We start from the raw sequence: 71,758 nt of genomic DNA, 5'->3' as shown, positions 1-71,758 counted from the left end.
AGAGAGGTGTGTTGAAGTCTTCTACTATTAATGTGTGTGGTTTGATGACTGCCTTGAGTTCTAAAAGTTTTTCTTTTACATAAGTGGGTCCTTTTATATTAGGGGCGTAGATATTCAGGATTGAGACTTCCTCCTGATTAATTCTTCCTGTTATGAGTATGAAATGTCCATCTCCATCTCTTCTGATTGATTTTAGTTTGAAGTCAATTTTGTTAGATATTAGAATGGCCACACCAGCTTGTTTCTTAGGTCCGTTTGCTTGGAAAACCTTTTCCCACCCCTTTACTCTGAGTAGATGTCTATCTTTGTGGTTGAGGTGTGTTTCTTGTAAACAGCAGAATGATGGATCCTGTTTTCTTATCCAGTCTCTAAGTCTGTGCCTTTTTATAGGTGAGTTGAGTCCATTAATATTAAGTGATATTAATGACCAGTGGTTGTTGATTCCGTTTATTATTTGTGTGTGTGTGTGTGTGTGTGTGTGTAGTAGAGTTTGTGTGTTTCTCTTCTTTGAGTTGTGGTTGTGAAGGGTCGCTAGTTGTCTGGGTTATTGTAGGCAGTGATGGCAATGTTGGATTCCTTGGGTTGCGATTTTCCTTCTATTACTTTCTGTAAGGCTGGATTTGTGGCTACGAATTGTTTAAATTTATTTTTATCCTGGAATATTTTGTTTTCTCCGTTGATAGTGAATGATAGCTTGGCTGGGTATAGTTTTCTGGGTTTGCATCCATGGTCTCTTAGTTTCTACAGTACCTCTATCCAGGATCTTCTAGCTTTCATGGTTTCCATAGAGAAGTCTGGTGTAAGCCTGATAGGTTTACCTTTATAAGTCACTTGACCTTTTTCCTTTGCAGCTCTTAATATTCTTTCTTTAATCTGAATGTTTTGTGTTTTGATTATTATATGGCAAGGGAACGTTTTTTTTTTTTTTGATCCAGTCTATTCGGCGTTCTGAATGCTTCTTGAACCTTCATAGGAATATCGTTCTTTAGATTGGGAAAGTTTTCTTCTATAATTTTGTTAAATATATTTTCTGGGCCTTTGATCTGCAGTTCTTCTCCTTCTTCAATCCCTATTATTCTTAGATTTGGTTTTTTTATTGTGTCCCAGATTTCCTGAATGTTTTGTGAAGAGAATTTGTTGGATTCGCTGTTTTCTTTGACCAGAGCATTCATTTTCTCTATGGTATCTTCAGAATCTGAGATTCGTTCTTCTATCTCTTGTATTCTATTGGTTATGCTTGATTCTGTAGTCTCCGTTCGTTTACCTAGGTTTTCCATATCCAGCTGGTTCTCGTTTTGTGTTTTCTTCATTGCCTCCATTTCAGTTTTCAATTCTTGGACTGTTTCCTTTACTTGTTTGATTGTTTTTTCTTGGTTTCTCAGGGTATCATTCACGGATTTACTTATTTCTTCAAACTTTTTGTTGTATTTCTCATCCATTTCTATACTCATTTCTTCAAACTTTTTGTTATACTTCTCATTCAATTCTTTAAGGGAGTTATTCATATCCTGTTTAAGGGACTCTATTGCTTTCATAATGGCACTTTTTTCCACTTCTCCTGGGTTAGAGTGTTCAAGTCCTTCTGTTGTAGGGTCGTTGGGATCTGGTGTTTTCATGTTGTTTTTCAGATTGTTGGAGGAGGTCTTGCCTTGGCGTCTGCCCATCTCTTCGTTCAAATGCTCTCTATTGGAACCTCTGGTAGCGGGTCAGGTTCCCTTGTTGGGCAGGGAATTAACTGATAGAATGCCTACCTTTCCCCAGGCAGGCTATTGAAGCACAGGCACTCCCTCTTTCCGGGATGCGCCTACAGAGCAGGCCCAGTGTGCAAGGCAGCTGAGCTGGGGAAATTTTATGGCCCCAGTGGGAAGGGAGAAATATAGGAATTTGTACCTGGATGGAAGTTGGGATGGCAGGCAGGAGAGCTTAGCAGGGTGGAACCAGCACTGCAGGGTGACCTGGGAATCTATGGGGTCTGGGAAAGTCTGAGTTCCTCCTCACCGGGCCCCTGCCGCGGGCCTGAAGCAAACTCACCCCTCCGATGGCCCTCTGGCTGGAAGCTGGGATGGCTGGCGGGGGAGCTAGCAGGGTGGAGCCAGCAGTGCAGAGTGACCTGGGAGTCTATGGGGTCGGGGGAAGTCTGAGCTCCTCCTCACCGGGCCCCTGCCGTGGGCCCGAAGCAAACTCACCCCTCCGATGGCCCTCTGGATGGAAGCTGGGATGGCTGGCGGGGGAGCTAGCAGGGTGGAGCCAGCAGTGCAGAGTGACCTGGGAGTCTATGGGATCGGGCAATGTTCAGGTCTTTGATGGAGTTGAAATGAGATGATTATGGTTATAATTTTTCTTAATTATTATAAAGGATATATTAGATATAATACTTAAACTCAGCAAGATAGGATAATTAAATATTTTTTTCTAATTTTACCAAATACAAATAGACTACATATTATAACTATAATTCTTACTTGATAACTTTTTTGTATGTGATCTTACTATGTTAAAGTTAAAACCTTCCTTTTTTAATTAGACAAAATGGGGACAATACTGTGGAATAATCCTCCCATATACTGTAAATTTTGTTTCTCAAATTGGTTTAATAAAAGCTGATTAGTCAGTAGTCAGGCAGAAAGTATATACAGGGGACCAAACTAAGAATGGGAAGGAGTCAGGTCACCAGCCAAGGTTAGAGAGAGCAAGGTAGGCATGCTGTACTGAGAAAAGATATCACCACGTGGCAGAGCATAAATAAGGAATATGGGTTAACTTGAAATGTAAGAGCTAACTAATAATAAGCCTGAGCTATTGATCAAGCATTTATAAGTAATATTAAACCTCTGTGTGATTATTTGATAAGCAGCTGCCAGGTATTCAGGTCCAAGTGTCTCTGAGACAGGGAACTTACACCTACATATAACAAGTGACAGAGCCTTGCACTACTCAGTGTGGGAGACTGGAGAGATGTGCACACAGACTTTCTGGATAGTTCTGTGTGGCACTGGCCTCAAAGGGAGCCCAGAGACAGGAAACAAGGACTGGATGTCAGTGTGACTGCTCCTGTTTTACTTTTATTATTTTTTATTACTTGAGACAGAGTTTCTTCTACTCTCTATTCCTGAGTGCTAGGATTATATGTGTACACCAACATGTCTGGTTTATGTGATAAAGGGGACTGTGCATGCTAGGCAGGCACCCTAGCGACAGAGCCACATTTCCAGTTCTGACTTCTTAAGTGGGTGGGACCCTCCTAGCTAATATAATCTTCCAGGAAGAGGATGGGATGTAGTATTTTGAGGCTCACTGTTTGAACAACTAAACTTGAAAACTGGCAAGCCAGTGCAGACTGTAGATTAGGGATCAGAAGTCAGAAATCCTGGATTTCAGAGGGGGCTGCTCCTCAGGCCTGAGATCCTAAGTACCCATTTTCTCCCAATTTCAGTGATGACATGGGCCATCCACACAGGTGCTCACCATTGATGAGATAGGGCATTTACTCAGGTGCTCACCAGTGATGACACGAACCATTTGTGCAGGTGCTCACCAGTGATGACACGGACCATTTGTGTAGTGCTCACCAGTGATGACATGGACCATTTGTGCAGGTGCTCACCAGTGATGACATGGACCGTTTGTGTAGTGCTCACCAGTGATGACATGGGGCATCCACACAGGTGCTTACCTGTGATCACATGGGACATTCACATAGGTACTTACCTGTGATCACATGGGACACTCACACAGGTGCTCACCAGTGATGACACAGACCATTTGTGCAGGTGTTCACCAGTGATGACACGGACCGTTTGTGCAGGTGCTCACCAGTTCACCAGTTCAGGGATCCAGCAGTCATATTTTCTTACCCTGCAATCCTACTTACGCAGCAAAGCATGTGCTTTGTTTTTGAGCCCGTGTGTATTTTCCTTCGTAAGCAAAGCTCAGAACAAACACACTTACTCAGCTCTACAGTTTGATAATTATTATTAATGTGTGATTCTCACACGCAGAAAAGTGCAAGCATCAGGAGCTCATAGCCCCAAGATCTGCTCACAAAGTGAGTAGTAACCTGAGAGACTGGATCTGACACCCACAGGGAACAGTAGAACAGGTGTGTGCTGTATCCCACATTCAGGTGACACCCGGCTTATTCACCCGTGCTTGGAGGGAAGTGTGAGGATTAAGAAATGACAGATAGAAAAAGAAATAAAGATACAAAAGAAAAGATGGAGACACAGGATAGAGCTGGGAGGACAGCCCAGTGAAAACTAAATCTGCCTGTGTTTATTTCTCAGAGACTTTATATATACTGTTCCAAAGTGGGGGTGGTAAGACAAAAGACGTTTGACCAAGATGCAAAGAACAAACAAAGTGATCACCGTCTCAGTACCCAAAGAAACAAGTAAGCACACCCTAGGTCAAAACATCCTGTTAGTAGCCACACCCTGAGTCAAATCTCCTGTCCTAACCTTAAAGGAGCAAGAATAGGCCTGCACTCTCTGATCTTTGGCCAAGGTGGAGCTAATTCACATCCATGGGTTTCCACAGGTGTGTATCTTTCTTAATCCATCTGACTCCTGTGCCCATCCCCCATCCCAAACCAGCTAGCTCCTGACCATCAGGATCCTGTTCCTGTTCCTCCTCTTTCCCCATCATGGGAGCCAGGTCTCTTTGCTGCTGTATATGTGAGGCCAGCTGACCCATGAGTGATTGGAGGTCTCCAGTCTCCCTACCCTATGACCCAGAAGGGATCCACTGGAATTATAGACATTTGTGCTATTGAGCTTGGTTTATGTGTAGGTTCTGGGGATCCAAACCTAAGTCTTCACACTCGCACACAAATAAACTCAACAAGCCACAGTCATGGTGAAGCCAACTGCCTTGGGCCAAGGTATTGGCCTGTGACTTGGCCTCCATCTTTGGCGTGGGGTGGAGGGAGGCTCACCTGAAAGAGAAACAGAAGAGCCTTGCTTTAGGTTTGAGTTCTGACACCACAAGCCCCGGCTTCCCTTTCAGCTCATTGTCCTGGGGTTCCCATTTCCCACCAGAGAGGAGAGAACAGACCCCACTGATCTACCCACATCCTCTTCTTATCTGTGTTGGAAACCCACATCTACAGCACAGTGAAGCCTGTGTTCATCTTATCTACCGGTGACAAATACAGGAAAAAAGGCTCTTGTTCCCAGCTGCTTCCTGCTTCCCTTTGGTCACCCACCTTGAGTCTAGCATGCTTTGATCCACATGGTTGATGTCCTCCTCTCTCTGAGTTCACTGACAAGCTTCCCAGTGGCTCTGCCATCTCTCCTTCGCTCTGAGCATTTCCCTTCCCACCTTAGTCTTAGTTTACCTGCGATTGCAGTAAATGTCCCTGACGAAGGCCACTAGGACAGAAAGGGTTTATCCTAGCTCACAGCATAAGGCACAGTCCCTCATTCCCTCATTGTAGAAAGTCATGGCATCAGAGACTTGGAGCAGCTGAGCACACCGTGTCCACAGTCAGGAGAGCAGCAGAGGCATACTCAGCTCACACTCCATTTCACACCGGTCCAGGAACCCTGCCCAGGGGATGGCTACGTGCACAGTGGGCTGTTCTTCCCGCTTCAGTAACAATCCCCTGGTGCGCTCAGAGGGCCTCTCCCAGGGAAATCAAGGTCCTGTCTGCTTGACAACAAGAACTATTATGTGAACCCATTAAGTGTTATCACAGTTTTAAAAACTTCCCCCAAACAACTAGGCAAGAAGTGCTTTGGGCGAATTCCCTTTCTTTTTGTTCATTTTAAATATCTGTATTTTCTTTTGAGCCTTATCTGGTCGCCCGTATCTTTTAGCCATCCTTTTAGCAGGATGCTTTTCATTTTCTTACTTGGGAGACTCTGCAGTGTGTCAAGGATGGAATTTATATTTATTACTTTTCTCTTGCCACGATTCAAAAACCTGGAAAAGTCAAGTTAGGGAGGAAAAGTTTTGATTTGGCTTACAGTGCCAGAGGGGACACAGTACATCATGGTGGGGTGTGGTGGTGGGGAAGGCGTGGGCAGCTGGAGCTGGCGATCAGGAAGAGAGGAGAACACATTTCCTCTACATATAGGAAGGGGAGAGAGGGAGGGAGGGAGGGAGAAATAGAAGAGAAAAGTAGAGAGAGGGAGGGAAAGAGAAAGAGGAGAGAGAGAAAGAGAGAGAGAGAAAAGGAAAGAGAGAAGGAAAGAGAAGGAGACACAGAGGGAGAGAGATCAGGACATGGACCATGCTATAAAGCTGCAAAGCCCATCTCCTGTGACTCACCCCTACTTAGTCTTCCTCCAAGGCTCCCCTCCTGTAGACTCCACAGCCTCCCCAAACCGTATCACTGACTGAGAACCAAGCGTTGACACATAGGGGCCTATTGGGAGCATTTCTCATTCAAACCCCAGCAATAGTCATATAAACACTGATACCTTGTTTCCTTCCTGCTCTGCTCTGGGATTATTAAAGTGTGCAGAATGTATTTTGGTGCAAGATACAATGTTCTGGAATGCTCCACCCTGTTTGGTTTTCTTCTAGACCCGCACACACTTTCCCGACCTACTCCAGTGGCAGTGCCTTCTAAAACAATTTCATTAGTAATGCTAATAATTGTGAACACAATAGCACTCTTAGTTGAGAAATCACATAAGTATTCTAGGTATGTAATATGGTGTTTTGATATACATACGATATGAAGTGATTAAATAAAGCTAAGATCCATCGCAGCACAGCATAAATTTAGATGTCATTATTCACACATTCTGCCTAAGTTTGTCTCTAAATTTTGGTTCTAGCTTGACACGCTGATTATTTCTAGGTAACGAAATTACTTTATTTTATCTCTGTGTTCCAGTTCTGTGGGGACAAGTTACCTGTGCTATCCTTTCCTTCCCTCCTGTGCATCTTCCTGTCTCCCCCTTCTACTCCCCTCCCCTCCTCATCTACCCCTCCCCTCCACTTCCCTCCTGTGCTCTTTCCTCTCTTCCCCTTCCCTTCTTGCCCATTTGTCCCTCTTGTTCTCAGCCCCTCCTCTTCTGTTGGAGGGAGGTCACTTGTTGCTTCCTGGCCACCTGGCTAGCTTAGACCCAAAATAACCACACAGAAACTGTATTAATTAAGTCACTGCTTGGCCCATTAGCTCTAGCTTCTTATTGGCTAACTCTTACATCTGAATTTAACCCATTTCTATTAATCTGTATATCGCCATGTGGCTGTGGCTTACTGGATAAAGTTCCCAGCTTCTGTCTCCGGTGGCAGCTCCATGACTTCTCTCACACTCCGCCCTTATTTCTCCCAGCATACAGCCTAGCTTTCCCTGTCTAGTTCTGTTCTTCCTTTTTATTGGTTATTCATTAACCAATAAAAGCAACACATAGACAGAAGGACCTCCCACACCACTCTTCCTCTTTCAACTTCTTTCCTTTATCATCTCATATATATATATATATATACATATATATATGTATATATATATATATGGAATATATATATTCCTCTTCAGTGATAGCATACATTTATTCTCCTCAATACATTTTAAGATTGTATCATCAGACTTCAGAAAAGCCTCATGCTAGGGTTCTGATTTCAATCCCATTAAATTTATAGCTTCCTTTGGAAGGGTTTGGTGTTTTAGAGCTGCCTTCTCATTTAAGAATACAATGTATTTTCCCATTTTGTCATCATCTTTTATCTCTGGGTAAAGTTTTACACTATTCCCATGAATAGTGCTTGCTGGGATTAATCTGAGGTGGATTGTGTGTGTATGTGTGTGTGTGTGTGTGTTTAATCTTTATTTTAAATCAGAAGTATATATGTGTGTGTGTCCATAGGTGTGTGTGTCCATAGGTGTGTGTGTCCATAGGTGTGTGTGCACGAATGAAGTGCTCAAGGAGGCTTGAAGTGGGATCATCTGGAACTGGAGCTCCAGATGATTGTGAGCACCGTGGGTGCTGGGAACTGAGCCTGGGTCCTCTGGAAGAGCAACCAGAGTGACCACCACTATACCATCTCTCCAGTCTGCCCGTGCATGTAGTTATTGTTTATAGAATTATAGTCATATTTTCTAGCTTCTCACTGTGAGTGAAAATCTTGTTACTTACTGTTTATAGGCAGATCATTTAGTAAATTATTTTTAGTACCTAAGGAGTTTTTAATCAATCTTCTCTGCTTCTTCAGGAAGGTTTGTCTGGTGTAAAGACAGCCATCTTTCTTGCTATTTTTTCTTGCACTTTACAGTAGATGTTCACCTTGATAGGATAGTCATCAGTCATCATTTGAAAATTTGTGTTCAATATTGCAATATAATTATATCATTCCCCTCTCAGTCTTCTACATTTGAATTCTCCCACACCACCCTATTTACTTGCTTTCAAATTCACTGCCTCCTTGTCTTTATTTGCCGTGTGTATATATTGCTAAGCTCCACCTTTTATCAGGTGATTCTTGGTGAAGGGGGATTCACTTTCCCACCATAGAAACTTCCTTTGATGCCCAATTGTACTAGGAACTGTGGTCAGAAATGAACCCTTGGCTTCTCCCTAGGCTCCTCTGAGTCTCCATCCATGCCGGACGGGGTAGGTAGAGGGTTGTTTTCTCATGTCACTTCCAACATCTTAGGGTAGGTGTGTTGCTGTTAGTGAACCTCGTCTTCGTCTTCTTGTGATGTGTGTTTTATAAATGTCTAGTTGGGCGTGTGTTGACACGAAACTCTGCTCCCTTCAGTGGAAAGTTTGAACTATTCCTTTTCCTAAAGGACTGGATACACATAGTCTTTCTGTCATCCTTTCTGCATCTTGCATTTATCTTTTCTTGTCTTATTTTCTCTTTTCTACCATGACTTGTTTGGTTGTTGACGATTTTCCTAGTGGTCCTGTAGGTCTGTGTTTATCTTTCATTGCTGATAATGGTTACTTAAGGCATCAAACACAACTCCATACACCTTCCATTGTCCTCATACCCGAGCATGTCCTTCTGCAGCCAGCACTGTCAAGAGGACCAGTACCCATGTGTTCCCTTCATACAGCACAAAGTGGTCAGTTGAGCTAAATCCTAACAAAACACAGAAGCTGTGTTAAGTCTGGTTAAATTTCTAACGAGTTATTTTCCAAAATTACAAGAATTCTGAAGACAAATTTGGCTTTGTGTCAGTGGCCTCATAGAAAGGTACCCTTCATCTTTATAAACCTTTTCCTCATGGCAATAAAATGACAAAGGAGTGTGGGCAGGAAGAGAGGAAGTAAGAACAGAAAAGGAGGAAGAGTAGATAGGAAGGGAGGAGAAAAGAGCACAAAAGGGAGGAAGTAAGAGAAAGAATGGAGGAAGTGTGGGCAGGAAGGGAGGAAGTAAGAGCAGAAAGGGAGGAAGTGTGGGCAGGAGGGAATTCAGGGCCAACCTCTGAGACACCAGCATTTCTCTAGTAGCAATGCCCTCTGTACGGATGTTTCTGGGAAGTAAATATTTCACTCTGATATTATAAGATCACTTATAGGCAGTCACTTGGGATGCAAGGTGGTTTTGAATCTCCCCCAGCGCATAGTATGTGGCCAAGCACATTAGCGGAGCCACCCTTTTCAGCTTATTTGTGAATCACACCAACCTGAACGCCTCTGCTTAAATTGCCAGATTCCATATCCTTTATTCTATGATCTCATTTTTTTATCTACATTTCATTCTGACATGATTACCTTTTCATATTCCGAGTAATAACAAAACACATTTCCTTTCAGATAATTTGTATCAAGTTATCTGTGAGAAAAGCTCCTTCAATAAAAAACACAGCATAGCAAAGACTGGCAAGCATTGGGAGTAAACAGATAATTATCTTGGCTTGTTTGGCTCTCAGTGTGGCCCTGCTCTGTGTCGAGAGTCCAGGCTTCGCCTTTGTTTAAGTCATCCACGGCTGTGCAGCCTTTGTGCCGGCACAATGAGGCTTTGGGAGCATTGCCCTGGTGGGGAGCTGCCTGAGAGGGCTCTGCATTGTTCCCAGGCCACTTACGTTGTGACTGATGTATAGTGGAGTGTGCCTTGCGTCAGGGTGGCGATTTCTCTGAAAACAACTTTTATTTATGCTGCAAAATTTGTATAATTATACACTGTACAGCTGGCTAGACAGCGCTGGTAGACATTACTCCCTGAGAAGGAGTGTGGAGAAGAATTCTTCTAAGGAATGGGATTGAGGGATACATCTCTGTGATGCCTCTGAGCACACAAAGAAGTTGAGCTCTGGGGCATGGGCCTAGTCCTCTGCCTCTTGGGATGTGGCTGGGGCACAAGCCTGGTCCTCTGCTTCTCAGGAAGTAGCTGGGGCACAGACCTGATCCTCTGCCTCTTAGGATGTGGCTGGGGCACAAGCCTGGTCCTCTGCCTCTTGGATATTGGATGTATCTGGGGCACAAGCCTGGTCCTCTGCCTCTCGGGATGTGGCTGGGGCATGGGCCTGGTCTTCTGCCTCTCAGGATGTGTCTCAGGCACGAGCCTGGTCTTCTGCCTCTCAGGATGTGTCTGGGTCTCCTTAGTCATTCACGCTAAGCTTCAGTTCATGAACCTTATAAATTTTTATAAATTCATTTATAAAATCAGGTTGATATATTAGAGGATTATTGGGAGGATTAGCGATCCCGTGAAAGGGTTCAGAATGCTAAATGAAAATCCCCCTTTCAACCTTGCATGTCTTCTGTCTCCGCAAATCTTCAGCTCCACTTTGGTTTAATAATTAACGTGGAAACTTAACTTAGAGAAAGACCGTCTCGCCCAGCTCCGCTTGTGCGAGCTCTGTGAGGGACGTGGCTTCTTCTACTTCTACTCATCTTTTCTTCGGGGATGTTTGAACCCAGTAAGATGGACACAGCACCCTCACACAGCCACTTGAAAGAGGCCATCTTCAGATGCCCCTCCTGGGCAGCACCGCACGCCCTGTGTCTGCATGGGTGCGAGGTAGGTGTACACAGCAGGAAAGGACAGTAAGCCTGGGTATGGGGAGGCACTGCCTGGCTCTGCCCGGCAAGCATCAAGAAACCTAAATACCAGAGATCATCCTGTTTGAGGGATCTTGCTAAAATCATCAAGAAAAGACAAGAATCCAATGTTGCAAGGTGTCTGCTGTCCCCGGAGGCTTCCGGTCTTCCTGTTCCCCTGTGAACTCTACCCGAGGAGCATGGTCATTGAACCCTGCACTATCCTCCAGGCTGTCCTTGGTGATGTCACTTGACCCCGGGTATGGAACAATCTCTTTACTGGGTTCTCATCTTTACTCCACAACTTGGGTGACAGGCCACAGGAAACTTGGTGGCCGCAGACATCAACAGTGACCTTTGGGTTCACCAGTCTTTCTGGCTGGAAACCTGGGGTCAGCTCTGAAGTTTCACCAGGAGTCAGATGGGCTGGAGTCAGAGGTACCTTGGTGGAAGCCCTGTTTATGCTCTGTGCTGTCAGAGCATCATGGGTGCCATCTCTCACAATGTGAGTGCCCTGACTCCCCCATTGCCCTGACTCCCCTTCGTCACCCTGATTCCCCCATATTGCCCTGACTCCCCCATTGCCCTGACTCCCCCTCCTCGCCCTGACTCCCCCTTCTCTCCCTGACTCCCCTTTCTCACCCTGACTGCCCCCATTGCCCTGACTCCCCCTCTTTGCTCTGACTCCCCCCATTGCCCTGACTCCCCCTCCTCTCCCTGATGTCCCCATTTCCCTGACTCCCCCTCCTCACCCTGACTGCTCCCATTGCCCTGACTCCCCCTCCTTGCCCTGACTCCCCATCTTTGCTCTGACTGCCCCCATAGCCCTTGCTCTCCCTCCTCTTCCTGATTCCCCCATTGCCCTGACTCCCCTTCATCACCCTGACTCCCGCCCATTTCCCTGATTCCCCCCATTGCCTTGACTCCCCTCCTTGCCCTGACTCCCGCCCATTGCCCTGATTCCCCCCATTGCCTTGACTCCCCTCCTTGCCCTGACTCCCCCCCATTGCTCTGATGCCCCCCCCCATCGCCCTGTGCCCTCCTCTGCACCTCTAGCTCTCTGCTGTGCAGCTGCTCTCCAATCAGACTCCAAGCTCTCCTCATCAATCCCTTTCTGTACTCTTTCCCCGGCTCCAAGTGTGTTTCTTCCCACGTCCATTGGCCCATCCTTCCTTTCTGGCCATTGATTAAACACTAGCTTATTGGTGATCTCATGGCTAGACGGCCAGCACAGCTACTTCTCCCTGCCTGTCCATCACCCAGCCGTGCTCTGTCTCCACCATCTGTGCCCACCTTTCGTGGGTTGACTCAGCCCATGGTGTTTCCTGCATGGTCTCCTGCATTAGCCAGGCCTTTGCTCTGTTCACTGCTATATCTCCATTGGCTGAATAGAAGCCTGGCACATAAAGCAGCTACTCACTTCATGCCTCCTGAGAAATTCTTCGAGGAACAAATATGTGGTTGTTGTTGACCAGGCAGGACTGTGAACATAAACGGTGACATGTTCATTGTCCTTGGACTAAGCGGTCTGCAGGACACATTCTGGACAACCCAGAAAGGCTGATCCTCCGGAAGACGCCCGCCCCCATATCTTCAGTTCAGTCAAGATGCTATGGGAATCGGCTCAAAGAGTCTTGAGAAGCCAGTGGTTGTTGTTGTCCCTGCCTCGCAGTGGGTGTGGGCAGGTTCCAGGCTTCGGTTGGCAGCCATCTGTATCCCAGTCCCCAGAGCTTCCATTATTCTCTCAACCACACAGGCTGAGGAGGGAGGCAGCGGTAGGTTGCTGTCTCCATGAAGGAAGAACTATTCCAATGTGCTCCTTGCAGCCCACGCTGCATTCTGACATTATTCAGAAGGCTGGAGGCTCTGTGATGCCTCCTTCTCTGTCTCTCCTGAGCACTCTGCAGGGATGTCTTTAAGTCCCGAGCTTTGCAGAACACTGCACATATGACAGGCTCCCAACACGATTCAGAGGACAGAAAAGGCTTGGTGACAGCCAGAGACAAGGCATGGTGAGGTGGCCTCCCCGGGTTACTACACACAGGGAGGGCTGTGGTCATGGCGGCAGCTGCTGTGTGAACTTGGCAGTGAGGAGACACAACACCCTGTCCTGGCTCTTCTTATCCAGGAGTGGACAGGGCAAGTTGAGCCCTTTCGCTCTGATGAGTGGGTAAGTAAAGACGACACTTAAATTAACTCCAGTGGAAGCCACGGGAGTTCGGAGCACTGATGTGCTCAGAGTACATGTCCTGAGGCTGTCTAGGAGGAAGGTGTCTGTCACCCTTGGAGCTATTTGGTTCCCCAGAATTTGCTTTGGCATAACTCCTGCCAGTACAGAACAGTCTCCTGCAGAGTTTGCTAGACGCCTTCATCCCAGGCTGTGCAATGTGGCTCCACAAGCCTAGAGCGAGCAGGTTTTTCAGACCCTGCAAATAAAGCAAAGCGACATTATCTGTGTCACTTAGGGATCCGCCCCAAGCCATGGCAACGCCTCTACTGAGTGAGATGCCTCCCAAGCCCAATGCTTGCTGTTGTGGGTGCCCACATCTGCCAGCACCAGCCAGCTCAGGGGTGACCACCATCACACTTCGATGACTTCCTCCCGTGTCCCCTGAAACAGCAGTGGAGGACACGGGGGTCTCCAATTATCTGTGCTCATTTCTCTCGTCCACCATAGACAATGTTCAGCAATTAATGGCGCATTTTAAATATGCCAGGGAGGTTTTAATTTTTTCTCCAAGGAAGAACAAAACGACAGCACACACATAAATATTAACCCCAACTTGGGGCTCCTTCCACACCAGTGATCTCGGACTTGCCACAAAGGAGTGGAGATTATTTTGCCCTGCTGAGAAAAATCCTTTTTGTTCAAGGGGGAAAAAGTTCCTGACAGCGTGTGTGGCTGCAGAAGAATCTCAGCAAGTACTTTTTGAAAATTTATTTCTCGTCTTTTATTAATGAGATTCAGCTCGGGAAGATGAGCTTCAGAATTAAAACTCGCCTTTGAAGCTGGAATCCAGGCTCGGGCTGGGATTTGGTGATGGAGACTCAGCAACTGATACTGAGCTGAGCAGGAACTGTGGTGGTGACTGTGGAGGAAGCCTCTCATCAGGTGTCCTGCGGAGGAGAAACACTCAAACTGGGTTCTCTCGGTATTCCAGTTGTGTGGCCCATAGAAGAACATGGTCTTTGGAGCCAGACAGAAGTTTTATTACTTGGCTCCTCAACAGAGATGCCCTGCTTCTGCCTTTGGAGAACTTGGGCTAAAGCCATGCATCACCACTCCCAGCTGTGGGGCATTTTCTTGATTTCTTGTTGATGTGAGGGTGCTTAGCCTATGTGGGATATCCTACTTCTAGGCAGGTTGTTCTAGGCTGTATAAGAAAGCCTTTGAATGAGTCAGGAAATCAGCTAGTCAGCAGAACTCTGCCATGGTCTCTGCTTCAGGTGATGCCTCTAGGTCCCTGCCTTGAGTTCTTGCCCTGACTTCCTTCCACGATGGACTGTTACCTGTAAGCCAAATAAGCCCTTCTCTCCCCAGTTGCTTTTGGTCATGGTGCTTTGCCATAGCAACAGAGAGGTTAGTTAACAGCAAGAGCCATGGGAGAGTGGATGTCTTGTGGCTGCAGAAGGCTAAAATGTTCCTTTGGGGATGCTGGAAATGTCTGAAAACCAAGTCAGTCCAGTGGCTGTGCATGCGCTGTAGGATTTACACAGATGAGCCCCATGTTGCATAAATTAGATTTAATAGAGCTGTTAATTTAACTGATCATTAATTTATGTTATTCAGTGTCCTATTTAATGTGTGCTATCCCATGTGCCATATATGGCCATACTAGCCATGTGTAATGCACACACTCATGTTTCCTGCATGTCATGTGCCTGGTCATCCATGCTACATGTCGTGTGCTAACGTGTGCACCATAGGTAATGCATGCTTTATCTACCTAGGCTGTGGAATCTGAGGGCGATGTCTCGATATTCTTGGAAGCCTCTGATTCTGTGTGTCCTACCTGGCTTTAATGGCCCAGAGAGAACACAGGCAGCTGTCTAAACCAGGTTGCATATGGTGCCCTCAACTGTCCCAGCTGCTGCACGGCAGCTACTGACAGCTTTGTGTCAAGGCTGGTTTCCTAGACTTTGTGTCCCCGTGGAGCCACTGGGGATTGAACCCTGGGCCAGACACATGTTCAGCAAGCCCTCTGCCTCAGAGGCAGCCTCCTCTCCCCAGACTCATCGTCTTGATTCTGGTTTTGATTGCATAAGATGCTGTGCCAAGGGTGTGAGAGACACCTCTTTGCTCTTTTTGCAGCATTTAGGCCTGTGCAAATCTTTCCCAGAATACTAAATTTACCTCTAGAGCTCCATTCCCAAAGGAAAACCCAACAGACAAGAAAATAGGGACAGAGAGAGACCCTGGCAAAAACCCAAACCAAGAAAGCCTCTTGCATTCTCAAAATGCTCCACTCCAGAACTCTCGCTCTCAAAAATTCCTTCCGTGAAGGAGTAGCGGAGGCAACCTGCATTTATTATCTCCACTTGATGGTATGAAAGGTGACAATTTCTGTCAGCGCTCCAGGGTCAGAGTGGAGGGCAGCCCAGCTTTTGTCCCCTTCTTAGTCAACGGCTCCACAGGAGCCACTGACTGAAGTTCTCCCAGGGAGCCAAAGGGAACACACACACAATGCACATGCACACACAAAGCATGTGCACACACACACATGCATGCACACACATGTACACAGACACGTGCACACGCACATACATACACGTGTGTGCGCACACATGCACATGCACTCACACACGTGCACACACACAGGGACATGCAAATAAACACCCCATGCTTATATATGCACATAACACACACACGTACATCCATGTGCACATAAACACACATGTAATTGTCTATCCTGGGAACACCCCTGCCTCACTTTCCCAAACTCACTACCCCACACATACTTATTGCTTTCCAGTCCCACCTGGCTTCCCAGACCTACTCACTTCCCAGCCCATTTCTCTTTGGTCTGGCCCCCAGGTGCTGAAATAAAAAAAGCATGTGGGTTTTAAAGTTCAACATCTGGGGGTCACAGAATACAGCTGAGGGTGAAATAGGGACTTCCCTGGTCAAACATTAGCATGAACACATTGCCATGTTAGACTCGGGGATATATGTCCCTACCTTGGGCTGTCACAGCAAAGCACACAAACCAAGTAAAGACAGACAGCTGAGAAGGGGTGCTAAGCTTCAAAGTCAGCTGACTTCAGAGCCTTGTTCTTTGGAAGATCCTATGGGAGGGGCCACCCTGGCCTCTTCCAGCTTCCAGCAGATACAAGCAATCCATGGCTCTCTGGGTCAGCAGCTGCAGTTACTCACTGCCTTTGGGCAAGTGGTGTGTGCTCTCCTGTGTGTCTCTGGACACATGACACTCTCTCCTGTGTGTCTGGTGTGTTTCTGGCCCCTATATTGTGAGGATGCCAGTGATGGTTGGTTTTCTTTTCTTTAGCTCATTACACCTGCAGTGGCCCTACCTCCAAACAGGATCGCATCTTCAGACACTGGAAAGGTCATGGTTCTTTGCACTGTTCAATCCAGCACAGATGCAAAGACAGACAGACAGACAGACAGACAAACAGATAGGCAGGCAGGCCAGATATTTTCATGGAGGAACACATACAAATGTGTGGGCAGGAGAATGGGTATGTTCACACTGACTTTAACAAGTCAGTAAAGGAAATGTTTTGTAGTGTCATTTACATTTAAGTTCTCAAAGTAAGCAATCTGACCTTAGGGACAAGTGGAGGAGAGAAGGTCAAAGACCCTGGGTGAAAAGCAAGCGCTCTGGGGTGGACAGTAGCTCTTGCTCTCCCTGTGGAAAGGCCAGAAGTGTGCTCCTGCTTACTGTGCATGACAATTGTTTTTAAAGCCCCCCAGTGGACCAGGGCCACAGAGGATCTGGCACATGGAAAAGAGAGAATGTGGGCCTTGGCAGCAGGATGGATGAGGAGGGAGAAACACTCTATTTATGGCCTACAGACATAGCAGACAGGGCTCAGGGGGACTTCAAGGACGGACTTAAGAGGCACCCACCTCTATACCAGTACCACATGCGGTGCATGGATAGAGTTATATGAAGACATGTCAAGGAAGACCCACAGACTTCCTGCTTCTAATTCAGAGAAAAGGAAGTGCAGTGGAGGGGAGGGAGGCCAACAAAGAAAGAGGTAAGAGTGACAGCGAGGACCATAACTAGAGAGAAGCTGGGAGGTGTGGTGGGACAGGAGACAGACCGTTGAAGGTGCAGGGAATGAGACAAGGAAAAGGAAGGCTCAGTGGGAAGGGAGGAGAGCCATAGAGCGGAGGAGTGGAGACACGAGAAATAGAGACATGAGAGATAGTGGGTTAGAGAAGCAGAGAGATAGTCAAGTGCGGCGCATCGCCGCCCCGTCTGCGCTCTATGCGCTACAATTCAGTTCATGAGCTTCGGGCAAGGGGCTGGAGGTTGAAGAAACACACACAGAGACAGACAGACACACAGACCTCCAATCACTGGTACAAAGCTCCTCTTTAATAGCACCATGGAGGCTTAAATAACCAGCATCCTCTGATCCTCTAGGGAAGGCACAGCTTTTAGTAACTCCAATTAGAAGGTTCTAGCAGGGAAGAGCAGCTGAAGGCCCGGACTCTAATTGGTCCCAATAGTCAAGGACTTTGGCCAGCTTGAGCATGGCAAACATGGCGCTGGCAGGCCTTGCCCTTCTCTCCCATTCTCTCTGCCTTGCAAAAAAAAAAAAAAAATAGATTACATTCCTAAAGCTAGCCACCAAGGCCTATTTTTTTTTTAATTTGGCCACTTCCTCCTCTTGAGGCTGACTACCAAAGTACAACTATCAAAGTACTGAAGCCCAGTGATCAGAAGTCCCCTTTGGCTCACCTAGTTAACATGCCCAGTTAAATTAAACACCTCATTCTAACATGGTGTTTTCCTTTACCTTTATAAACTGACCTTTTCCTATGTGCCATGTCTGTCTCCTCTCTGTCCAGAGGCAGTCCTTTGTCCTTCCAGGATAAATACCTCTCCCCCCTCTCTTGTTCCTTTCTCCTTTTCCCTCATCCCTCATCTCCCAATTCTGGGAGAAAGAGAGAGAGAGAGAGAGAGAGAGAGAGAGAGAGAGAGAGAGAGAGAATGGAAAGAATGAAGAACAAATAGAGGCGGAGATAGGGAGAGAAAAGGGGATAAGGAAGGAAAGAGAGATGGAAAAGGGAGCTTTGAGACTAGCAGAGGGAGCTATCTTTAAATAACTTAGAAGTATCCTTCCCTTCCCATATGAGAAACAGTCTGAGAAACCCTGGTTGAATATGTTTAAAAAAGGAAACTAACTATATAAACAAATAATTAAGACCCAACAATATACTGCCTACAAGAAACTCACCTCAGCCCCAAACACATATACAGAGAAACGGAAAGTGAGAGGTGGAGAAAGATACCTTTGAACAAAACAAAACCCAGATGAGAAGGGAGCTGCACTTACCCCTGACCAAAAGATTTTAAGAAAAGAATCCAGTTTTATTTTCTGAAAATGTTATTGGTTCTAAAGTGGCAGAGAAAGGCTAACGTGATAATAATTGTGGATTTCAGCCCCCCAATTTTCATCAATGCCTGTCACAAAGTACTTGAGTGTCATTTACAGGTCCTGACATCCAGGACGCAGAACACATATTTCTGTCATCAGCACATGGAATGTGCTGTCGAACAGACAGTGGATACGGTCATGAAATAAATATATCTTAACAACTTTTATAAAATGAAATCATGCTCTGTGTATTTTTTTTCTGAGCACAGTGGAGCAAAGCAGAAGAGTGGATGACGAAAGAAACTTTAGAAGTCAGAGGAAAGCAGCGGAAAGGAATTTACACTCAGGAATCTTGAATAGAAAAGAGATCATAGACGAAATCAAAACGGAAACTCAAGAAATCGTCATCATGGTGGAAAGCAAACACGTCACACCAGAACTGCGAGGGTATAACAAAGGCTGAATGTGCACAGTAACCACCTGCCTTAAAAGGGGGGGGGGGTCAAGTGAATAGCTCAACAAGGAATTTCACAGGCCTGCAAAGCAAGAGCTGATCAAACCTGAGATTATTAGCAGAGGAGATAACAAAGAACAAGCATAAAGAAAAAAAAAAGACTAAAAAAAAATAAAAATCAGGGATAAAAGGAGGAGCTGGGTCTTTTGGTTTGTTTGTTTTTGCTTTAATGATACACAAGTTTGACCAGCCTTTATTTAACGTAAAATGAAAAAGGACTCAGATAGAGCAGCGACCAGAAAAAGGAAATATTTCAATCACTGTTGCAGCAGCACAAGGTTCTGACAGCGGCGATGGGCTTCAGGTGGGAAACCAGAAGTCCACAGATTGCTAAACACGTGTGACCTGCCTGTGCTGAGCTACTGGGAACACAGACATGCAAACAGACTCACAAAGGAAGAGAACTGAACCTGGGAGCGGTCTCTCGCAAAAACAAGCCCAGGTGCTGCATCTCTTTACTGCAGGATTGTAGCCCAATTTCTGATTGGTCTTAAAAATAAAAACCTGGAGTCAGATACCGGGGGGTGAAAGATCAGAGAAGCAGAGCAGCCAGCCACTAGTTCTTCTATGAAAGCATCAGACCAAATGGGGTCTCCATCTCCACAAATCCTCAGACGGAACGCAATGTGCATTGTTGCCTCCCACCTTACACTCCTCTCTCCACCCAGCCATATCCCTTCCTGTCTCCACCTCCCTAGTTCTGGGATTAAATGCATGCGACTCCCAAATACTGGGACTAAAGGTATAAGCCACCACTGCCTGGCTGTTTCTCTTTTAGACTGGATCAATCTTGTGTAGCCCAGGGTGGCCTTTAACTCGGGCTGCCTTTGCACCCCGAGTGCTGGAACTACAGGTGTGTGCCACCACTGCCCAGCCTCTATGACTAACTGGTGGCTTAGCTCTGCACTCTGATCTTCAGGCAAGCTTTATTTATTAGATCACAAGCAAACTGTCACCACACAGGATTGTATCAACCTACAAAGAAAAGCAATGGTGGCATTTCTCAGACAGTCCGAAGCAGTCAAAAGAAAGAAATGTATCTAATTTCGTTTTCCAAAAATACAATTACCCTGGTACCAAGCCAAACACTGATACACCAAAAGGTGAAGGTCAAATGATAAACAAATACAAATGAAGGTAAAGTTCTTAGCAACATGCCAACAAAATGAATCCAACTACACATGAGAAACACAATCAGCCTCATCATGGATTTATCTCAGCGACACAAATTTGGTTTAGAATTTGCAAACCAGGATGCATTGTAGAGTCCAATCCCAAGAGGAACCCAGAGCAAATTTTACAAACCAACAAGCAGCACACATTGTGTCAACAGAGTGGCAGATAGAAATCACAAGATCGTGTCAGGAGATGCAGAAAGAGCAGGGGTAAAATCCGAATGTCTTTGAGTAAAAAGCTCAGGCCTACAGCCAGCACTGTACCAGACAGAGAAAAGACAGATGCATCTCCTCTAAGATTTGGAATAGGTCAAGGCTGTTCATCTCTTTTTTCCCCCAAGGGTTTATTTATTTTATGTCTATGAGTGCTTGCCTCTGTGTATGTCTGCATCATGTTGGTGTGGTGCTGGTGGAGGACAGAAGATGTTGGGTCCCTGGGAACCAGAGTTATGGATGGTTGTGGGGAGCTGAACTCAGGTCCTGTGTAAGAAAAGCCAGCACTCCTAACCGCTAAGCCACCTCCCCAGAGTTATGGGTGGTTGTGGGGAGCTGAACTCAGGTCCTGTGTAAGAGAAGCCAGCACTCCTAACCGCTAAAGCTAAGCCACCGCCCCAGCCCTTTCCCTCACTTCTTATCTAATAGCTATTGTCTGCATGCTGAGTTTGAATGCTGGTCAGAGCAATTAAACAAGGAAAAGAAACAGGGCATGTACAAGTAGGAAAGGAGGAAGTTGATATGTCGCTGTTTACAATTTGGTTCTGTATCTAGAAAAACTTCTACCAACAGACTCCAGAACCGATAGCCTCAATAAAGTTGCAGCATTCAAACTCAGTGTTCAGACAGTAGCAGCATGCTGGGCATCAGTAACTTTCTTAGGAAAAATTCATAAAGGAAACCCTGTTCACAATAGCTACAGAAATAATAAAAATCTTAGGAATAAATTTCAATAAGGAAACAATAGAAGGCCACTCTAACGACAAAACAAAATGAAATGAAATGTGAAACCTGAGGCAAGAAGTTGAAGAAGACACACACACACACACACACGGAAGATTCAATACTATTACAATGTCCATAAGATCCAGTGCGATTTGTGGGTTCAATATAATCACCATGGAAACACCAACAGTGTTTTTCAAAGAACCAGAACAATCTTAAAATTCATAGGAAAACATAAAAGGTGCTGAATAGCCAGAGCAATGTTTAACAGAAGGGGTGAGCGGGAGACAGCACAACTCCTGATTTCAAGACACACTGCAGAGCCAAAGTGACCCCCACAACCCGCGACTCGCAGAGAAATGATCAAGCAGAATGCAGAGTCCAGAGCAAATCCACATGGACACAGCCAGGGGGAGCTCCTCAGGGGTGCCCAAAACATGTACTGGGGAAAGCATAGACAGCTTCATAAATGGTACTAGAAAAATTGGATGCCCATATGAGGAAGACTCATAATTGATCCCTAACCCTCACTGTGTAGAAGTCACCTCAAAGTGAGTCAAAGACAGAAACTTAAGATACAGAACTCTGAAAATATAGGCAAAGCCTTTAAAGCTTCAGTCCAGGCACTGGCGCTTTGGGTATGCCCCTCAAAATACCAGAAATAACAAAAAACAGACAAATGAAATTAAATCAAAAAGCTTCTGCATAGCAAAGGAAGCAATCGACAAAAAAGTCAGACGTAAAGAATGGGAGAAAATGTTTGAAAATGATTTATCTAACAAAAGACAAATACAGCTAACGAATGACTGGGCGAGACAATGCTCAGTATCTAGCAGTCTCCAGGGAAGGAAAAATCAAAATACAGCGAGGTATCCTGTTAGCCCAGTTAGAAAGATTGTTGTCAGTGAATCAAAGACCAAGAGCAATCTCAGGCACCGATGAAGATGCAGAGAAAAAGGAACCAGCGTCCGCTGCAGTTAGCATTGTAAATTAGTACAGCTATGGAGAACAACAGGGAGGTTCCTCAAAAAAACTAAAACCAAAATCAAGAAAAAATCAGGGGGCTGGAGAGATGGCTGGGGGGTCAAGAGCACCCTGCTCCCCAAATCACTGCGTTCCGTTCTTCACACTCACGTGGCTGCTCAGAGCCGTCTGTAATCCCAGTCCCAAGGGTTTTGTTCTGATGCCCTTTCTGGCCACCGTGGGTACACACACACATACACATGCATGCACACACACTAGTACACACAAAAATAAATACATAAAAATAAAAAGGGAACTACTTCATCATTCTATCCCTTACTATACAGCCAAGGGAAGTGATATCAGAATACCAAGGAGCTAGCTGTGTGCCATGTGCCAAGCATCAGGTGCTGTGTGCCCTGGCATTATGAGACGGGATGCGCTCAGGTGTCTATTGAAAGGTTGGCGATTGAAGAGCATGCATATGGAATAGGAAATCACTCAGCCAAAATCAGGACAAATCTCATCACCTTTGGTGAGGCAGAGAGTGAACATCATTAACTTGCACACTGAGTTTGGCTAGTCTAAGTAAAATTCTCTATACACAGAAATACACACATGTACAACTCCAGCACTCAAAGGGCTGAGCAGTGAAGTTGTGAGTTCAAAACCAGGAGTTACACAGTGAGTTCCAGTTTAGCTCCAGCAATTTAGGGGACTCCTGTCTCTGGAAACTAAGGGCCGAGGATGCTCTCACTGTGAGCTGCCCGTGGAACGCCATGGGCTTGATTCCCAGCCACTCGCCACTCCTCCTCCACCTCCCCCCTCTCTCACACACAAACCAATAATTGATACAAATAATTCTGCAGCTCTCTAACTTCCCCAATCATATGCTATGCCAGTGGTTCTCAACCTGCGGGTCACAACTCCGTTGGGGTTGTGTATCAGATATTTCCATTATGATCCATAACAGTAGCAAAGTTACAATTATGAAGTAGCAATGGGATTGGGGGCAGCACAACATGAGGAACTATGTTCAAGGATTTCAGGGATAGAGGGCTGAGAACCACAGTCCTGCACCATCTTATTTGGTCTCCTTTAAATTGCATGATGTTTTTACTAAAAGAAAATTTACTCATCTGCAACACAGAACATATATTTAAAATACATGAATACACAAGAACACACATTTCAAAGTTCTAAAAATGTTTGTATTTCTTACATTAATTTTTATGCAAAAAATTGTTACCATATCCAGAGAAAAAGAAACAAGTGTCTGTCATGGTTTGCTTTCTGTCACTGTGATAGACACCATGGCAAAAATCAACTTGGAGGAGGAGAGGGAAGCTGTTTGGCCTATAGGTTACTCTCCATCGTTGAGGGAAGCCAGGGCAGAGGTGTGAGGCAGGGGCTGGGGGCAAAACCCACAGAGGAGCACTGCTACAGGCTTGCTCCATGGTTCTCTGGTCGTCTGGTGCTTTTTATTCAGCCAAGGACCACTTGCCTAGGCAGCTACAGCTAAAGCGGACTGGATATTTCCATGTGCCTCCCAGACATGGCCACAGGTCAATCTAATGGAGGCATTTCCTCAGTTGAGGGCCCCTTTCCCAAGTGCGTAAAGTTGACAACTAAGACTCCTGGAGTCCCTTTTTGACTTTTAGGTGAATCCTGTGAGGTTGGAGGCCATTCCAGAGTCCTGATAAAGATAGTTACTCAAAGTTCAGTGGACCAGCATTGGGGAGCAGGCTAGGAACTCTCGGTTATACATCCTGCCCCGCCTTATGCGGTGGGCCCAGGAGTCTATCTTCACCGGTTCATTCAAGTGCAAGATGCTCAGTTCAGAGGCCACGCTCAGCTGTCACTCAGCACCACACACGAGTGGGTAAGATGTGCTTGGCATCGGACCCAGCTCGATCACTCCATCTCTCAACTCTGTGCTGCCAAGTGAGACATTCTCACCCATGTACATCTAGAAATGGAGCATGTTTACAACGAGACGGAGAGGCATCCTTGGGTGGCTCACAGGCCTGCATCTTTTGTCTTCATTAAGTCCAGAGGCCTCCCTTCCCACTCCTTGCACTATACTCCTGTCAGAAAGGTACCTCTGAGGTATAAGACAGCAGTAGTTTCACACATGGACTGTTCGCAAGTCTAAGGGAATGTCTAAGTAGGGATGGTTGCTTGTAGTGAGAGTTCTAAGGCCCTGCAAGCAAAGTAAACTGTCGGGTCGGGATGAAAGAAATCACAGATCAAAGTATCAGGCTGAGGAGGTGGGGAAGGAGGGTCAGCTTCAGCAGGCCTGGGATGTGGTGCCTAGGAGAGCTTGTGTTTGCCCTGTGTGCTCTGTTGACAGCCCTTCTGCCACACAGGTCTTTAACAGAGCATGACATCACCAAGTCAGCTATCTATCTCTCGCCCTGACTCAGGAGTCTTTTGTGGTGGTCTTGGTGAGTAGGACAAGTCAGAGGAAAGGCTGCGGTGCAGGGATGGGATGCTCCATGCCCCGGTTAGGCAGCCACTGTCTCTCCCTGAAAATGCGGTTCCGGAGTGGCCATCCTAGTGTGTGCCCGCCTCGGTACTCAAGGCTGGAGGCTGTAAGAAGTGAGAGAAGAGTCATGGGGACAGAGGTTCCTTAGGAGCCCCAGCTTCATGGGTCCCCAGTGCAGCTATGTGACACCCGAAGGAAGAGCCATTCATGTGACCCAGGCACAATACGATAGAAGGGCTCATGAGAGAACTGAGGATGTCTTCTGGGTTGTTCTTAGATTTTTGACTTAATGCACGGGCAAGTGTCAGCAGCACTTTCGATATGGGACGACTTACTGTGGAACTGCAGCTACAGTCCAGACCTCCTGCTCATCATTTTGTGTTCAGGACTCTAGTTTTCATACTGCAGAGGAGTGAAGGCTGTCTCAGAGGTCTGTGGGTGGTGATGATTGTGATGCTGGTGAGGAAGGGGATGAACATGGTGTTGCGGATGAGACTGAGAATGGTGATGGTAGATACGACAGTGATTATGATGATGGTACTGATGATGATGGAAGTGATGGTGATTATGAAAATAATGGCAATGATGATAACGAAGATGATTATCATGATAAAGATTATGGTGATGATTGTGATGGTGTTGATAATGATGGAGACGATGGTGATTGCGATAATGATGGTAATGGTGGTACTACTAGTGATGGTGGTGGTGGTGGTTGTGGTAATGGTAGCAATGGTGATGATGATGGTGGTAGTGGTGATGGTGATGGTGGCGGTGGTGGTGTTGGTGATGGTGGTGAAGGTGGTGGTAATGGTGATGATGGTGATAGTGGTGGTGATAATGGTAGTGATGGTGGTGGTTGTGGTAATGGTAGCAATGGTGATAATAATGGTGGTGATGGTGGTGGTGTTGGTGATGGTGGTGAAGGTGGTGGTAATGGTGATGATGGTGATCATGGTGGTGATAATGACAGTGGTGATGGTTATATGATACTGACAATAGCGATAGTGGTGGTGGTGATGATAACAGTGACATGAATGGCGGGTATGGTGACAGTGATTTTGATGATGTGAAGACTGTGATAGTGGTACTCACCATGTGCCAAGCTCTCTCTAAAGGACCACATTATTTGGTCCTCAAAGCAGCTCTATGACATAGGTCCCACTGCCATTCTGCTTTGTAGGTGGGGATCATGAGATGACACAGTTCTCTTAGTGCTGCACAGTGGCTGTGTGACTTCAGGGTACTCACTGTTTATGTCTCTAAGGACTGTTTCTATGGAGGCCTGTGCTGTATAAGATGTCTGCAGAGGAACTGAGCACTCCACTTCTGCTAGTTTGAAGCTTGAAACCTTCACTCAGTCCATTTCATCAAATGACCAACAGCGAGAGGCGGAAAGGCAGGAAAGCAGCCACACGCATGCTGGTGCACATGGTGGGGAGCACAAGCGGCTCACTTTGGGTGAAGTTCAAGGCACATGGAGCAGAGGTCGGATACAGTGGGGCTTGAGGTGTGGACTGAGACCTGAAACATGGAACTGGGCTTTGGCGTAAACCGTGTGGAGTCACAGTGTGTGCAGAGAAGGGCAAGGTGAGGTTCACCTGCAGGTGGTGGTGGCTGCCACCGTGGGAGGAGCATGTGGAGAGAGCAGGGAGTGTCTGTGGGTGCCCAGGGCGCTGTGATCTGGGAGGGTAAAGGAGGAGGTGCTGCTGTGTGCCATCTGGATGAGGCAGTGTCTCAGCAAGGCTTCCACAGGAGGACAGAGAGGAGGACTGAGCCGAGCCAGGGCCTGTGCAGTGAACACGGGGGCGAGTTTGGAGAGCACAGCGAAGTGGCTTCTTTTCTCCCTCTACTCCCGAGTTACTCCATGAAAGACCCTGGCATGCGAGGGGAGATACCCAGAGACACTGTTTGACTTGCCCTGTGCAAAGACTGGCACTTCCCCAGTTTACCCTTAAACAGCCCACTGGAACTTAGGAAGAAAACACGCTCCCTCATGGAACCCATGGCACACCCCCTGATCATAGTGAGGACATTCTGTGTCCTATACGGTGGCTTCATGGTGAGGAAACTAGAACACCAGAGTGGACAGGTAGACCTTGTGGAGACAGAGGTTGCAACCACAGAAGCACCCTGACCTGACGGCAGAGGGTGTCAGTTTGAATGGGATCTGATGGACACCTTTCTTCCAGAGCCCAGAAGCCTCCCTGGCACAGAGCGATGAGAATGTGTGCTTAGAGCCAGACTGGTTGGCTCCACTCGACTCATTGACTTCTGATTTCAATGCGTTGCTGTCGCTGGCCTGGGCTGTGCGGTCAGGACACTGGATAAGTGGAACTCAAAGGAGACCGAGGAGAGGGCCTTCTTTGGTCTCATCTCTCAGTCTTCCCTGTGAGGGGAGGCAGCAAGGGCACACCCGACACCACATCTGACCACAAAAGCCCTCTCAGGACCAAGCCAACAGGACTGTTAGCAGTTGTACAGGGTGTGTTTCAAATAAACGGCTTCCTCGACTTCCTCAGTGTAGCACACAATGCCTGTCTGCACTCTATGCACTACCATACAGTTCATGAGCTTCGGGCAAGGGGCTGGAGATTGAAACACACAAAGACACACAGAGACAGAGAGACAGAGACATGGACCTCTAGTCACTGGTAAGAAGCCCTTTTATTCAAAGCACCATAGAGGCTTATATACCCAAAAGTCAAGTGGGCCAACAGGTGAAAACCTTATCCTCTGATCCTCAAGGCCAAGGCAACACAAGCTCATGAAGCAGAGCTGGTAAACAACTTTGACACAGCTTTTAGTAACTCAGACCAGAAGGAAAGTAAAGATCTCTACCAGGGAAGAGCAGCTGGAGGCCAGGACTCCAAATGGTCCCAACACTCAGAAAAGCCCTCAAGTGGGTGACGAGCCTCACCTCCCAGCCGCGAGCTCTGTGTGACATGTGGACCCGCTTGGCACCAGACAGACACCAGCGCATTTCCTAACCAAAGAAACCGTTCAGCTTCCTGTAAACTTAAAGTCATATTGGAAGTTAATATTGAATGTGAGGTGAGTTTGGGCAAATTAATTTTTAACCCCAACCTCATGAAATAAGTCTGGAGCGGAACTTTGCCCCTTTTGAGGAAATAAAGACATTGAACCATGAAATATTACTTTTCATTACTAATATTTCTAGAAAAGTAATAATCTCAGCTTAACATACACTGAAGTTTTTGAATGCTTTTTGTTACAAGGCCTAGGCCAATGAATGCTAGTCTAGAAGGTTTAAAAAATGACACGTGACAGAGGGCCTGTCTCTGTGCTATCAAATAAGATTGTTTGTGAGCACACACAAACACACACATATGCAGTATATGCACACATGTATACACACAGATAAACACATGCGGCATATACACACACACACGTGCGATTGCACACCTACACACACTCATATGTATATGCACACCAATCAGTCTTCCAGAAGGATGAACCGAAAGGAAAGGGACTTCCTGTTTTCATTGCCCGAGTTCTTTGCTACTGGCGTAATTTATTCATTTTAAAATTCTGAAAATGTAATAGTCATAGTCGTGTGTGTGTGTGTGTGTGTGGCAAATGCACACATGTGTGTATAGCTGGGCCTACCTGTACATACAAGTGCAGGTTTCAGAGGAGGAGAGGGGCTGAGTTTCCCAGTCACGTTGCTTTTGAGACAGGATCTCTCACTGACCTGGAGCTTGCGATTTGTCGTAGATCAGCTGGCCAGCCAGCTCCTGGCATCTGCCTGCGTCACTCCATGGCCCTGATGGAGTCAGAAGCACACTGGCTGTGCCCGGTTTAAACACAGCCTCTGGGGATTATTCGGGTCCTTGTGCTGCCACAGTGAGGGCTTTTCCCTGCAGCCCTCCTTGTGTAGCTCCAGCCACAACCTTTGTTCCCTTGGGGAAATCTCCTTTGGTTATTTGACTTTATTTACTAAAAATTACCATCTTCTCTGTGTTCCCACTCAAGTCCTGAGTAAGCTTTTATTTTACTAATTGGAACATCTTTATAAAAGATTCTTCTCCCTCCATTATCCACCTCAAATACAATTTTCTCTATGGAAACCTCTGTACATTTCTCCTTGTATTTTCTGTGACTTTGGCTACGGCTTGAGTATCTTAGTCTTTGGCTGGGGGTTGGTGATGGCAGCAGCCCCTCCAGGATCTGGGGCTCTCAGGGGAGTCTGTTCCTAGCAGGACATTTCCATTCTGGAAGAATGGGTGATGAGTGTGAGAATGTGGCTCTCTATTTTAGTGTAAAGGATTTCAAAGCCTTGGGTCTTCTCAACCGAAACCTGCATGTTGTTACCCTGCAATCAGCCGTGATTAGGAAGGACTCTAGGATGCTGCATCTCTCTCTCTCTCCCCCGTGTGTGTGTGTGTGTGTGTGTGTGTGTGTGTCTGACTGTCTGTCTCTGTCTCTCTTTCCTCTCTCCCATTTTCTGCCCACACTGTTATCTTCCTCTCCACCTCTGAGAGGGTGATACCTGTGGAGACCGCTGATGAGGGAGATGAAGGGCTTTGCATCTTTCTGCTCCTGGATGAGGTCACAAAATATGGCATCCTCTAGGCTTAGCATGATGTCAGGAGGTTAACCTTTTAATTTAATTTTTAAAAGGATTTATTTTATTTTATGTGTGTGAGTATGTATACATACCTATTGCCTATGGAGGCTAAAAGAGTCTGGAATGGAACCTGGTTGGTTTTAAGCTGCCACGTGCTGGGAACTCAGCCCAGTACTCTGTGAAAGCTGTGTGAGCTTCAGCTCTGACTTCACCACCGCTTCATAGCACCACACAGACAATAGCTGGCAATGTTTCCACGACAGAGAAACGACAAATGTTTATAGTGTGTCGATCCCTACAATTTTATCATTACACAATGCACATGTGTATCAAAACATCACAGTTCCCCATAAATATGTACAATTATGTGTCAATCAAAAATAAACAAGGAAGAGATAAACCTAGTAAGACTGGAGTGCTGATTCAGGCTATCTCACAGGGTGCTTACTCATCGTCCGTGATTAGCTCCAAGGGCGTGAGGTGTCAAAAATGGTTGGATTATAAAAAAGAAGAGAGAACAAAGCGAGAGGGGGACTCCTTTGATTTTTTTTGACTTTTTAAAGAGATAAACTGGGTCAAAAAGAAATATAACTTGAATCTGTATTGCAAGCTAATCCAGTTTTTAAGTCTTTGGAGATACTTCACATCTTCATTGCTATAAAAGTTTAGTGTGCTGAAAATAGCCCCGAATACAGTGCAATTTCATTAGAAGGTAATGTGTAAGGCCACGCCTCACTTCTCGGAAGGAGAAGCCTGCGGAGGGGAGGAGCACAAATGCATTGCTTTAGAGTCCCCCTTCCAAACGTGTCTACTGTGTGACATTTAAAACAGCAACGATCAACCTACAGCAGCTACAATCGTGCAGAAAGCCATGAGTCAAGCGTGTTGACACGGGAGCCTTTCTGTAGCCCGTGGCTAACCTTGAAGTTTCAGCATGCATCTGTTCCCTTGAATACACAAGTCCTTCTTCAGTGGCTGGACGTGTGATTTCTCTTCTGCATCGACACTCCATTTCACATGCAAACTCTTACCAACGTGGGCTGTCTGCTCTGAACCCTGTCATTTGGGCAGACACGAACTTTAGAGTCTCGAGGACTCTGTTTCTATCGTCTAGAGGCAACTCCCGTGTGGTGTGCCTTAGTGTCTTCACTTGTGGGATGTGTGGTGGTGACATTTATAATATGTCCCTCCAATAAGCTCAGGAAAATGTGTTCCCACCACTGCCATCTTGGAGTAGAGATTACCGTGTTCCTGTAGCCATGGCAACTAATTAAACAGAGCAGCGGTGAGGTAACGAGGTCCACAGTACTGGCAACAGTAGTGAAGCTGTTTATTGATACTCCCAGACGGGGAGGGAGGAGAGGGCCACCGGAGCTGCCTGGGCTCCCGCACTCTTTCTGCTTCCCTCTCTCTAGCTCACGGGGTCTGTGCTAAACTGGAGTGTACAGGATTGAGGCTAACAGGTGAAAGGGGGTCTCAATGATGAAGTTTTCATGAGGTCATCCTCGGTGGGGCAGGACATTACTGGGATGCAGCTTGGTGGTCACCCAAACTCCTCTGAGTGTAGTGACTCGCCCACGCTCTGTAAGGAAGTTCGGTAGACTCAGTGGTTCCCCAAAGTGGACTCTGGTGAATTCCCCACTCTGGTCTCTCCTTGTGTCATATCTGAGTTATGCCTTGGGGAAGTCAAGGCAGCAGGGACTCAGGAAGCAGGGACTCGGGAAGCGGGCTGACCGGCAAGGTTATGGGAAGCTGTCAGAGGGAGCCCCTACTCTGTGAGCAGCAGTTGTTCTTGCTTACACTCATTCCTCTTAGCAGTCTGAGTGCCTGGCTTCTGACGCAGGCTGGCGTTGTCCATTGCTCATCTCAGAGGAGTTCGGTCATATGAGCTTGTTTTTGCAATGGGCAGAGTTTATGTGGAGACTCCTAAGGGGTCAAAGAGCTGAGAATAACTGACTGTTGGGTTTTCAGCCATAGAGGGAACACCTTTACCAGCACCCTCAGCTCCCCAGGACTCAGAGAATGTTAAGGATGTGGAAGTGGAAGGAATGTAAGAATTGGGAGATGGGAAGGCCAGATGCCAGGTGCTGTCTGCACAGGATGGGGCTGGATGAGGCTAGATCGGGCTGGTTCGAATTCCAGTATGGGTGTGGAAGGGGTTTAGGGGGTCCTGCCCCTGAGAAGCTGTTGGTAGTTGATGGATGCAGGGGAGGGCGAATCATTTTTCCTTGGAGGTGTGGCTTTGGTAGGTTGTGCACGTTCTAGGGCCTGGCCCCACACTCATGTGCATGTGGGCGACTTTAATTGGACTATGTGAGGTAAGAAAAAAATAAGACACAAAGTTGGGAGGGGAACATGTGAGACAGTCCTGGGGGAGACAGCAGGAGGAGTAAGGAGAGATGAATAACTATAAGATGCTTAAAGAATAAATCTAGAATATTATTTGAAAAGAATGTTTGGTGAAGAGATCAGGGCTACTCGCAGTAATGGGGGGGTTACTATAATCAGTTTTGGATTTCCTGGGTTCATACTGCTTGTGTGGGGTGTAAAGGACTAGCCTGTTCTGAGGACACAGATGCAAGAGCAGTGTTGACAGTTGCAGTCCGTGCTGCCTGATTGGAAACAATTTAGAATTGCAGAGAAATGCACCACGAGCAGACGCAAACATGGACTCATGCACTCACACACGCATGCATACGCAAACATAAAATTTGGCGAAATATTGAATATCTGACAACCTTGGTAAAAGGTAGACCGGAGATCTTTGTATATTTCTAGCAAGCTCCTTTATAATATTGAAAACAGTTCCAAAGTCAACCATTTTTAAAGAGGGAGGTTTGAATTGCACTTTAATCAAGTCTTAGTGTGGTCTTGAACAGGACATGTCACATGCACACACTCAGAAAACCAATCTACCGGGACTCTACAGCCCCCCAGCCTGGCCCTCCTGCTCTGGCAGGTTCACGGTCACCCCCGGGGCTCTGAGAAGCCTCCTCAGCCTGAAACGTTGACTCCAGAGCTCAGGCTTGGACTGTTTCTTAAGACAGCCTGTTCTTCACTTCAGTTTCCACCGTCCTAACCCACACACCTCTGCCAGATGGCTTCTCCGGAGTTGACTCTTGGTGTGTCTCTCCCAAATGAATCTTGAATGTGCAGCACCACAAGGCAGACTCTTACTCACCTGTTCTATTATTTACCCGATCTTTTCAATGTGAGGCCACGGTGGGTCCTTATTCCTCTGTTTTTGTGCACTGGACATGGTTGTAGGGAGGGCATGGCTGCCCAGAGACCCTCCCTTAGGGAAGCCAATATCCGAGGGGCAGGAGGGCAGGAACCATGGGCCACTTTCATTAGAGAGGTGGGCAGGCATGGTGGGGACTGACCCACAGACCCTGTGACACTGTCCCCGAGGAAACTTTATATTAGAAAGGGACAGGGAATAGAACCCTCCAAGGGGGAGCACAGGGCTTCACCTGCTGTCATCAAATCAGGTGCTTCAGAGTCTTCTGGTCTCTATGTCTTGAAGTTAAGGAGATTGAGAAGTTTGTGGCCGGTGCCCCATATCTGTGGAGGTAAGGGACGGCCTATGGTGTAAATCAGAACCCTGCAGGGCTTCTGCAGCACAAGGCTGCATCAGATGCAGAGGCTGGAGGAGAGCTGTCAGTCAGGGAAGAGCTGATCCACAGCGGGGGGGGGGCACGACCGACGACTCTCAAGTGACCCAGAGAGGGGCTTGAGTGGATTATCACAAGTCATCTCCGAGAGCACTGACCGGGCGCAAGTGACTCGCCATTTTATATTAGCCTTTAAAACTTTAATAACGTGCCTCTTAATGTGTAAAGCCAATATTTTCCTTTCTCCATGTCGGAAAAGGCCGTGCCTTGAGGACCAACCAGGTCTGTCTGTGAGTGCCGCAGTGTCTCACTCTGCAGAATCAAGTCACACTATGGGCCTGTCTGGGCGGCCACATTCCTCTTCCCGTCCCAGGGCAATCTAATCTTTCCTACTCTATCATCTTGTGACCCGTTGCCCACCATGCACTGGGGCTGTGGATGTGAGCACTAGCCACTGTCCTTGTGCGGGATTCTCATCCCAGCTGGGAGACAGAGGAAGGAGTGACCCCTCCTTACACAGGACAGGCTGGTGATACAAGGAAACAGAGTAAGAGTTTCTGGGCTGCAGGGCCTTGGCTCAGGTGGGGAAACCACTTCAAGCCATGTCCACTCAGGACAGGGAGGGGGGAGTTGAAGGTTCCCATAGCAGGAGTGGTCTGGGAAGTCCCTCTGAGTGCTTACTCTCCTAGGACACAGGGTCTATGACATCACTGCTCGGCTCCTCCTCAAAACAGCCTCAGGCATAGGCCGGCCCCAGTGGACCACATCAGGTTTGCATCCAGGAAGCTGCCAGGTAGCCTGACCAGGCTGAGGGAGTGCTCCTTGGAAACTGTAGACAGGGGAGGTACCCGAAGCACCTCTTCCAGAAAGCCTACCAGGCCTGTTCCCAGGATCAGCCACAGTCTTGGATGAAGCTCTTATACAGGAGAAGCCAGCAAGTCATCAGGTGATCCCCAGTGACCCACCGCTACTACTGCATCCAACAGATGGTCATGTGTGATGTGTGTGGTGTGGATTTTCTTATACGAATTCAACCTGTTAGACCTGTGGGAGGCTCAAGGTGTGGGCTGCTGCTCTTGCTCAACCACGTCAGCATGTTCATGCAATGCTTGCCTGACAAGAGGGTCATGCACCAGGGTGTGTGGGTGCATCCAATGGAGAGACCTTTGGGTGTGGCTATAATTAAGTTCATTCCGAGGGTTCGCTCGAAGCAGTGCAAAACATCCAATGTTCATTCTGTGGCGCACACTGACCTGAGAGAGACATGATCCCTCAGGTGTCTGGCAATGTGGAGGAGCTGGTTTCCTGAATGGAGTGCTGTCAATAAGTCACACCATGGAAATCAAGGCCACACTGCGTGTTCCACCCCTTAGAGATAATATCATCCTTCCGGTTACAGGTGAGCAATCCAAGAACATCACTCAACCTCAGCCTCTTCCTGAATGCCATGGGGACATGCTGCAGCTGCAGAGGGAGCCCAGAGTGTGTGCTTTCTCTTCCTACAACATGCATTTACCCGACCCTTCCCTGTGGAGACCATGCAGGTCCTCCCTCCTCACGGCTCTGAGGGTTGGCTTTGGAGCCAGATATGACTCTGGAATCATTTGCTATTGTCCTGCCCCTGTGTGGGGTGTGGAGCCTGTGGGCTGGGAGGGGAGGAGGTGGTGCAGAGCTGGAGGAATGGCTAGTAATGGCTACCTGCCCAGGGTGCTGATCAAATTCTCCTAGCAGAAAGTCAAACCATAAAATCTCTTAAAGATTTGTCTCATAACCCACTTCTTACACCCTCTCAGGAAGTGCTCAAAGTGAGCCTGGAGAGGGCAGAGTCTGGAGTCACTTTGCAGGCATTCTCTCTCTCCCTCTCTCTTTTCCCTCCCTTTCTCCCTCCTTTCCTCCTCCCCTCCCTCCCTCTCTCTCAGTCTCCTTTCACATCTTCCCGAGTCTCTGGATACCTCTCCCTGACTGTGGAGCCTGTCATCCCTCTCCCCTTTTGTCTGTCCTCTCTGTTTCAGCTTCCCTGTTTCTTTCTTCCTCTCTGTGACTCTCTGAATATTCCTCTTTCCCTCTCTCTTGTCTTCAAGCTCTTGGCTCTCAGCAGCAACCTCTTTAGCTCATAGCTTTTTCCCTTAAGGGAAGTGGTGAAACCCTGTATCCATTTAATAGTAACTCCCTGGAAAGTGGCAGCTGGAATGGGAGGCTGTAGGCTCTGGACAGGACCACTGCTCTGCGGCCTCCTAGTGACAGCCACCAGCAGGACCTTGTCCATGAATGTGGGACCTGTGACGAGGGCTCACATGATTATTCAAGGTTGCCTGTGCATTGTACTGAATTGCCAAACTGGGACAGGGGCCAGAGACTGTGGTTCCCAGAACCTTCCTTGACCTCGTCAGGTCACCCAGCCCTGTTGAGAGGGACACTGAGGTACCCTTGCCTTTTCCTTCTTCCCATGTCCCTTAGCACTTGCACTGTTGGGGAGGGATGTACCTGGAATGTGCCCCACCCCACACTCCCTGTAGAATCCTGCTGTAGGAGATGTTCCCTTTGACCCTACCGGCCACCCCACCAGAAATGCCCTCTTCAGATCTGCCTGCCTCTTCCATTTTGGCTGGACTCCTTTTCTCCTTGTATTTCTTCAGCATCTTTTCTCTCTACCCATGTGGCAAGAGTCCCCTCTAATTTTTCCCCATCACATGCTCCATATGGAAGCCAGATCCACGGCCACGGTAGCAGGCACAAGCTTTTGCTGACAGAGGTGGAGACGCTGCCTGCCTGCCGTCCCTGGGGGTTTTAGAGCCAGCCTTGCAGCGGCCATGTTCATTGGGATAATTTTATCAAGATTTCCTCCCCCCCCACTCTACTGCTTGCTTCCTTGGTTACTTTATTAAAATTTAAAATTACTTATTAAAGTTACTTTTCCTCATGTGACAAAAGTACAGTTTTATAACTTCACCCACAAAGCCTTGGTGAGTCTTCCTAGGGGACTCTAGGGGTGCGGGGCAGGGCAGCAGGGGAGGCTCTTACCCTTTAAGGCTTCTTTATGGCTTCAATTATTTAGAACCATCATAAGCTACCTTAGTGAGTTGCTTTAGCCTATAAAAGAAGATTTCCAGTTCTCAATGTTATTTTTCTCATAATCTTTATATATAGAGAGAGAATTATATATAACTATATAATTCAGAATTTATATATTATAATTCCCAATATACATAAATATATAAATTTATATGTTCAGAATTTATATTTAATTCTAAATATACATAAATATATAATTTAGAATATGTGTAAATATATATAATTTAGAATATATATGTGTGTGTGTGTACTTTTTTTTCCAAACAGGCAATGCTTTTCAGGGTATAAGGATTTAGTATGTCTTTTACTAAATTTTAAGAAATATATGTTTAAAAAATGGTTCACAGCAGTGACCTCCAATTCAGTCAATGAATATCTAGCCTGGAAGTCTAGAATACTGTGTACCAGAGATTTTTAAGGCTGCCTGGCCTGACTGTGTCTCCAGATCAGGTGAGAGTTTTACTAGATTATTCTTTGATGCCCAGGTCAAGCTACCAGCTCTGGTATCAACACCGTAGACTGTCACCTAATGCCAGCAAATGACATCCCATCTGGCCATTGCCAGAAGCCACGTGGAAGTACAGTTTATAAGTCCCAGGAGGCTTTTTGATTCCATAGATCATGACTGTCCTTCTGAAACAGGGCAGAAGGAAGAGCACTTGCAGAAGACCTGGATATTTGGTGGACAGGGGCCTGCCAACTGCAGACAGGCAGGTAAGCCTGTGAACCAGCTCATGGGTGCCTGTGGGCTCCTTGCAATCCCAGACATTCCTAACGGATTCCAGCCCAGTCCCTCTCCTAACTTTCCACTTTGTCTGTTCTGGGAAATTCTAGTTTTCTTGACTTCTAAATCAAAGAAATCCTTGAAGTTGCAGGAACCTAAGCATTCTAGGTCTTCCCCCTCATCCACCCCCAACTCATATCAGACGTGAGTTTCTCAGCTGAGAATATAAAATTAATGCATGCAGGCTTCGGTCCTCAGGGAATACTGCAACAATCAGCAAATGTCAAAATGTTTTCTCCGAACTTCTAAATGAATGAAAAATAAAACAATGTGATTTCCCTGGGGAATTACTTGGCCGTCCATTTTCTCTAAACATGATCAGTTTCTTTGTTTTTCCCCAGAGTGAATCCATTCGGGACTGTGGATTGTTGCAAGTCCCCGAGCTTAGAGCCAAATGTTGTTACATTAGTTTAAACAAGAGGAGGTCCAAGTCCTGGCTTCATGGGGTGGCCCAGAAGACTGTAGGCAGATCCCTTAGCTAGGCTTCCAGAACTGTCTCTTCATCGATGGAGCAATGACAGATCAGCAACACATCCAGACCCTGGTTCCTTCTCTGGGTTAGCGCTGGTTAACCTCTAGCATTGAGTGTGACCAGAAATTCTTATTGGAATTATACAAGCCATTACCCTGCTCACTGCATTAACGCTGCCCCCGAGCACTCTTGAATGTGCTGCGGGAATGGAGTGCCTCATCAATTGGAACCCAAGCCTCCGGATCTTAATTAGAGATGTGCCAATGTCCCTGGATGTAATGGAGGAGGCTGGCAGACATCTCTCTCCACCCCTCTTGCGTTTAATGACTCCGTTACTGATGACTGTTCAGAGCAATGTAGAAATTCCCTGTGTCCCACCTGGGAAGAAGAAAGTGGCCAAGGTGATGTTGGACAGGGCAAGTTCCCATGAAGCACTCGCCTTCTGGAAGGTGGGGAGAGTCAGGGTGTGGACTGTCCTCCACAGACCCTCCTCCCCACAGCCTCACCAGCACCCTGGCTCTGCTGTCCAGGAAGGGCTGGACCTGCGGTGGAAACCTGAATCATTATTCACCGGCTAGCTCCCAGCCACATAATTCAACACATTCTTAATAATCCATTCCAGCGTTACCTGCGCTCACCCTCCCATTCTGAAAAGAGGTAGTTGTTAACTCTTGCTCCTGCTCCCCAACTAAATTGGCAAGACAGAAAAATGATAGGGGTAGGACAGCAGAGTACTCATCTGGGCTTGTTTGCCCCGATTTAACAGTAAGAGCAGCACAGACAGCCCCAGATCTCTGCACCACTCAGAGAGGTCCAGTAACACCCACTCCTCCCACAGACTCCTCCCCCGTGCAAGCTCCTTAACGGCTCCTAACAATCTGTCATCCTGCTTGAGACATTGACTCTCAGTGATATTGGATATGTCTCTTTCACCACAGAACCAGAGGACATGCTCGCATGGAAATCCTGGTGGCCTCGTCCTCTCTTACACTATAGGAGACGAGAAATCCCAACCACCGCACACATACGCTTTGCTCTGTGTATCCGCTAGCTCAGAATTCCCTAGTCTAAACAACAGCTTGTGCACATGGTCTCAGCGCTAGGAGGAAATTCTGGTCACAAGACATGGTGGCAGGAATGAATAGCCCTGAGTCCCAGTGGAAGTTTCTGGAAACAAAATCTGCACCAGTGTTGAAGAAATAGAATGCAGACTGATTAGGCAGTCCCTAAAGTCTCCGGCCCTGCGCTGGGGGATAAGACTGTCCCCAGGAGCCTGCAGAGAACACTGGATCCTTGGGAACCTGCCCTTGAGGGAAGCTGGGGGGCCTCAGTGGCTTCCCTTTCTTAACTTTTTGTCTACCTGGAGGAGGGGTTTCCTCTGTCCTGAGCTGTTTACTATGACAAATAGCCTCACCACAAGCTCAAAATCAACACCGCAAGGTGCTTGCCGATCCGAAGTCCTGAGACTAGAAGCCGAAGCAAACCGTGCCTCTCTGTGAATTTGTTTCCGTGCGTGGTTTGTCACAGCGTAGGGAAACTCCCTAAAAGCTTTGGTTTTGTGGTTCCAGCTGTGGTCTGGGCTGCCGGAAAGTGGGCGTGGCCTCTGCCTTCAAAAAAACTGAGTGCCAGTTAAACTTCAGGGAGGGGCTTAGTCTGTGAGCTTGTTAGGGGCCTTTTCCGGTTCACACATCCAGGCTCCATCTGGGGAGGAAGACAGCATCTTTGGGGTGGGTTCTCTGTGTGAGGGTGCGCCGGGGCCTGTGGGTGAGACGTGGAAGGGAGATCCGGTGGTGGGATTGCGGAAGATGGCTTTGGAGCACTGTGTACTGGCAGCCTGTTCCAGCCACGTCAGTCTCCACTGTCACCAAGGTTATTTATTGAGCTGCCTCTTGCTCTTCGCCTCGGCTGTAACAAATCCGTGCAGACACTACTTACCACCTCTCTTCCAGAGAGCTAAGCCCAAGACAACAGGGTCACAGATATTTATAAGCACTTGTATCTATTAAACAAACACCCGCCGTGGCTAAGCGGCAGCGATACCGAATCCTTCTCTCTGTCTTTATTCTCCAGCTTCGGCCGTGCTCCGCCTGGCATTTCTACACACTCTTTTCTGTTCCACGTGGTGACGCCACTCCACACTGCTGTGCCTTCCTGGCCCCTAGCACTCCCTGGGGCTCAAGTACATAACAGTGATTTAAGCATCCCTCTCAGCCGGTTGATTGCACCCTTGTCCCACTTCTGACAGGACGCCCGTCAACATGGGAATGCATTTGGGTCGTGACACCTGGTGGGAGCTACCGGCATCCATGGCGAGGATGGAATGCCATTGATTATTCTACAGTGCACAGCAAAGAAACCCTATCTGGACCCCTCCGGCCCCGTGTCACTCAATCTTCGGGACAGAAACCTCCCTGAGAGCAGAGCCATTGGCACAGGCTGTACCAGGATTGAGAGCTGCCTGTCCTCTATGAGATGCATAATGTCTGGGGGCTACGGAAACCCTTACCTCATCTGACTGCAGATGCCTGCAGATTCTCTTTCTTGTGTTTTGGTGAGTATTGCCGATATAAAGCCTGCCCTGAGCTTATTGGCTTACTGGTGGTCTTGGAGCACCACTCCTGGCTGCTGTCATTACTGTGTGTGCTACAATCTCACCTGGTTCCAGTGTTTCATGTCCTCATCTGCTCACGGCCTTTCCCGCTGGCTCCATCTTGCTTTCTGTGGAAGCTTCTCTCTGTCTGTCTTGGAAACCTCCCATCCAGCATCAGGTGGCCTGGTTCTGGTTGCCAGTTTCTGACGTGACTGAGTTTGTGGTCTGTTCTTCTCAGCTGCCCTCTAAGCTGGTGTAGGAGTTCCTTCTATTTGTGTGTTGCTTTCATTGGTTAATGAATAAAGAAACTGCCTTGGCCTGATTGACAGGGCGGAACTTAGGTAGGTGGAGAAAAAAGAACTGAATGCTGGGAGAAAGAAGGGCAGAGTCAGAGAAGCCATGGATCCTCTGCCTGAGACAGACGCCTTTTAGAATCTCTGGTAAGCCACTGCCACATGGCGATACACAGATTAATGGAGATGGGTTAAACTAAGATGTAAGAGTTAGCCAATAAGAAGTTAGAGCTAATGGCCAAGCAGTTTCTTTAATTCATACAGTTTCTCTGTGGTTATTTTGGGTATAAGCTAACCGGGTGGCCAGGATGAAAAGCGGGCCCTCTCCCTTACAACACTAAGCCAAGGAAGTGACCAAATTCTCTGGAGTTTTTCCTACCCATGAATGTCCATCATCCCAGGCTGGTGCAGGTCTGTCTGGTGTACATTATCCTGGGCTGCAGGTCTGTCTGGCCTAGGCTGAGACTCTAGAAACAGACCACTTACCTCTCCAATCTCTGTGAAGCCTGACTGTGGCATCGGGGAAGGGCTCATCTTTCCTTGGATCCGTGTCCTGGGAAAAGGGCGAGGTGGAGTAAGGGACCCCAAGGACCCCTTGAACCCCTCCTCAGTTCTCTCAAGGCCTTCCCTGACTGGCAGGTTTTAAAGAACAACTTATTGACAGGACCTGCTTATAGGGACCCTTGGGAGATGAATACAGTCACATGTGTGGAATGGACTTGGGGAGGGGAGCAAACGGATGCTATAAGCCGACACTCAGAATTTAACTAAAGACTCAAGGAGGCGGGGGAGAAGGATCCGTGGTATTAACGCTTGCTGTGCAAGAATGGGGACCTGAATTTAGATCCCCAGGGCCCACTGCAAGCTTCTGTGACCTCAGTACTCCTATGGTGGAGACCTGAGGGACTCTGTAGCCCACAGGCCAGCTCAGCTAGCCTGGGTTCCACAGCAGAAAGACAACAGAGAAATCATGCTCAGACAAGGTGGAAGGTGAAAACAGACAAAGACATCACCCTCTGGGCTTCTGTGCTTATGAGTGTGCACACAACCCAGGATTCAGATGGCTGCACCCCCTCAGAGGCTTTGCCACGCATAGTTGTTCACTTACGGCGACCTCAGTCTGAGTGCCCTGTATCCTTCCGCTGAGAATGAGTGAAGGGTCTGAATAGAATGGGGCTGGCTCTGGCTCCTAGCGGCGGCTGCTTCCCTCTGCTCCCCCCATGAGTTCTGCTAGGTCTCTTCTCTCGTTGGCTTCTACTGGCCTTCCCTAAACAGAAGGACACCTTGACCTGCCAGGTTCCTCTGTGAGACTGTCCCTGGTCCCATCTGTTCTGTGTCCTGTCTCCTGAGAGCTCTGTGGTGAGCAGATCTGCCCCTCCTTTGTTGAGCTATGCATCACAGGGCTTAGCCAGAGGCCTGGAATGCAGGAGGTACTCAGTAGACGCCTAGGGTGACTTCAGGGCAGGCTGAGTGGATCAAGGGCTCTTACCTGGCCTGTGCAGAGGGGAGGGTGTGGAATGTGAGGTAGAGCAAGGAAAGCCTAGGCTGTGAGCACCAGAGTCTCTTTAGAAGGTTGTCTTGGTCCCGGCATAGGCTCTCACGGTGTGACATTGTGATGCCCATGAGATCAGGGCTCTCACGGTGTGACACTGTGGTGCCCATGAGATCAGGCTCTCATGGAGTGACATTGTGACACCTACAGCCTCGGGGGTTCCCATTTAGACTTTTGGTATGGCACAGGCCTCAGTTATTTTTGAAGTCACACTAAGACATCTCTGAGGGACTGTGAATGACAAATGAGTCATCTGGGGACATTCTCAACTTCGCAGTGTGTGGCCATCAATCTGAGTGTTGGGTGAGCATGGGCTATGTCCAAAGGGCCTTGGCGATCCCGAGAAGCAGTGTACCACTGACAGACTCTCAGAATGACAAGGAAATGCATGGAAGTCACATGTCATGGTCTGGAAACTGGCAAAAGACACAGGCTGGAGGCAGCAAGAACACACAGTCCCCAGTTTCTCACTGTGGCTTGCCGTTTCCGGGGCAAGCCACTTCCTAGCAAGCTGCCCTGGGACCTCAGCACTGGTAAGAACCTCATTGGTCCCTGTACAACCTTGGCTTCACACATCCCAGGTACTTGGTCCTGGTCTTCTGTACCCTTTGCTCTTTGATGAACCTCGGAATTCTGTCTGAGTGACCATCAAACCTGATAACATCAGGCATGGCAGCAGCCTAGGGGTGTTCTTAGAACACACAGACCAGAGCTGGAGAGTTCAGAGTGTAAAGATGCTTGCCACCAGGCGCCACACAGCCTGAGTTTGGTCCCTTGCCCTCTGACCTCTTCCTGTGTGCCTTGGCATGTGTATACCATGTGTACACACTTATACACTCTCAAACGAACAAATAAAAGCACCATTAAAAAGAACATAGAGCTGGGTGGTGGTGGCGCACGCCTTTAATCCCAGCACTCGGGAGGCAGAGGCAGATGGATCTCTGTGAGTTCAAGGCCAGCCTGGTCTACAGAGCAAGTTCCAGGACAGGCTTCAAAGTTACACAGAGAAACCCTGTCTCAAAAAACCAAAAAGAAAAAAGGAAAGAAAACATACAAACCAGCATGTGCCCACATGAATGGAAGCTGCAAACACAGAACAAGGCTCCTCATTCCCTGTGGTGTGTTTGGGTTCAGTCTCTGAGGTTGCTGCCTGTGGAGGGTGCCAGGCGCCAGGCCAACAAAGGGCTCCTGTGAGGACAGAACTTGGATCCAGATTCCTGGGAAGAGAAATGTCCGCTCAAAGACTCCCCATCCAGGCACAGGCAACATTCCGCCTTGCAGAGGCTGAATGGCCCTTTGCAGTCATTCCTAAAATCCCAGAGCGCATGGGAGACAGAGTGTGTCCTTCTGGATTTGCTGAAGCTCTGCTCCTGACAGTCAGTGGGGCACAGAATGCTCACCCCCTGAGCAGGCCCAGGGTAAATATCTCCTCATTCAGGAGCTGGCCAGCAAGGCAGAGTTCCTTCGTGCATCCACAGATGGCGGAGAGGGCAAGTGCCATCCTTTCTGGCTACAGCGTGCAGGGAGCAGAAGTGAGGGGAAGCTTAGTCGCCATGTCTTAGGAGGGGCTGAGCTCTGATGGCCCCCACAGATCGCAAGCTGGTTAAGGCCCCCGTTAGGTAAGTGAGGACTGGTAAACTCTTAAAATTCCAGGGATCTAAGTAAACCAAGCACTCAGGCATGCAGGAGGGCTCGCAGGGAGCCTGGTTTCATAGCATCTGACAGCCAAGCAGAACCTAGATAGGGCGGACAGCACCAGGCCATGAATTATTCCTGCGTAATGACTCTGACCGACCAAGACAAAAGCTGTCCTGACTTCATTACTCTGCTGCATCTTATTTATTCTAAGCCTGCTCAGCAGAAGACCCAGAAGACATCTTCTTTCCCCCCAGTGCAGACTTGCCCTCCCCACACAGAATCGCCTGCATCTGATCCCAAAGCTCACAAATCAATTATTCCCAGCCTGGAAACTCCTGGAGGTCACTGTAGACAGACTGAAAAGGAGACCCGATTTGTCTGTCTTCGGTTCATTAGCTCCGAGTGTCCGCACATTCCCTGCACCCTTGCTGGAGGGGCTTCAGCCTTTTCTAAGGAAGGGCTATTTCTGATTTCCCTGAGGTCCGAGGACTCTTGGAAAGAGGCGGAAGCTGGCTGGCTAAGGACACCTTCTCTAGGTCATTACGGAGCCATTCAAAGAGGACACTCTGGAAGTGGTGCCACGTGGAGCTTCTTTTCCAGGCGGGTTCCAGCCCCACCCCTCTGAGGCGGGCTATGCTATGCCATCCTTTTCCTTAGTTCCAGTGGCCTGTGTGTGAAGGGGAGGTGCAGACCCATCCAAGGCTTTACCAGAAAGGTAAATTCGGCACCTTCCAGGGGGTGTTTTAGGAAGAATGGCAAATATTGTCTAGGTTTCTTAAGGTGTGCAACATAAGCCTTGGAGAGACAGGAGTACCCCAGGCTGGTCAGGTTCCCAGCTCTTGTCTCACTGCCCCAGGTGCCTGCCAGGTCCTGAGCCCCTCTGGATCCCAGTCCTTCATCTGTAAATGGGCTGTAGGGACGACCACAAACATCACACCCCGAGGCTCAGCAGGAGGCACAGCACACACACCAGGCTTGTGGGGCTTGCTTTTCACAGGTCATGGGCTGATAGATCAGGCTGGAATCTGGGCGGGGAACAAGAACATTAATAACTGGGCCGTCACCATCAGGACACCTTGTGTGCTGATCGCACAGGCTTCCCCAGCAGCGTGGCATAGAGGTGACCGCGATTACTTGTATCTGCGGTTTGTACACTCCGACTGTGTCATCTGTGAACATTTAAGCAAGATCTCTGTAAGTGACCTGAGAGAGAGAGAGAGAGAGAGAGAGAGAGATTAGTTCATTAGAAACGTGACCCACCATTTCTCACAGAAGGCCTGGAGAGTGAAGAGTTAAGAATCTCACCGACATTTTATAGCCATGTAGTATTGAGACTTGAATCTAATGGGGAAACTCAGAGATTTATTAGAAACACTATGGTCCCAGAAACCAGGACACTGGGTTTGATGACGACCTCCCCAGGGAAAAGAACTTCCTTAGAGACAAGGATCAGAGGCCCTTAGAGGGCTGGCTGGTAATGACATGCGGAGTCAGAAGGGAGAGGGTGCCAGCAGTACATTTTACTCTCAGGAACCCCAGCATAGTGGCCCATGTCCTTAAAACCAGCACCGGGGAGATGGAGGCTGCGACATCTTCAGCTCCAGACCCCATTCCAAAAACAAAACTGGACAAGCAACCAGACAGCACAGACAAGCAGATACTCCCAGGGAACCTGAGAGCATACTCGCGAGTGCTTAGGCTGATGGGGCTGCTCCATACAACCTTGCACAGAGCAGCCCTTTCTGGCTACTGACATGCTTGTTCCGCTTTCAAAGCTAAGGCTCAAATCCCAGGAACACAGCATCGCAGTGACCTAGATAACTCAGGCCCTGATGACTTCAAGGCAATCCCAAGAGACAGAGAAGATGGGAATGAAGGGGAATTGGGTACCAGGATGCAGAGCGAGCACCTGCCCTGACTGAGGAGGAAGACAGATACATGCACTTAAGGAGAATTAGCCCCAGACACGTAAGAGGTGGGCTTGGAAGGGAGGTGGGAATTCAGAACAATATTTTCCCTATTTCCTGTTCATTTTCCTTTTTTTTTCTCAGAACAGATGAAATTTGGTGGTGATCTTGACTGACCGAGGTTGGGTTTGCCTGTTTAGAAAGGGGAACCAGACTGAAGGACATCACACAGAGGAAAGCTAAGATGCAAAGACCTTCATGAGATGCTGCCTCCCCTGGAGGCAGACCTTAGGGCTCTTCCCAGGGTTGAGGAGGTGAGCTGCAATTATCTTGGCAATTGTCAGGTGTTTCCAAAGGGCTTCAAGATGCTTGAGAAGGAGCCAAGTGGGGCTGATACTGCTTCTTCCAAATTGTATCCATAACAATCTCCTCAGCAACCCTCCTTCCTACAAAGGTTACCTTCCCTCGGCTCAGCTGTGGATTATCACAGCGTGAAGGCTATGGGTCCTCTACAGAATTTGCCCTTGGGAGACCCTGTAGAAGTCTCTAAAAATAGGGACTTTTGGAGAGAAGTGTACAGGGAAGGATGAGAGCCGTGGGTAACCTTGGAGATGGGAGGCCAGGGTTGCTTTCCTGCAGCTGAGGGAGGCAGCCGAGGATCCCCAGGGTTCGACCTTTGCCCCTTTAAATTGCTGTTGGTTTTCTTACTAAAACACAGTTGACCTGAAGTATGGCCCTCACCTGCCCTGGAGGTACGCACAGGCTTTATTTTCCTGGGAGGGCTGAGGCTCAGACTAGCAGAGTTGACGTGGTCCAGCCAGTGTATAGTTCAGCTTCCCAGCTTAGACAATCATTTGCCTAGGTATGCCCGTGTCTGGTTCCACTATGTTCTTGCTGGGGGAACTCCAACGGTCCAAATTTAGGGAAAACAGAAATGAAAATAAATGCTCCATTTATCAGAAAAAAAAAACAACTTCTCCCTTCTCAAATGAAGTTGCCCTATGTTCCTGTAAAACAGGCATCTGTTGGATGTGTCCTTGATCCTACTCGTACAAAGGGGAGCCTGAGGACATGGGGTCCACCTCTCAGTGTCTGTCTTCCCACCTCAGTCTGCCTCAGCTGCTGTGCTCAGGGCCAAGCCTCTTCCGGTGTTCCCATTTCAGGCACACATGTAGCCCACCCTGCCTGTCATAAAAACAGTGTTGGCAACCCCAAATGCAAGCCCACCTCCCCTGGCTCTCGGTAGTCTTATCTAGGAAGAGCAATCAGATGGAGGTGTTCCCGAGAGTCTGGTTATAACCTAGGCCCTGACTGAACCAGGAGTCTCTCTGGCTACCTCGAACTGTGGATTTCCTTCCTGCCCCTTGTACACACACCCACTAGTGCCCTTGTGCACACATAGGTGCACACACACTCATCAGACTGTCCTCCTAACTGCCTGAGTAAATCTAAAACCCTCAAGAAGGACATGGAAGGACAACAAGCCCGCCACCACCGACATCCCTCCATCTGGCTCTCAGGGGAGTTTCTCTGTGAGCGTCCATCTTTGTTTAACCTGAAGCTGTGCTAACTGCAGTTAGTTTTATTCTCTTCCCAGGGGAGAAATGGGAGCAGTGTTCGGAGACGTTCTGGTTATTATAGCTGGGAGGAGCTGCTGCTGGTGTGAAGAAAGGAGAAGCCAAGCACTCTTCCCCACCTTCCACAGACCTCAGGAGGCCTCAGGACCCACAGTGATTCAAGGTCAAGGGTGTGAAGGCTGAGACTCCGGCAGAGAGGGGAAGACCACCATGATAAAATGAACAAAGCTGAGTTTCCATGAGGAACCTCAGCCCAGGATGTGTGGACAGTATTAGAGTCTTACTTCAGAGCACCAGAGAAGGAGCAGCAGGCCCCCACTCACAAACCACACCCCTCTGACTGACAGTGGGTGCTGCCCATAATTAGAAAGTGCAGCAGGATACAGCCAGGGACTTCTGAATCACAGTCCTTGGCAGGGTTCATCTTCCCAGCAGCCATGCAGGCAAAGGATACCTGGTCTCATGAGGCTCTCATCCTGGCTGAGTTATGGGTGAAGAGAATGATTCGGTCCCTCTCCAAGATGCTCTCCCTCCTATTATTAAGATATTCCATCAAAACAGAGACTCTTGCTGTGTCTGGTGCTATTAATAGTTCTCCGCTGGTGACATCACCCACATCCCTAGAGAAACATAAAGTTTCAATTACTGCAATTCAAAAGAATTCTTGCAAGCCTGGACAGATAGACAGAGATATTAGATCGGAGAGGACAGAAGAAGGTGCTAGGTGGGGGTTGGGGAGGGAGGACTTTAATCCAGCTCTGGGTAGTGTTTGAATATGACAATGGAATTCATCACTGCGGGAAGTGGAACCCTTCTTTGGCTTGTGACCGTATTAAATATAATTTGCTACTAAAGGCACCAGATACATTTAGCTGGATATTGGAAAGGGTCGAAGAAAGATCTACTGAGATAAAGGTTTGGACAGCTTGTCGCGTATGAGCCATCACTAGCCACCCGATGATGTACACATACCTCTACAAGTTAGGAAAAAGGGAGAAAAGCTGAGGAAGCTTCTCAAACCTTTTCTTAAATGGTGTTTTCGTTTCTGTTTCTGTCTCAGAAATGCGGAGCACAGCCGTTCTCATTAACGCAGATTTTAATGGGAGATATTCGTCTGCATTGCTCCGTGGTTTCTGCTTGCATGGGGCTGCCATTAACAACAAGTGTAATAGCATCTTTGAGCTTTTTAATTAAAAATTAATTAGGAGATTTAAGCGCAAACTCATTGGGGGTTACTGTACAATAACATGTTTACAAAATTAGGTCTGGGCTTTTTGTTCCAGCTAAGTGTTTCAATCAATTCTGTGTCTATTAAATGTAATTACGTATGATGCTTTCTTAGAGCGATAAGGCAGCTTTAAAGGCAGCTGGGAGACGTCTACACATTCCAGTCTGGAATTAGGGTGCCGATTAAGAGGGGAATGAAGGCAAGTGTAGCTGGTGGAGCAGGGGTGGGGGTAACCTTGTTACAAAGTTTCTGTCAGATGAATTTGTCCACAGGGTCTTGTGGCTTGCTTCTCACTCTGTCAGGGGTTCCCCAAGGGGAAGGCTGTAGGCGGACTGTTATCTGGCAGTGCAGGATGAAACAAACCCTTTCCTCCCACATCATTTTTGATCACTGTAGTAGCACAGCAACAGAAAACAAACCCGGACAGTACCCTTATCCCTTTATTTACCTTTGAATAATGGTCTTGCTAAGTCGCCCAGCTTGGCCTTGAACTCACTTTGTAGTCAGGGCTGCCCTTGAACTTGAGATCCTCCTGCCTCAGTGGGATTATGTGTGTCTGTCACCTGATTAATAATGAAACTTTCGGCTAGTTCTAAACTATCTCATAGCAGTTCAGAGTGTATACAGGGTAAAATCAGATATTATTATTTTTTTTTTTGAAAATCAAGGAGACTGGGGGCCTTCCATGGTAACCCTCCAGTGTAGAGGTATTTTGTTTTGTGTTTTAACAAAGAAAGTTTGCCTGAAGATCAGAGTGCAGAGTTAAGTCACTAGAGGCTAGGCAGTGGTGGCTCATACCTTTAATCCCATGAGACAGAGGCAGATGTATCCCTGTTGAGGCCTCCCTGGGCTATACAAATTTGATCCAGTCTATGAGAGAAACAGAGCTCACATAGAGGTGATCCCAGAAGTTGGGATCACACACCTTTAATCCCAGCACTAGGGAGGTGGAGACAGAATCGAATATGGCTGGGCGGAGAGAGGAAAATAAGGTGGGAGGAGACAGGAGCTCATTGAGGTCTAAGGATGCAGTCTGGGGTGTTGTCTGAAGCAGTCAGTCTGAGGATGCAGTCAGTCAGAGGACACAGTCTGAGGAACAGTTTGAGGACAGGATCTCACCTTCAGTTTGAGTGTTGGTAGAGGTAAAAGGTCTCTCTAGTGGCTGGTTGCTCTGCTTCTCTGGTCTTCAGGCAAGCTTTATTTGTTAAGACAAACAAAATATCACCAGACTCCAATGTCTAGGCAGAGTGGTACTGTAGAGGGCATCTTAGAACCCCTGTCTGAGGTGGTGTTCAACAGCTCTCTGTAGAGGAGGAGTGGGTGGGCTTCATTAGTGCCCTGTGGCCTGGGGATTGCAGTGCTTCTGGCATGGCTGGCAGGTAGCTGTGTTTTACCTTTGACTCAGGGCTCAGCCTGCCCAGAGCTCCTCACAGGGCTTTAGCTTTAACTCCCTGCCAACTGCTCATGACCCAGAATGGGCTCTGCCTGAAGCTGAGTAGGAGAGAGCCACCACCACGGTGTCCACTTCAGAGGGGGGACAGTGCTGAGGGTCCAAAGCGCTTTCCTCTGAGCCCAGCTCAGTGCTCCAGGTGATACTGTTTCCGCCTCTGTCTAATTATGCCCTGTGCAGGATGAGTCCATAAAAACCCCATCTGGCTCTTGGCGTGCAGAAGGCTGCATCTGCCTTGAAAATTTCTGGGGCTGAACTCCTAAATCACGGGCCAGAAGAGTTAATATGGCAGGGCAGGGACACATACAACAGCTCTCAGAGACACTGAGATCCAGTTCTCAGGGAGAGCCTGCTTTCTGGTTTGTTGTAGTGGTCAGAATAAACATTGGAAACCTAAATGTATCAGGACAGGCTCCAAAGCTACAGAGAAACCCTGTCTCAAAAACCAAAAACAAAACGAAAAAGAAAAAAGAAAACCTAAATGTAGTCCCTTGCATGGTGTGCCCTGTGGGGGCCTGTAAGCCAGGGACCTTGTTCTCAGTTCACAATGGAGTTCTCTTGGACCCCCTAGGGGCAAGTCAGGGGTCAGAGCTGCAGTCTCTGATCTGGAGTCCTGCACTCCAGGAGTAACACCCCAATGTTACTGATGGGTAACATCAGACTTCTTTAACCCCGAAAGGTTCCTGTGCCCTCTCTGCTCTTCTGATATATTTGATGGTCCAAGACAAACGGGGCCAGGGATGCCCGGATTTCTAAAAGAGAAACAAGGCTCAGGTCACAGAGTCTGATATTTAGGGGCTGACCGTATCTTCCTATGTAGACTGTGCCCTTCAGGAACTGAGAGCCGGAGTAACCTCTCTCTCTTTAAGTCGTTTTTGTAGGGTTTTATCGCAGCAGTAAGGAAGGAAGCTGTACAGTTTCTATCTGCAGCTGTCAGTGTGATCTCGTCTGAGCCAGCCTCTTTGTGTCTCCCAGCACTGTGACTGGCTCATATGGCATCCTGTCTCGTGTCTGGGTTACATGATACCCCTTCTAGGAGCTCCTGTATGCATAAGGCCTGGGTACGACTTCTGCCTTTGTCCCTTGAGAACCGGATCCTGGACTTTGTACAGTCACGCTCCTTGCAGGATGCATGTTCTTTGGCTGTGATGTGGTTGCAATACATGTAGCACAGAGGGGAGCTATGGGTTAGTTTTTAACGTGTATTCATTTGTTTTACATTTTTATTTGTTTGTTTATGTGGAGGGTGGGGGACGGGCATTGCCAAGGTAGGTTGTGAAGGTCAAAGGACAGTTTGTAGAGGGGAATTGATTTTTTCTCCTTCCACAATGTGGGCTCTGGGTATCGAACCCAGCTCGTCACGCTTGGCAACCAAGCACCTTTACCTGCTAAGCCATATTGCTAGCTCAGAAAGTCTGTTCTGATGTCAGAGTGAGAGAAATAGACATGTTGGTGCAGGATCGTGGCTCTCCTATCCTGTACCTGATACCCGCAGGCTATCAGCAAGTGCCCTCTGTTCCTCCTCCACCATGACAACCTTCTCCTTCCCATCTATGTAGAAATTTCTGGAATAAAGGACTGCAACTAACAGTCCGTGGTTGGTTTGTACCACCAGAGCCAACCCAGAATGAGAAGTCAAGGAGGAAACAGGTTGACAATGTAATTGTGACCACGTAGGCCCTTTCCTGTGCCACCTAGACAGAGGGACCAGAAACCATAGTCTGCTGGAGGGACTTGCTCTCCAGCTACCACAATAACATTCCCCCAAGATCTCACCCCAACCAGATTCTTGACTAAGGCTTTGAGAGTCATGGGGGACAGCTAGAGAGCCTGGCCTTTTGCCCCAACACCTAGAAACAACACACCAGATGTCTCCAAAAGGAACCACGCATTCCGTTTCTCAATGAGAGATACTTTTGTTTAAGGGCTAAAAGCTAAATATGTGAGAGAGGGAGAGACTGCCAACAGAAATTTAACCCAAGGCCCTGTGTCTAAACATTTATTTACATGTGGTGCTCTCTCCACCACTGACACTGAAAGCCACAGATTATGTGGTGGGTAGAATAGGAATCAACCATGGACTGTCCTGAGCTGAGCCCTGGATGAGGCTGAGATGGGAACAAGGCAAGCCTCCACCTCTGCAGAAGGAGCCGAGATGCTGCCTGCAGAATGATTGGCACAAAGCTGGTGCCCAGAAAACAGAAGGGATTGTAGCCATTACTGCATGACTTAGGATCAATGAACCCTTTGTCCCTCTCAAAATTACCTTAGTTTCTTTCCGGGCTCTGAAATGAGAGATGTGGGTTTTAATTGATCGTTACCACGTGCTTTGCCTCTGCATCCTGACAAATGTCAAACACATTTACATACAGTAATTGTTTTTTTTTTAAAACAGAGATATGGTTAGAAAAGAAAGAAAGAAAAGAAAAATGTATTTTTGCCCCCAACAGTGAGGTTCAACACTGCAGATGTGGATAGATCCACACTGCTGTCTGAATGTGTATATTCTCCAAGGACACTTCTGGAGAAGGGTGACCTTGAATGTTCACATTTAAATAACAGAGAGCTGCAAACAGAAACCTTTGCATTGAGTCTGGGAGCAAAGGGCATTGTGTGAATATCTCATTCAGGGGGCTTCCATATTCATCTGTGTTTGCACCTGGAAGCTGCCGACAGAGGAAATATGGAAAAACAACTGGGAGCTGGGACCCTGAGGTTTGTCCAAAGGGAATACCACAGACCCAATGCCTCCTGTGGCATACACACTGGCCGAGTTTAGACAAATTATATAAGTGGAAATACAGGCCCCCTAAGTAAGGAAGCAATCAGACTTTGGTGATTGGATTGGCATATGCCTTAGTTAGTATTTCTATTACTGTGAAGAGACACCATGACCACAGCAACTTTTATTAAAGAAAATATTTAATTGGGGTGGCTTATAGTTCAGAAGTTTAGTTCATTATTACCATGGTGGAAAACATGGAAGCCTGTAGGCAGACAAGGTGCTGGAGAAAGGACTGAGAGTTCTACATCTTATGAAGGCAACAGGAAGTGAACTTCCTCACTGGGCGTGGCTTGAGCATATATGAGACCTGAAAGCCCACCTCCACAGTGACACACCTCCTCCATCGAGACCACACCTATTCCAACAAAGGCCACACATCCTAATAGTACCACTCCCTTTGGGGGGCATTTCTTTCTAAACACACATGGTTGTACTGGTTGGTTTTGTAGGCTAGCTTGACACAAGTTGGAGTCAAAGTAGAAGAAGGAGCCCCAGCTGAGGAAATGTCTTCATGAGATCCAACTATACCCACTTTCTTAAATATTGATTAGTGGGGAATAACCCATCCCACTGTGGGTGGCACCATCCCTGGGCTGGTGGTCCTGGTTCTGTAAGAAAGCAGGTTGAGCAAGCCATGGAAAGCAAGCCAGTAGGTAACACCCACCCCTCCATGTTCTCATGCCTCAGCTCCTGCCTCCAGGTTCCTGCTCTCTTTGAATCCCTGTCCTGACTTCCCTCAGTGATGAACAGCAATGTGGAAGGGTAAGCCAAATAAACTCACTCCTCTCCAACTTGCTTATGGCTCATGGAGTTTCACCACAGCAGTAGAAACCCCGACTAAAATGGCAAGTCTCTGGTTTCTCCGTCCGTTTCACAAATTCCGCTGATGCCTCCGATTCTGACCAAGCAAGAAGGGCTAGCCTGGGGCTCAGAAGCTCAGGGGTCCTTGATTCAAACCCTGGCAAGGCTCTCCTACAGCAGGAGGTGTTTTGCAGAGGGAAGGGCACTGGGTTTTAATGACCTCGAATAGTAAGATCTCATGGAGTACCACGGCACAGTGCAAGGGTGACCTGTTTGGCAGATGTAGAATGAGGCCCTTGGGATTAAGGTGACTCACAGGGATGTGCTTAAGTTTTGAGCTCTAGGAGGTTCCCTTCCTCATCCCAGGGGCCCTGAATCAGTCTTTCAAACCTTAATCTACCTTGTAGCTTCCAGCTCGGCCCTGCTCAGCAAATGCTACTGTGGTGTCTGACCCCAGAGTCCAGGAGCCCCCATGCCCCCTTGTCCCTGCAACAGCTGCTTCTGTAAGGTTTCACCCTTTGAGCACGCCCTCTGCTCGGCTTTCCTCCAGCAGGCTGGCACTTCCTGCAGAGCTCAGCTCCAAGGGCTCAGTGCCCTGCTGTTGCCTGGCTCGGTGTCCCCTGCGCTGGCTGTCACTGCTCTCTGTCTTCAGCTCACCACGGGAGCTGTGTGCAACAGTCGGTGTCGGTGTAGATGCAGATGGAGCCCTTGGGTCATGGTTTGATCTGCAACACCTCCCGTGGGCTCATGGGTTTAATAGGTGCCTCAGGTGATAGCATGATTTGGGAAGGCTTTTAAAAATTGGAGGGAGATGGAGGTGACAGAAGACTAAGGGTGTGCCTTTGAAGGTTACATGGGTTCCTCTACCTTCTTCTCCTACTTCCTGGTCTGCTGTGGTGGGAATACTGGTCACATGATCTTGTCGTTCTTCCCTGCTGTGCTAGACTAGAAACCTCTGAAACCTTGAAACCTCGAACAAAGGTCCTGGGGTGGAGTGGATCTTCGTGGAAAAGGAGACAAGGGGCACTGAGTGTGGAGGGTGTCCCCAGAGGGGGCTGGGTAAACTCTCCCAAAGCAGACGTGACATGGCCAAGATTTTGGCTTTTATTCTGAGAGCATCAAGAAACTACTGAAAGATGTGCAGCCAGGGACCGAGGTGACTACTGGGGAACTGACCACGCTACCCTTGTGCTGAAAGGGCATCGTTAGAGAGCAGAACTTAGCTAGTGATCACCTAGTGGAGGGGGAAGGTGAGGCTTGCTGGGCCCTGAAAGGAAGTTATTAGTGCTGTCTGAGGAAATATTCTGGAACATTCTGCCAGCCTGCAGCCCACTCAAGGTTGCTCTTCAGCTGAGGAAACCTGCTGTCTCTTTACTTGGGGGTCAGAGACAGCACTGAAAACTCATGGTTATTTCACCTGGCCAGGTTGACAGGTCAGAGTCACCTCCAGCAAGAATGGAAGAGAAAGATGGTGCTTGGATCTGAACTGGGGTCGCTCCAGAATGTTTGATGGAAAGCACACTTACCTCAAGTGAAACAATATTTACCCTAAGTGGTGAATGCACCCTGTAGCAGATCTTCTTTGATGCTGGCTATTTCTTTGAACTGTGAAGAGCTCTAGTCTGCACCAGCTCTCTCCCCAGCCAGCCGCCCCTCACCGCCATCAGCACATCATAGATTAAAGGCCTCTGCAGACCTTTCTATCAACCCTCTTCAGAGAGCCAGTGTGAAAGGGGCATAATCTCCCCAGCTGGATGGGGAACCAATGGACAGGATGGCAGCTCCATGGCACACAGGGTCCAGAGAAGGGCGGCATCTCCCTCCCTGCCTCTCAGGGACCAGCGTTTCCCCAGAGGAAAGTCGGGGATCAAAGGTTTCCTGCATGAGGCAGGATACGAAGTGTCCAGGCCAGCCCTTCAAGGTCGTGTGTAACATTGCCAATGTTTTAACCTTATTTGCACACTCACAGAGAAGCCATCATGAGTTATTTAATTATGATGTGTAAGGCCAGGAGTTAATGAGGGCATAAATGACAAACTTTAATGATTTTTTTTTTTGCCCTGAGGTAATGAACTTCTTCTGGCTTTACCTAACATTGGACTGGTAATCAGTTTCCTGTAAAAATTAATCTTTGAACCTAAGGGTGTCTGTGGTATTTCTCTCTATATGTTCTGCATGGCAGGAAGAAAGAGGAAGAGTTAGGAATGAGATGCACAGTGCTGGATAAATGCTGTGTGGGTGTGGAGGATGGTCAGTCTGTGACTGGAAATGGCCCAACGGCCCTTGAGAAGTCAGTTCTGCCACAGGCAGGTCCGGGAGCTGTCATCAAGCAGCATTCGCCTCAAGGATGAACCGTGGGTCTCCAATCCAGATCACTGCCCAAGCCAGCGTGGAGAAACTGAGGCAGGGAACTGGATCTCCCGTTTATCCCCCAGCCAAGAGCAGAGAGAGAAAGCGTGCATGGCCCCTAGCAGCTCACTTTCTTCTACACTCCAGGACCCAAACCCAACCCATAATCTTCAGTTCCCAGCTCACACCCGCAGGCCAGCTTGATCTAGACAATCCCACATGGATTCTCTCTTGAGGGATTTCTACCTCATGTCCAGTGGACAGTTAAAAATGATATCAATTCCTTGTCAAAAATCAGGTGTTCATAGGTGTGTGGATTAATATAAAGGTCTTCTATTCAATTCCATTGGTTAACCTTTCTGTGTTTATGCCAATACCAAGCTGTTTCGTTACTGTAGCTCTATAATAGAGCGTGATGTCAGGAATGGTGATGCCTCTGGAAGTTCCCTTATTATACACGATTGTTTGGGCTATCCTGGGTTTTTTGTTTTTCCATATGAAGTTGAGTATTTTCTTTCAAGGTCTGTAAAGAATTGTGTTGGGATTTTGATGGGGATTGCATTGAATCTGTAGATTTCTTTTGATAGGATTGTCATTTTTATTATGTTGATCCTACCCATCCAAGAGCATGGGAGATCTTTCCATTTTCTGATTTCTTCTTCAATTTCTTTCTTCAAAGACTTAAAGTTCTTGTCTAACAGGTCTTTCACTTGTTTTCTTAGTGCTATCCCAAGATATTTTATGTTATTTGTGGCAATTGTGAAAGGTGATGTTTCTCTGATTTCTTTCTCAGCTTCTTTATCATTTGTGTATAGGAGGGCTACTGATTTTTTTTTGAGTTGATCTTGTATCCTGCCACATTACTGATGGTGTTTATCAGCTGTAGGAGTTCCCAGGTAGAATTCCCAGGTAGATAGTATGTATACTATCATATCATCTGAAAATAGCGAAAGTTTGACTTCTTCCTTTCCAATTTGTATACCCTTGATCTCCTTTTGTTGTCTTATTGCTCTAACTAGAACTTCAAGAACACCACAAGAATGACCCCAGCTCAGACTCTAAGCAATAGTGGAGAGGGTGCCTGAACTGGCTTTGCCCTCCAGTCAGATTGATGACTATCTTAAATGTCACCATAGAACCTTCATCCAGCAACTAATGGAAGCAGAGACAGAGAACCACAGTAGAGCATTGAGCTGTGTTCCCAGAGTCTAGTTGAAGAGAGGGAGGAGTGAGAATATGAGCAAAGAGGTCAAGACCATGACGGGGACACCCACTGAAACAGCTTACCTGAGCTAATGGAAGCCTTTCAACTCTAGCCTGATAGTGAGGGAACCAGCACAGGACCAACTAGGCCCTCTGAATGTGAGTGACAGCTGCGTGGCTGGCCAGACTCTGGGGCCACTGGCAGCGAGACCAGGATTTGTCCCTACTTTTGTTCTGGCTTTTTGGAACCCATTCTCCCTGGAAGGATACCTTGCTCAGCCTAGATACAGTGGGGAAGGCCTTGGTCCTTCCTCAAAGCTATGTGCTAGACTTTGTTGACTCCCCATGGGAAGCCTTACCCTCTCTGAGGAGTGGATGAAGGGTGGGATGAGGGGATGGGAAGGGGCAAGGTGGAGGGAACAGAAGGAGGGGAGGGAGTGAAAAATGGATTTGGCATGTAAAATGAGAAAAGATAGTTTTCTTAAAAAATAAATTAAAAATATAAATAATTATTTCATACCCAAGTTTGAGATTCTGAGTCTTAAGTATTTATGCTAACATCATATTTCTCAACTTGAGGACAGAATAAATAAATTTTAAATGTTTTAGAAAAAAGGATATCACAAACATTTAATTCTTATTTTCTGGTGGAAGGTTGGAAGTCTTCAGCCACTTAGTTACAAGGGCACTGAAAGGGATGAGAAGCGGGGACAAGGGATGGAGGTGACGGAGAGAGGTGGTGCTCCCATCCAGCATGCCTGCCTCGGCTTGATGATGCAATGTCCCCTGCAGGCTTGTGATCCGAATGTTTGGTCCCATCTGGTGAAGCTGTCTTGGAAGGTTCTGAAAACTGGGAAGTGGTAAGCTATGGGATGTAGATCACTGTGAAAGGGTGTTGAGGTTACTCTACTTGGTTACTTCTCTATTCCTGCTTGGCCATGGAGGAAATAGGTCCCCTGTGACTCAGGATCCTACCAAGGCTATTTGAATTGCTCTGCTCTGCCTTCCTCATCATGATGGGCTGAACCATCTGAAACCATGGGCCAAGGCGAAACCCTTCTCCCTCCAGCTGCTACGGTCAGGCTATGGTCTTAGCTGTGAGAAGGTACCTAAAACACCAAGGGAGGGGCTGGGACTCTAACCCTTTGGACACACTGAGAAGTTTCATCTCTTGGTGGGACATGCAACTGAGGTTTGGGAGCCTTCTTGGAGAAAGGTTGCTTTTTTACTCTGGAGCTCAAACCTAAGCCCTCTTGTAAGCTGCCCTAGTTGGGATTTTAGTACTGTGAAGAGACACTATGACCATGGCAACTCTTACGAAGGAAAACGTTTAATTTGGGGTGGTTTACAGTTCAGAGGTTTAGTCTGCTGTCATCATGGCGGGAAGCAGGGTGGCGTGCAAGCAGACATGATGCTGTGATGCTGGAGAGGTAGCTGAGGGTTCTACATCTGGATCTGCAGGCAGCAGGAAGAGACAGCCAACAAGTAGGCCTGCCTGGCCAGAGCTTCTGAAAGCTCAAAGCCCCTTCCCAGTGACACACTTCTGACTCCAACAAGGCCACACCTCCTAATAGTGCCACTCCCTCTGAGCCTATGGAAGCCATTTTTATTCAAACCACCGCACAGGCTAAGCATGCAATCTAAGCTCCATCCTGGTCCTGGAGCAGAGATTTTTGCGACAATGCAATTTCCTTCTAGAAGACACAGGTTCCTAATTTTGCCCGTGCTTGTGGTGACTGTCAAATATGGGTCTCATGGCCCTGCACTCGGGAGAGAATGTGACAGAGTCTGTAGGCTCGGCACACTACTTTGGCCTCACTTCATCCATCTCTTACACAGAGGCTCCATCCAGGTCTCAGGAGGAGCGACTGCAAAATCAGGGGCAGAGTCTGAGAAGCTGTGCAGACTGGGAGTGTGTTCCTCAGTTCCACGTCCACGAAATCAGAGAGTTAACCACAGGCTCCCTGAGTTGCTGAGCAAACAGAGCACAAGATTCAGACTCCGCAGGGTGGGGCCGTGGGAGAGGCAGCTCTGTGAAGGAGACTCAGTCCAGCTTGCCAGGCAGCAGAACAGTCATGTGATGGGCAGGGTTTGTTATGTGTTTGTTTGGGTAAAAGAGAAGATTTGGGGTTAGGGAGGGGGCTCTCACTGTCAGCCATGGGATCCAGGGAAGCTGAGGGCTTGAGCAACTGTCCTGGATAGAGTATTTTCTGTGGACTTCTGGATCCTGTGGCATGCTGAGCTCAGCTGGAGCCCCGGAGGGAGCACAGTGTTGGTGACAGAGGGTCAGGTGTCTCAAGTAGGAAGGCAGTGGATCTCCTAAGAGAGGAGGTGAGGTGTGGGACAGCTGGCCAGAGCAGGAAGGGTGCAGCCTCATTCAAGGTCTGACTGGCCACCTAGTGAAAGAGGTCACCCAGAGAAAGCCACCCTGACTGCGGTGGGATCCTCTCTACGATGGACTCAGAACATCTCCTCCAGTGCTGACTGCACAGCATGTTTGCAGCCAGAACAGGATGCCTAGGGGCCAAGTGTTCTAAAAGTTTCCTCCTCAGGGGTGCACTCTATCCTGCCTCAGCCCCAGCCCTGGGGACATTCTGAGGCCATTCCTTGTTGATGAGGGACAGTCATGGTACCTAGCCTCTGCCCACTCTAGGCCAGTTACACTGCTCAGTTGTGATTCCCAAAAGTTCCCTAGACATGACCCAGTGCCCTATCCCTTCCACTGGTCCTCGGGAACCTTGCACACTGATTTTGGAGAAATTGCCCTGGAATCTGGTGTAACACAATTTAATAAAGTCCCAGAGACAGAAATTGAGGTTCAACCTGAAGGTCAGAAAAGCAAAACAGTCAGCCACTGGCTCTTACCTCTACCTCAGTCTGAAATGGCGATCCTGCCTCCAGGAATCTCAGAATGAGACTGTGTGTGAGAGCTGTCTCCTCCGTCTTATATTCCTCTCTAGGGCTTGGAATAAAGGTGTGCACCACTACCCACCAGTTTCTATGGCAAACTAGTGTGGCTACTGGGATTAAATGTGTGTGTCATTGCTGCCTGGTCTGTAAGACCGACCAGTACTGCTGTTTTACTCTCTGAACTTCAGGCAAGCTTTATTTATTAAAATACAAATGAAATATCACTACAGTCTGGCTCTGTCTTTGGTATAGCAGCAAGGTCTCCCCCAAGTGGCCTCCTGTTCCTCCCACAGGCTGAGTCCTGAGCATTCATCAAAGCTCTCAGCATCTGAAGCAGGGCTTCCTGAGCTCATGGTGCTTCACTGGACTAGGACCTCATGCCGGTGATGAGTCACTAACTCTCCTGATGTATACAATATATATGATGCCCGTGATGTACATCCTCTCCCACCATGCAGCCTCACACCACACAGCCCCCCCATGCAGCCCCCCACCATACAGCCCTCCACCATGCAGTCCCCCATGGAGCCCCCCACCGTGCAGCCCCTTTCCATGCAGCCTCCTACCATGCAGTCCCTCACCATGTAGTCCCCACCATGCGCCCCCGACCATGAAGTCCCCCACCTTGCAGCCTCCATCATGCAACCCCCAGCTTTCAGCCTCCCACCATGAAGCCCTCCACCATGCAACCCCCCATGCAGCCCTCCCACAGTCCCCCCACAACCCCCATCAGTGACACATTATACAAAGCCTTACAATCTTGGATCCACCTCTCCCATAGGCTCCCTATGCAGTGCTGTCCCCAGATGCTCCCCAAGAGTTTCGGTTTGCCTGGTCTGCAGGCCTCTCTGCAGCACACTCTGGGGTGACAGCAAACAAGAGATTCTTGCCCTGTGACCTGGCTCTGTTCACTTCCTATAGCTGTGTTCTCTGTCAGGCTGGAAAATGATCCTGATGCTGAACCCTCCTTTACCCACTTCCTCCACATTCTGCCCGATTTCCAGTCAGACCCCCATTAAGTTCCCTGCAGGAAGTTCCTCCACATGGACCCACCCCTGTGAAGGTTCTAACTGGCCTGGCAGAGACTCCAGACCCAGCCAAAGGTTGTCACTTCGTATCCACCCACTGTAACCAACTTGTGGAATGAAGTCTTGCCTCTCTCTCACGTGCTCATGAGATCAAGATGCCCATCACACACAATGCGGCAAGGGCTCGCACACCCCTCTGCCTGGAGTTGTTTTTGTACCGAGACTGCTATGCTTGTTCCTCAACCTGCCAGTGCCAGCAGCACTTGCTGCTGTAATTACATCCTGTAGTTAAATATTACCGCAAACAACAGCATCTCAGTGAAATAGCTGCTGCTTCTGGAAAAGCTGGGATTCGAGGGGAAAATGCTGAAGAAGCAAGGTGCTGAAAACGTTCCTATGAGTTCTGCCTCCGAGAGACAGAGCCGGGGTTTTCAGGGGCAGCTTGATGGCCGAACCCACCATGGTGTCAACTCACCCACGCGCCCTTGGGCTGGGTTAGATGTTCCCTCTACATAGACATGGGCAGGTAGAACACAAAGCACAGGGAAAATGCTGGCAGATGAGCCACTGAACCCATGTTTAATGTTAAAATGTTTAGGACACATGCCACCTCAGGGATGAGACTGCAATGTCTAATGTTAGGACACATGGCACCTCCAGGGACAAGCCTGCGATATCTGATGTTCGACATATCACCTTCAGGGACTGGCCTGCAGTGTCTGGGGAGTTTGTGAAGATCTGATCAGGACCTCCCTGCAGGTTGGAGGCACCAGTGTGTTGGTCATCTCTATGTCACTGTGACCAAATACCTGGCAGAAGCATCTTATGCAGGAAGAGGTTTATTTGGGGCCATGCTTCAGAGGGTATAGTTCATCATGGCAGGAAGACACGGTGGCTTGTGTGATGGCAGGAGCTTTGGCACGGCTACTTCACACCTCTGCAGATCAAGGTGCAGAAAGACCTGGATTCAGGAGCAGTACTGAACTAAAATCCTCAAATGCTGACTACACAGACAAACCTCTGCCAGTCAGGTCCCTGCAATCTGCCAAATAAGTGCCACCAGCCAGATTACCTTCACTCTGTGGAGAACATTCAGATCTAAGTCGTAACAGCCAACAGTAGTATACGAGTCATTGGAGCATTCGGGAGTGAAATGACAGGGGTGGGTGGTAGCTTTAGCAATCCCTGGCATGCCTTACACACTCTGATATAGGGAGAAGAAAGAGATATGATCACCCATCTCCAAAGAATAAATATCTGTCTGTTCGTCCATCTGTCTATCTTTATCACCATCTCAATCATCCATTATCTTATTTCTTAGGAAGTATAAACCCCCACCATTTCTCAGATGTCTCCAAATATGGCCAAGTTTTTAAAAGAATCCTGGGAAAATGTATACACACTGAGAAGGGGGGCAGGCACAAACAGATGAGAAAGAAGTGGCAGTCACCCAGCCTGCCTGATGGATGTCCCCAGGGTGACCCCCAATAGGCTTCTGGGGACCAAGGTAGCACAGCTCAGCACCTGGACAGTCACACACTGAAGTGTGGGCTCACTTTGCTTGCAGAGCCTGCTCTGCTTGGTGTCTGGTTGCAAGGCAATACCTCTTAAAAGGTGAAATACAGCTCGTGAGGATTATTGAACATTTTTAGCTCTTTCCGTAATAAAAAAGAAACATGTAGCATGAAAATGAGTGATATATGGAGGTATGTAAAGGAACACATTTTCCTAGCAAGTCACTGAAATTTAATTTAGAGTGGAGCCAGGTAAAGGGCTGCATCTTAAAGTTGCTTATTTTCTCCTTTCTGGTGCCTTTGCCTTCCCTCTGGGAAAGCAGCTGGGCGCAGGAAAGAGCTTCTGTGTCTTCCCTGTTGGACATGAGGTCCATTCTAGCTGCCCTGGAACTCACTCTGAAGACCAGGCTGACCTCATATTCACAGAGATACACCTACCTCTGCCTCCTGGGTACTAGGATTAAAGATGTGTAACACCACCGCCTGACACTGTCAACTTGACACCTAGAATAACCTGGGAGTAGAGTCTTAATGAGGAATTATGTAGATCAGGCTGGCCTGTGAGCATGTCTGAATGGATTGTCTTGACGATTTGTAGATGTATGAAAAACCAGCCCACTATGGGCGACACCATTCCCTGGGCAGGGGCTCCTGAGCAATGCAAAGGAGAAGAAACCTAGGATGGAGTGATTGCCTTGACTTTTTCAAAACTCGGGCTCTAAGTCGGGATTGTAAGCCACATAAACCTTTACTCCACTGTGTTGCTTTCAGTCAGGGTGTCTGTCACAGCCACAGAAATGGAGGTGGAAGAGATCCGAACTTAGCCTGGCTGCATTGACCCTTGGCTTGGACCCCGATGTGTCTGACAGATATCAGGCCTGCATGTGCTTTCCCCACCCCAGGTGGACACTAGGTGTTCTGCTCAGTTCACACGTCCACTTAGTGACTGAAACTTTTGTTTCCACAGTCTTTAAAATGTGGAGTTTCTTATCTATTCTGCATGAACGACTAGCAAGGATTCTCTCCCATTCTGTGTGGCTTCCTCTTATTGTGTTGGCTGTTTCTTTTGCTCTTCGGAAGACTTTTAATTTTATATAACCCTGTTTACTAGCTCCTTTTATTAAGTTTTTTCTCTTCTTCTTCTTCTTCTTCTCCTTCTTCTTCTTCTTCTTCTTCTTCTTCTTCTTCTTCCTCCTCCTCCTCCTCCTCCTCCTCCTCCTCCTCCTCCTCTTCCTCCTCCTCTTCCTCTTCTCCCTCTCCCTCTCCCTCTTCCTCTCTCTGTCCCCCCCCCCTGGCTATGCTGGGGATGAAACCTAGGGACTCACAGATGCTAGGCAGGCATTCTACCACTAACTGCCTCTCACTGTCCCTGACAATTCTTAGTGTTGCCTCCCGAGCTAGCCAGAAAATTGTTGCCTGCACCTATATCTTGAAAAGCTTCTTTTATGTTCTCATTTGGAGGCTTCCAAGTTTTCAGTCTTACATGAAGGTCTTTCATTTTGCGTTGTGTGATTTGTGTGCTAGGAGAAGACATAGGAAACTTCAGTCTCCTACTTGTTGACATTCAGTTTCCCCAGCACTTGAGGGAGAGGCTGCCCTTTTCTCCAGCGTGTTTTTGCTCCACATCAAGACTCTAATTGATGTGTCGGCATGGGCTTATTTCTGTATCTTATGCTCCTCTGTCTGCAGTTCTTAAGTATAACATACTGAAGTTGGGCTGTTACCTCTTCAGTATTGTCCCCTTGGCGCGGGATTGCTCGATGTGTGTGTTTGCACGTGATCCCGGATGGATTTATGGATTTCATTCTAGTTGACGGTGATTGCACAGACTCTGTAGGTCACTTTTGGTCACTGGTCATTTTATCAGGACTATTTGTGATGATTCAAGACCACGAGTGATCGCTTTACGTGACAGCAGTTTCAGCTGTTTCTCCCCTCAGCATTTCTCTCTGGAAGTCGCAGTAGAGTCTGAGATTGAAGAATGCTCATGCACTGTCTCAGCTCTTCTAGGCTTCTATAAATGGGTTATCCTATTTTCTCTATTGTTTTTGAACGGTGTGTGGGTGTGTGTGTGACAGATGTGTGTGTATGTGTGTGTGTGTGTGTGTGTGTGTGACAGATACCTGACAGAGCAACTTAAGCGAGAACTGACTCATTTTGACCCACACTTCAGAGGTTTCATGGTTGGTTGGCCATGATGTCAGAAAATATCATGATACAAAGACACAAGAGTAGAGTTGCTCACCTCATGTTTGCCAGGAATGAGGGAGGAGGAAGAGAAGAAGAGAGAGAGGAAGAGGCTGGGGCGGGGGAATGGCACAAGCCATACCCCTGAAAAGAATGCCTCCAGCGACCTAGTTCCCATGGTGGGAGTCAACTCCTAAAGTTTGTGTTCATTTTTAAAAGAGTGCCCCCTGCTGAGGAGACAGTATTGGCTTCTACCTTGAAAAACTGCATTGGCTTCTGTGTTGGTCAGCTTTGTTTGTTTGTTTTGGTTTTTTGGTTTTTCAAGGCAGAGTTTCTCTGTGTAGCCCTGGCTGCCATGGAACTAGCTCTGAAGACCAGGCTGACCTTAAATTCACAGAGATACACCTGCCTCTGCCTCCTGGGTTCTGGGATTAAAGATGTGTGACACCACCGCCCAACAATGTCAACTTGACACCTAGAATAACCTGGGAGTAGAGTCTTAATGAGGAATTATCTAGATCAGACTGGCCTGTGAGCACGTCTGTATGGATTGTCTTGACAGTTTGCAGATGTATGAAAAGCCAGCCCATTCACTCGACAGGGGCTCCTGAGCAATGCAGAGGAGAAGAAACCTAGGTTAGAGTGATTGCCTTGATTTTTTTCAAAACTCAGGCTCTAAGTCGGGATTGTAAGCCACATAAACCTTTACTCCACTGTGTTGCTTTCAGTCAGGGTGTCTGTCACAGCCACAGAATGGAGGTAGACATCACAACGATGCTCAGTGCTGGCTGCACGGCATCAGGGCGGACGAGCGGGGCGGACGAGCGGTAAGGGGCGGACGAGCGGTAAAGGGCGGACGAGCGGTAGAAGACAAGTAAGAGATGCCTCCAGGATCCCCACCTGGCGTTCTGTGTAAGCACAGGTAGGTTTTGTTCACTGATATTTTTACAGCCCCATCTTTATATGACAAATATGAGCAATTAAATCGATTTACTGGAATAATTGCTTGCAAACCGATGAAGAACACCTCTTAGGATAACACCATCAGCAACACTCACGTCCCTGTGCTATTTAAAACAGCTGCGTTATCCAGAAGACACAGAAGGGAACACACAGACCGCCACTGTGCGTGTCCCTAGGTTATCCAGCTTTGGGCTATTAAGGCCCTCAAAAGTACACCGATTCCCCTAGTAGAAAATACATTTACAAAGCTCCTGATTGTGTCACCAGAGCACAGTCGCCGTGAGATAAACCTCCTGCAGCTAGGGAGAGGATTGTACACACCCATAACCAGGTCCAATTATATTGAGAACCAGCAGCCAGATTCCTCCGTCTCCGCAGTTCCTGGAGTGTGAAGAGAGAGGGAACAAACGGAAGGAGAAGACTGTACAGCATCGTAATGACGAGAGTGGGATGTGGCAGCCCGCCTTCCCTCCACCCTCTTCCTGCGTCTGTCTAACAAGAGCAGAGAGAGCTGGCAGTTCTCCTGGCCCTCCTCACTCCTCCTTCTCTTGTTGGAAGGCGCCTTGTCCCAGCCTCCCTTGCTTGGTTCCAGTTGCCTGGAAGTGTCTTGGAATAAATAGCCTGGAGAGTGGCCAGCGTCCTCTGTTTTTTATCTTCCGTAATTAACTTGGTACCGAGTAGCTTCTCTGAAATGAACAGCCCGGCCCTTCCTTCTAGGCAGAAATTCTGTGAGGAGCAAGCGGGAATTGAAGCAAATCTCAGGGTGCTGCTTGACGGATGTGCCTGAAGTCACGGCAGAGGATCCCTCTGAGGAGTCACAGTCAGGGATCAGACACAGTGGAACCAGCGTCACGGTCTCTTTGGAAAAATGAGTGTGCTGGCCTGGGGTGGGTCATTTTCATGTAGATATTTTGGGAAAGTTAATCAAATCAAAGTAGAGCCAGGGGAGAGCCAGGGTTATCTTGATAGTGTCGAGAAATTAAATTCCCATTGGCCCTTCCTCTCCCTCTCTCCCTCCCTCCCTCTTGTCTTTTTAAATGTGTGCCCGTGCCAGTGGAGACCAGAGATGGACTTGAAGCATCTTCCTCTATGGATCTCCACCTCACTTTTTCAGACCAGGTCTCTCATTGAACCTGTACTCACTGATTGGTTAGACCAGCTGGAGGAGGAGCCTCCAGGATCTGCCCAGCTCTGTTCCCTGACCTAGCTCTGGGACTGCACCAAGAACCTGGGTTTTATGTTTGTGCTTAGAATCCCAACTCATTTTCTCATGCTTGAATGGCAGGCACGTTACCTCCTCTGGGGGTTTGAATGAGAACGGCTCCCATAGGCTCCTATGTTTGAGTGCTTAGTCCCCAGTGGGCGGAGCTGTTTGGGAAGGAGTCAGAGGAGTGAGACATCTCTAACAAGGAGGAAATGTGTCACTGGGGATGGGCTTGTGCTTTTGGATGAGGATGTGATTGGTCTCTTACCTATCGCTCCAGAGTCAAGCCTGTCTATCTGCTGCTGTGCTCCCTGTCATGATGGTCATGGATGCTCACCATGAGCTCCAACCAATTTCTTCTTTTATAAGTTGTCTTTGTCATGGTGTCTCATCTCAGCATTAGAAAAATATTGAAGACACCCACTGTGTTATCATCAGTTCCTGTCCCTTCTTCATTTTAAGAATTGAAGCTGTCTGTGCCATTCTACCCTGTGATTTAGAAAGGAGTTTTCAAAATTTCTGGGGAGCCAAAGACCTGGACAGTGACTCTTTAGGAGGCGTTGTGTCTCCCCTGATACCCACTTAGCCACACAGGGTGCAGTGGCTCTAGCTGGCTTGGGCTTGCCCAGTGGTCATCACTGGTTGAGAGAATCTCCACTGGGGTTCTGTAGGCCTAAGAAGGTGCCTCGGGAATCCCCCAGCATGGTACACTCCTTGCTCTGAATGAATAAACCAGGACCTGAGAATGTCGACATGTAGCGGTCCTGGCCTTTCTATGTGCTGTGTGTAGGGCACAGAGCTAGGGTACCAGTGGTCTCTCTGGCATGTCACAGACCCTGTCCTCTGGTTGAGGAAGGGAAGGATTCGGGGTTAGGCTGAACTTAGCAGACCAGTGAGTTTACTGGGGTTACTTTACAGAAGTGCACATGCCTCAAAGTCAACTGAAAATCATGCCCTAGTGTGGATGAGAACTCACAAAACTAGCATCACTAGAACCCCTCCAGCATCCAGCCCATCCAGCCCCCTCCTCCACAGTATCCAGATTCCCCAACATCTAGCCGCCCCCCAGCATCCAGCACCCCTGGCTCCCTCAGCATCCAGCTCCTCACAGCATCCAGCCCCCTGCCCCCACAGAATTTCGCCTCCAGCCTCTGTCCCTCAGCATTAAGCCCCCTCTCCCCAGCATCCAGTTTCCCAAGCATCCAGTCCCCTCCCCCCACAGAATTCAACCTCCTCCCCCACAACATCCAGCCTCACCAATATACAGCCTCCTCCTCTCCAGAGTATCCAGCCCCCCACAGAATCAGCCCTTGCCCCCCACAGTATCCAGGCCCCTCCCTCCAGCATCCAGACCCCCCTTGCCCCTACCCCCAGCATACAGGCAGTGAGTAAGCCTCTCTCACATGGACAGTCCTTTACCGTTTATGTAATCTTAGCGAAGGGGCTCATTCTGTGAGTTTCTCAAACCTTATCAGCTTCAGCTTCCTCCTCCCCTAAGGGGAAGAGTTTCAGTTTAAAGGAAACCGCTTCCCATTTTCCTCAACTCAACACCCTCTGGGTAGCTTCTGGATTAGTGACTTGTCTGTTGCTGGGAAGGAACACTTAATGAAGGAAGAGTTTCTCTGGGCTTATGGCCAGGAGGCACGGCAGTGGTCAGCCGGGGCCACGGCAAGCGCTAAGTAGAGAGTAAGGTAAAGGTTGGCTGGGGCTGTGCACTTGCAACGCCTGCTTCACACTGACTGTCCTCCTCCAGCAAGGCTGCTCAGCCTAACCACACACACACACACACACACACACACACACACACACACACACACACACAAATGCCACAACCGGGACAGAGTACCCCAATGCCGGAGCCAGTGGGGCATTTCTCACTCATGCCACCCAGTTCTGTTATAGTTGGATGTGGCCGTGGAAGGCTTGGTCCCCAGGTTTTGGCACTTTAGAAATGGCTGGAGTGCTAGCCTCACTGATGGGTTCATTCATGGAAGATGCCATGGTTGATGGGCTCTTGGAGGTGGTACCCAGAGGGAGGAAGTGGGTCACTGGGATGTGTTATCTTTGTACCGCATCTCCTCTCTTCTCGCTTCCTGTCCTCCTTGAGATATGATGCGCAGCTTTGCCTCCCTACCTTTTCCAACCTAAATGTTCTGCTTACCACTCCTTAAAAGCAACAGAACCTGCAAACCATGGGTCTAACCCTGAAACAATAAGTCAAAATAAATGTCACATGGCAGAACACCTGGCTAAAACACCTTGTCCTCACCCGAGTTGGCTCTCTAGACCTTGAGGCTTCCTACTCTCTGGGTTCTGACCACAGGGGCGGCTGGACTCTGATTGGCACCTCATCTGTCAGTCATGAGAACTTTCATTTCTCATGTGGACTGGACAGGGAATCAAAGTGTGGCATTTGGAGGCTTTGCTTCACCCAGCTTGAGGGATACCGGGCTCCAACTATCCCCAACACCTGGATGGGGTGGACCCGAGCTGGAAGTTAGTTTCTCTGGCAGAGTTCTGGCAGCCTTGACGTTCCTATAATGGGTCATTGGTGAAGGGAGAGGGAACGGATGCTTACCATCCACCTACTGAGGAACCTGCTGATCTCTTCAGAAGGAGAGGGGGCAGTAAGTCTGTCACCTGTAAGCATCTGGCAGGGGTTATTAAGCATGCAAATTTTATGCATGAAATTCAAGCAAGGAAGGAGATGGCCCCCAAGTTTATGACTGTGGATGAGTTATGTATGAGCCGCGTACCTAACTAGCATGCTGTAGATCCAGGATATCTGCCAGGTTTCTTTTTATGGGTGAAGGGGGAGCTGTGTCTCCATCCTGAAGAGGGGTTTTCTGTCTTTCCATAGACCTTGGTTTGCCCTTTCTTTTTCTAATTCTTCCTTCTTGATCATCAGCGATAGTGCAGCTACTGTACCTCATCTGCTACACCATCACCAGGGAGGTGATGACTCACAGGGTGCCTAGCTTCTGCTCCTGCAGACTGTACGGACCGGTGGTGAAGATCACAGACCTGGAACCCACATTGCCCAGCTCCCATCTCTCTTTTTATAGCCTGGGCACACCAGAACAAGTTTCCTCCATCCATTCTGACTTTCTTAAGAGGAAACATCAGTGACTGATGCTCATGTTCCAAACTCTGTTGGCGATTGTATGTGGCAGACATTTGAGGAAAGAATGCACGATTCCGGGGAGAGAGGGAGCTTGGCTTTGAAGGTCTTTGGCTTCTTTTCTTTTGGATTCCCATGGAAGGAAAAACTGAAAATGTGGCCCACTCTTTCCCAGCCTAGGGGACCTGGATGATGGAGGGCAGTGTTTTTAAGTGAATCTGGGCCAAGGAAGCTGGCTGCTTTATTTGGGAAGATTCTAGAAACAACATAGAGGAGATCAAAGCCCTCAGCATCTGTTTATCTCCATTCCTCAGCCAGTGACAGAACATGGCCGGGCAGACACATCACCCAAAGAAAAACCTCAGAAAGGACCTGACAGGAGGGAGGAGTCATACATGTAGCTGACCACCATAAAATCTTCTAGTCTCTGTGGACGTTAGAGAGCTACACAGAGATGCCCAGGCATTAAGCAAGGCATGTTAACACGGTAGAGGGCAGAGTCGTTTAGCAGGTGGGAAACTAAGTTTCAGGAGTCACAAATACATCAGGATCTGCATTCTGGATCTCAAAGAACAAGGCTGAGCCCTAGCATCTGTGAGGATGGGCCTTCCATGTGCCTCTGTCCCCTTTAGGTCCCACATGAGAGTCTTGGGGGATCAGTTTTTAGGACACCCCATCAATGGCTATACACCTTGAGCCCATCATCTCTGCTGCCACCTTTCCCCACCCTGAGTGGTCTTGGCTTCCTCTATGCTTGTGATGATTTGTTCTGCTCTGTTTCTGGCTTTACCTGGTATGATCCAGGCAGGGCTCCCATGGAGCTGACTGTGTCTGGGACGCAGGAGACCTTGGGGAGCCTTTCTGTAATGGATGGACAGGTGATGGGAGATGAGAAGTGGGTGGTGTGGGGCATGGTCAGGTTCCAGCTGTGACTCAGAACCACAGACATGGAGAGATCCAAGTCTCCAATGAACGTGCAGTTGCTCTATCTCTCGTCTGTCCTCTGGATCCCTCTGTTGCACATTTTCTCAAAGTAAATGTCACCTGGGGTGATTAATGGTGAAACTATGCACTGCTTTATAACGAGGTCAGAATTAACTTCTGCAAAGCCAACCTAGAGTTTCATTTTCCAATTTTTTTCAAGAAGTGTTGCCAGAAGTATAAATTCATTTTCAAATGTCAGTTAAAAGAAAATAGATTTCCAAATACTCCCATCATGTCTACATTAGATAGAGGGCATTTAGCCAGAGTTCTACTGGGGAATTCTTATTTCCGTACATCTGTATACTTGCTTCTCTGGTAAGCCATTCAGTGAACCAACACTTATTCAGTAATCAGTGAGTTCTGTGTTGACAGAGATAGGAGCCTGCTCTGAGACTAAATTCTCTGAAGGCCCAGGAGGTCCTCGGGGAGTTACCTTTTGGGTAACAATCAGGACAAGTCTAATGGATGGAGCAGGGGATGTGTGAGCAGAAGACTCCTAAGAACAGAGGGAGGCTGAGTTTGGGGTTTGAACAGGAGGGTAAATTCAATGGTTTGCGTGAAGGAAGGCAGGGCCAAGGGTCTGGGTACGGAAGGGTTGTCAACCTGTTCAGTGGGTGCAGTGATTGTGGAGGGCAGAGAGCTCTAGGTCCCCTCTGGGTTACTACCAACTTAACAGGGTCTAGGATCACCCGGATGAGTAGCCTCTGGGTATTCCAGCAAGGGCGTGTCCAGCAAGGTTAACCTTGATGGGCAGAAGTTCTAGACTGCACAAGGGGAGACTGTGAGCTAAACATCAGTGTTTGTCTCTCTCTGTTTGGTGAGGATATCACATGACCAGCTGCCTTGAGCTCTTTCCACCATAACTTCTCCATCATGATGAACTGTACCTTAAATGATGAGCCGAAAGTAAACCCACCCTCTCTTCCTTCCTTCCTTCCTTCCTTCCTTCCTTCCTTCCTTCCTTCCTTCCTTCCTTCCTCTCTCCCTTCTTCCTTTCTTCTTTCCTTTCCTCCCTCCCCTCTCCTTCCCTCTCTCCCTTCTCCCTCTCTTCCCTTCCCTCCTTCCTTCCATCCTCTCTCCCTCCTTTCTTCCCTCCTCCTTCTTTCCCTCCCTTCTTCCCTCTCTCCCTTCTGTTCATTGATTTTATTGAATATTTTGCACAGCGTCAGAGATAGTAGCTAAAATTCTTACCAAGTGTCCTTCCCACCACATGTCCTACACAAAAGGCTGACAGTGAGGGTGTTCATGTTAACACAAGACAAGACAAGCTTTGACTTGTCATAAGATGAATGTGGTTGTGTGGGGCCTGGTTTCCCTCATGGTACCCTTATTCCTGATATCAGTGGA

General features: G+C 48.0%; 2 long non-coding RNA genes across 3 annotated transcripts; one reads left to right on the top strand and one right to left on the bottom strand.

The window, feature by feature from the left end:
• Window positions 1–34,725: 34,725 nt before the first annotated feature.
• On the bottom strand, window positions 34,726–41,383 carry LOC146892708 (uncharacterized). The gene is made up of 3 exons (XR_015739003.1): window positions 41,119–41,383; window positions 39,783–40,563; window positions 34,726–39,032 (listed from the first exon to the last, which is right to left on the bottom strand). It is a non-coding gene; the product is annotated as an uncharacterized LOC146892708 (long non-coding RNA).
• Window positions 40,086–65,733, top strand: LOC125404986 (uncharacterized). 2 transcript variants are annotated; one of them, XR_015004217.2, is made up of 4 exons: window positions 40,086–40,157; window positions 52,835–52,909; window positions 64,868–65,061; window positions 65,481–65,733. It is a non-coding gene; the product is annotated as an uncharacterized LOC125404986 (long non-coding RNA). The 2 variants fall into 2 exon arrangements; XR_015004218.2 differs by lacking the exon at window positions 52,835–52,909 and having other exon boundaries at window positions 40,087–40,157.
• The last annotated feature ends 6,025 nt before the right edge of the window (window positions 65,734–71,758 follow it).

This window comes from Myodes glareolus, chromosome 10 (genome assembly GCF_982192425.1).
Source record: "Myodes glareolus chromosome 10, mMyoGla1.1, whole genome shotgun sequence".
Classification (NCBI taxonomy): domain Eukaryota; kingdom Metazoa; phylum Chordata; class Mammalia; order Rodentia; family Cricetidae; genus Myodes; species Myodes glareolus.
This window is presented reverse-complemented; position numbering and strand designations above follow the sequence as displayed.